Here is a 69059-nt window from a genome sequence, read left to right on the forward strand (position 1 = left end):
GGCATGCGTGGGGCGCTGGGTTCAATCCTCAGCACCACATACAAACAAAGATGTTGTGTCCACGAAAAACTTAAAAATAAATATTTAAAAAAATTCTCTCTCTCTCTCCCTCTCTCTCTTTAAAAAAAAAGTGCCCAATACCTGTATCTAATAAGATTATCATGAGGATTAAAATACTTAACATAGTACAGAATGCATAGGCTTAATAGATGTCAGCTTTTAAAAACTTTAAAAATAATACATGCAAAAAAGGGAAGGAATCTAATGTGAATTTATATACATGTACACCACCACTCAGATCAAGGTCAAGAATATCTCTAGCACAACCAGAGGTCTCCCTCCAGCCCTTCCACATCAGTAGCCCTTAATTATTCTTTCTCCTACCATATAGACTAGGTTTGCCGATTTTATTTGCTTTAAGTGAAACCATATAAATTCTGACCTTTTGTATGTCTGCCTTCTTTCACTCACCATTAAATCCAAGAAACTCACCCATGTTGTATGTAACAGTTCAATTTATGAATACACCACAGTTATGTACCCATTCTTCTATTGGTGGACATTGTAGTTGTAGCTAGGATTGCTGGGTCACAGAATGTTGGAGAAGATAATGTTCATGTTTAATAGTGAAGCAATTATTATTTTTACCACCATATAAAATGCCCCTCTAAGGTACCCTCCAGTCACTGCCAAGCCTCACTTAACCACTGTAGGGTTTCTTGAGACATGGAACTCTTAGAACTAACACCAGGAAAGTTCCAGGCAAACTAAGGTAGGTATTCACCTTCCCAGTCTACAACATTCTCTCTTCCTCTGTATACTTTGATTAATCATTTGACATTTAATGTGCAATAGTTTGGATTTTTATTGTAGGATTCTGTCTACTTACAGAGGTTCCTTGAAACAGAAGCTGACTCTTTCACATCTTTTGCTCACCCTCGACACCCAGCAGAATGCCATTTAAAGAACTCTCCAGATATGTCACGGGGAAATAGTTATTATCACAGGAATATTTAATTAAGAGACTTGGACATTAAGACTCTTCTGAAGTTATTTCTAAGCATGTGAGCAAAGCTTACATTATTCCCATTTTTCAAAACATTCACAGATGGCTTATTCAGGTTTTCAAAATCATATGGCTAATAGGTAGTAGAGATCAAGAAAAAAGAATTTTCATGAAACTCCAGAGTTCCTGGCTTTCTGCAAACCTGGACACCAGACAATAAATGTGACAACTGCAAAAAAGTTACAAAAAGGCTTAGCAACTGTTTCTAGGCTTGACTATTATTAATCAGACACCATCATTTCTGGAGAACACAAAAAGCAGGATTAACAAATAATGAAGGAGCTGAGTGCAGTGCCACACACCTGTAATCCCAGCAGCTCAGGAGGCTGAGGCAGAAGGATCGAGAATTCAAAGCCAGCCTCACCAAAAACAAGACACTAAGCAACTCAGTGAGATCCTGTCTCTAAATAAAATACAAAATAGGGCTGGGGCAATATGGAAAGCAGTATGGAGATTGTTTGGAAAACTGGGAATGGAACCACCATTTGACCTAGCTATCCCTCTCCTCGGGCTATACCCAAAGGACTGAAAAACAGCATACTACAGGGACACAGCCACATCAATGTTTTTAGCAGCAAAATTCACAATAGCTAAACTGTGGAACTAATCTAGATGCCCTTCAGTAGAGGAATTGATTTAAAAAATGTGGCATATATACACAATGGAATATTACTCAGCAATAAAGAGAATAAAATCATGGCATTTGCAGGCAAATGGATGGTGTTGGAGAAGATAATGCTAAGTTAGCCAATCCTAAAAAAACAAATGGCGAATGTTTTCTCTGATATAAGGTGACTGACTCAGTGAGGTAGGGAGAGGGAGCATGGGAGGAATAGAGAAACTCTACATAGGGCAGAGGGGTGGGAGGGGAAGGAAGTGGGCAGGGGGTTAGCAATGATGGTGGAATGCGATGGATGTCATTATCCAAAGTACATGTATGAAGACATGAATTATTATGAACCTACTTTATATACAGAGATATGATAAATTGTGTTCTATATGTGTAATAAGAATTACGATGCATTCCATTGTCATGTATTTAAAAAAATAAAAGCAATTTAAAAAAATAGGGCTGGGAATGTGGCTCAGTGTTCAAGTGCCCCTGAGTTCAAACCCAGCACCACCCACACCCCCCAAAAAAAAGAAATAATGAAAAGCACAGCCCACAACCTTTATTCTCTGAACAGTCTGTGGGTTTCTTTGATTTTTTGTGGTGCTGGGGATGGAACCCAGGGCCTCATGAATGCTAGGCAAGTGTTCTACCACTGAGTTACATCCCCATTCCCTTTTGTTTTCTATTTGGAGACAGGGTCTAAATTGCCCAGGTGAGACTAGAACTTTCAATCCTCCTCCCTCAACCTCCCAAGTTGCTAGGAATACAGGCATACACCATAGTGCCTGGCTCTGAATAGAGTTAAGATACCAGTCCAGCTGCACACCTTCCCTTACAGCAGTGGTTAAGCTTAGCAGCACATCAGTGTATTTTTAAAAATTGCCTGTCCCTGGACTGACTCCAGATCAGTCAATTCAGAACCCTGGGAAAAGGGAAGAGGAAGATAAGCATACATATTTTTTTAATTCACCAGGTAATTCTAATATGCAGACAAGTGCTGAAAAACATTGTCTAATACTCCATCCCCATGTTTTTTATAAAGCTGCACAGAAAGGGGTCAAAAAGCAACTAAAATAATGTCCCACAAGTCTGTTTGGTCTTTGGACCAAACAGTAAGAGACTCCTACTCACATATATCCACAGCCAACCACTATTTAAGTTAATGAACCTTACATAATTCTACATTTATGTTATTTGGAAATCATCCTTAGAGTATCTAGAAACAAAACTGTGGGATAAACAAGATATTCACACATTGCCATGACATCTAAAATAGTGTCTTTTTATAGCCTCCAATATTTCTGCCATTTTCCACATTCTCTACATCTTCAAATATTGGATGTGGAAAAAGACCTGAGCTCTTTTTTCAAGACATGTAACAAATGCTCCAGAAAGTACCTGTAGACCTACATTAATATTTTGGGGAGAAATTATTTAGCATTCCCATTGTTAATATTTGCTTTAATACCCTTGGATATTTCCAATGATGTTATGTGGTGACTTTCACAGTATAAGCACTTGCCTAACATCACCAGCCCACATCAGCCTCCTCTCCAGAAAGGCTTTCAGGTAATAGTTGTTCTTCCCCCTTCGAAGCATAATGCCATCAACAAATTAGTCATTACGTTCCACTGAGCCTAGTGTCCCACCCTCCCCTGTCAACTGCTGAATAGTCAATTACATTCTGGACATACAAATTTTACACTGATTAAAAAAAAAAAAACTACAGCCATTGATTCTGTTTTTCAAATTAAGGGACAACATCTACGTAATACAGAACTACAGTGACTTGGTTTAACAAAATGATTATTTAAAAGAAGAGAAAATTGGATTTAGAGGAAAACTCTGTGACCAATGTGACTTTCCCAAAACAAGAAGTAAGAAATCTTGTTAGCCTTTCTAAACCCTTAAGATGGAAAGACCTCAGGGAACTGTAAGCTCTAACCTAATATGTATACTATGTTGAAAAACCGAAATGTTAATTTCCTCCAGCACTGGAGAAGATTTGTCTCACTAGCAAATTTTAGACATAAACACCAAGTCAAAAATAATTCTCCAATGACTCTGAGCATTTTACCAATGACAACAGATTTGAAATGCATGTTAGAAGCAATGACAGGAAATTAAGTAGATTTCTAGAGCTGTAAAGCTTAATATTACTTCAGAAAGTGTTCAACTGTCTGTTCATCTTCCCTGCAGCTCATTTGGTACTTTGTAAGCACTGAATAAAAACTAAGTGCAGGAGCCCTTATTAACATACTGGAACCACATCAACAGCAGTACGCCTAATACGTTCAGAAAGTTTTTAATAGATCTAAAATAAAACAGTATGTGAGTTCCTAAAAAACTTGATGAAACACATCACCAGCTATCACCTGAAAAGCTGCTTGTAGCTCAAAGGCCAACTATAGATACTTGATTTTGTAACAACATCCACGAATAAATCCAGTGTATTATGCTTCCCATGAATATAATACAAAGATTCAAATTAGTTTTTAATTGCTTGCCAAAATGTTCCAATTTTATTCAAAATAGCCTTTAAAGTGCTACTATACACCAAGATTACTTCCAATATTTCAGTGAGAAAATTATCAGACCACCTGGCCTAAAAGTAGTAAAAGCTGACCTCCAGAAATGTAGAGGCATGTTTCATAGTATGGCTTTATTTATCCTCACCCTTGACTTTACCCACAAATAGGCCTGAGTACAGGAAACTCTTAATCTGAGATGCAAGCAAACTGAATTAGGGTTGCCTAAGATTCCAGAATATTGAATGTGTTTCACAGAAGTTCCTATCCCATGATGCCACTTCCCTCAAACTCAGATTCCCCTTTATTAAAATGTCCTCTAATGTTTTTATGGTCAAATGCCAACCATTTTAATAAAGATTCTGAGACAGAAAAGAAAGGCCTGATGCTTCCCAAGAGGGATAATATACTGTTCTTTCTTCCATCTTTGACAGTTGTGATTGCCCCCCAAATACTTTATGTTTGGCCGTGGCTACATTAAATGCCTCACAGCAGCTTGGAGACTTGCTTTGGCTGTGGCAGTTTCAGTCTTGGGTCCAACACAGATGACCATACCCTCTGCAGCCTCTTTCCTATCACAGCTGAGCAGAAAGTCTGCAGTTAGCTGGCAGGACACTGCACATGAGTGAATGCACTTTTTTTCTTTTTCTTTTCTTTTTTGCGTGCCTATATAAGCACCTTTCCCCACTCTCTTATCAAAGAGAGCAGCAGGGAGTTACTGAGAACAATAGCCAGCTGCAAGTTTCAGCTGCTGAAAAAGTTTCAGAGAGCTGAGAGCTGCTGTCATTCAAGGCTCAGAGCTGGTAACACTATTGATGAGAGCTGCTGGAATTCAAAACTCAGAGCTTCTAACAGAAAGTTGCATTTTTCCATTTGTGATTTCTGTCCAAATTGAGTAAAAGAACCTGCCACCAATTAGTAACAACCTCAACAGAAATTAGCTTGAGAAACTTGGAAATTTGGCCAGTTTATTAACTGACTACTAATGTAAAGTCCCCTCACTTCCTTTGGAAGTGGTTCCAACATAAAGGATTCAAGAAGACTCCAGTTTTTAGCCCAGATGGAGTACACTTTCAAACAAAAACTGGAAGAATTATCAGTAAACCTGTGCCAAAAGAAATGATGAAGTTATTTAAGTGGGATATGATACCAATTAGAAATGTAGACTTACAAAAGAATGAAGAGCACAGAAATGCTAAATATGTTAATAAAAGAAGATAGCCAGGTGCAGTGACACATGCCTGTAATCTCAGTGATTTGGGAGGCTGAGGCAGGAGGATTGCAAATTCAAAGCCTGCCTCAGCAACTTAGCAAGGCCCTAAGCAACTCAGGGCCTGTCTCAAAATGAAATATAAAAAGAGCTGAGGATGTGATTCAGTGTCTAAAAACCCCTGGGTTCAAATCCTGATACCAAAAAAAGAAGAGAAAGAAAGAAAAAGATATATTTAAAAAGATTAAAAATAAGTATAACAGTTTAAAATAAAAGTAACAAATATATTGAGAAGTTTATAAAATATATGTGTAAAGTAAGTGACAATAGAGCAAGGTTGGTAATCACTGGTCACAGGTTGCTATTTTTATACAGTTAAGAATGGTTTTACATTTTGGAAGGGGAAAAGGAGATACAAGATTATATAACCTTAAATATTACTATCTGGTTCTTTACAGAAAAGTTGCCGATGCCTGTCCCAGAACAGGATTTTTCATGGTTGTCACTACTGACAATTTGTGCCCAAAAAGTCCTTGTTGTAAGGGGTTATCCTGTCCATCAAACAGTGCATCATAGCACCCCTGGCCTCTATTTAACAGAGGGTATTAGCACCCCACACCAACCCAGTCTCCAGGGAGATGGGGGGAGCCAGTTAAGCAATATTGCATTTGAGCACAAATAAAATTAAGAAAAAAACTAATAGTGGAGATAAAATGGATTCATTAAAATAATTTTTAAGCTCAATCCAAAAAAAAAAGTCAGCAAACAAGAACAGGAGAAAAAAAATTAATAGAAAGAAAATATTTGCAAAGCATACATTTTTCTAGAATTAAAAGCCAAAATCAAAATAAAACTTACAACTTAAGTAAACAAACAATTTGATTTGGGAGTGGGGGGATAAATAAAAATGTAGATAAAAGATTTTAATATAGGCAATTTAGGACAGAAATGGTAAAAAAAAAAAAGCACATGAAAACATAATTTTTAAAAATTATAGAGGAAATGTAAACTAAAACCACAGTGAATTATCATTACATATCCATAAATTAGTTAAAATTTAAATGACTGATACTAACAAATGTTGACAAGAACATAGAACTATAACTCTCATACACTGCTAATGGAAATGCAAATGCGCCAGGCATGGTAGTGCATGCCTATAATCCCAGCTACTCAGGAGGCTGAGGCAGGAGTATTGAAAGTTCAAAGTCAGTCTAAGAATTCAGCAAGACCCTGTCTCAAAATTAAAGAAGACATTGATTCCATTTACAAGTATTTGCCCCAAAAGAACTAAAAAGCATTTGTTCAGATAGACTTCTACCCAGATATTCTTAGCAACTTTACCCATAAAAACCAAGAACTACGAACAGCCCAAGTGACCCATCAACTGGTGAACAAATAAACAAATTACTATACAATGGTAATGAAAAGAAATAAACTACTGACACAAAACAACATAGATGATTTTTAAGACCATTAGGTACAATTTGAGAAAATTAACAGAGAAGACTATGGATATGAATTGTTCCTTTTATCTGTAATTTTAGAAAAAACTAGAGAGACAGGAAACAGGTCAATGGTTGCCACATCCAAGGGTGGCAGGACAAGACTGACTGCAAAGGCAAACAAAGAAATTTTTGTAGGTGATGGAAACATCCAACACTGTATCGTGATATAATATACAACTAGGTATATTTGTTAAGACTCAGAATTTTATGCTTAAAGTTGGTGATTTTTAAAAAACTTGTACAAAACACTGGTTAAAACTGTTTTTTTTAAAAAAAAGAGACAGCAAGTAAATTTAGTAGGATTCCTGTGGGAATTTAGTAGGATTCCTAGTTAATGGGAAAAGAATGGAATACTCAATAGAAGGTATAGAGAGAACTCCCTAGACATTTAGAGAAAAGTAGTTCCACATCAGACAGCACACAAAAGCAAATTACAGATGAATTACAGATGTAAGTTTAAACAGATTACAAAAGAACTAGAAGACAATATAAAATATTTTAAATCTTGTGATAGATAATCCCTAAACAAGTCACAAGATTCAAAAGAACAAATCTGACTACAAATTAAACAAAATGCCATAAACAAAATTCAAAAGCACAGACATCCCAAAAGAATATTTTATTGTGTGAATTTTTGAATATATTATATAAAAAAATTTTAAAGACTATTTCATCCTTAAAATATACATTTATATAATGTATATGAGTATATATTGCTTATGTTATACATACAGTCAGCCCTCCACATTCAGGGGTTCCACATCCTTGGAATTCAACCCACCAGATTAAAATATATATATATATATTTTTTTTTTCAGGATAAAAAAATCTGTCTCTGTGACTAAACATGCATGTACAGACTTTTTTCTTGTCATTAATTCCTAAACAATGCAGTAATGACTATTTACTTAGCATTTACATGGCATTAGGTATTATAAGTTATCTAGAAATTATTTAAAGTAAATAAGATGGATAATGTACATAGGTTATACACAAATGCCACACCATTTAATATAAAGGATGTGATTTTGGTATCTGCAGATCTGAGTATCTGAGAGGACACCTGGAAACAATTCCTTAAGATACAAAGGGAAAACTATGTGTATGTGTGTGCATGTGTGAGTACTTTTAATATTATAGGATTAAAAGTCACACTATAGGGCTGGAGATGTGGCTCAAGCAGTAGCAAGCTCGCCTGGCGTGCGTGCAGCCCGGGTTCGATCCTCAGCACCACATACAAACAAACATGTTGTGTCCGCCAAAAACTAAAAAATAAATATTAAAAATTCTCTCTCTCTCTTTAAAAAAAAGTCAGACTATATAAAACTCCAATAACTCAAAAAACTCAAACAACCCATTGCAACAATTGGCAAAAGATATAAACTGGAAATTTTTTTTTAAATGTGACAATGTAATAAAGAATAAATCATTCAAATAATAGTACTTAAATAAATACAAATTAAATGTTTATTTTATTCAGAAGTAGCTTTTAAATTGACAATATTTGGTATTACATGAGTATGACAAGCTTTCACACCCATACACTGTTGGTGGTAGTATAAAACAGAGCTCCTTGTTTTATAGGACAGTCTAGTAACAGCAGAGCTATCAAAATTTTAAATCCACAACCCTCAATCCAGAAAGTATTCACCCAATAACCTAACCACTGGAAATCTTAAGCGCTGTCACAAAGTGATTGATTGAGCATCGCTTTTATTTTTTTCTTTTTGGTGGTGATACTGGGGACTAAACCCAGGGGTGTTCAATCACTGAGCTACATCTCCACAACTTTTTTGAGACAGGATCTCACTGTCTCAAAAAATGCCTCATAAGTTGCTAAGACTGGCCTCAAACTGCAGAACTCCTGCATCAGCATCCCAAGTGACAAAGATTAAAGGTGTGTGCCACCACAACCGGTACATTGAGCATCCTTTTTAGATAACTCTTTATAACCATGATGGGCCAGGGATCTGGCTCAGTGGTATAGCATCTGCCTCACCTATGTGAGGACCTGGGTTTCAAGAAAGAAAAGAAACAAAACAAGAAGAGGAGAAAGAGAAAGGAAAGGGAGGGAAAAACTGGAATCCTGAATACCCTTCAGTATGAGAGAATGTTTTCCACCCATTCATATGTCCCAGACTTCTATGTTTTCGCCAGCAAAGCAGCCCTTTCACTTCTAGTAACACAACCCCCTTTTCCTCTAGAAACTGCCCTCCTACACTTTAGAGAATAAGACATCCTCAAAACTCCACCCACTCTCCACAAGGGTAGAAATGTTATTCAATGAGAACAGATAATTCTGTTCCTCTGGTTTATAGTGATTGGTTAAAAAATAAGCACAATATACAGGCAGAGTCACGCAGATGCTAGAAGAAAAATATCTCTCCCTCCTTCTCAGTCTATAAAAGTTGGAGCTGCTGGAGGCCATCTTTGTCACTGTGCAGAAAAAGCCAACTGAGAATGAAGTCAACACCAAGGAAGGCAGAACTAAAAGAATGGATCCACATAGCCACATATAAAATTTGCTCTTATTCTAGAATTTCCAGAGAGCCACATAAGCCTGTCTGAGTTGAATTTCTATCACTTAGAAATGAAAGAATACTTGCAATGGAGAATACACAACTATCAAAAAAAAAAAAAAAAAAAAACAATGAGATGGCTCTGTATGCATAAACATAGATTCCACAATATAGTAAGAGAAAAAAAGCAGTGGCAATTTTCAGAGCACTATAATACTACACCTTTTTTGTTGTTTTGAAAAGAAACATTTTTCTATTAATAGTGAGAACTTGGGAAAAGAGAACATTCATTGACATATGAATGTGTCAAACTTAGGGAGGGAAATACTTATAAATAAAGAAATACTCAAATCAAGGTACAAATTTTGCTACTTGCCATAAATTTGAGGTCACACTAAGGAAAGACCTCGAGAATAGGACACTTGGTAACTCAATCAACATAAAGAATTGTCCTTTCTCTACATTATCAGTGCTTTCATATCAAATGTCAAATCCACACGCTTACAGGGCTTCTCTCTACTTTCTATACTAAACCATCTGTGATGTTTAACTTTTCATTAACTGAGACAACATATATTCTACTTAAATAAAAGCATATCAGGCTATTTACTAACTGATCAAATGAAGTTTTAGACTTAAAGTAAAAGAGAAATGAAGTGAAATCTGAAAAACTATCATGCTAAAAAAACAACAAGAAAGATATTAGCTTTAATTTACCTAGCTACATAGTCTCTTGATACTGCAGCAAGTTATGAAAGAATATACAAAACAATCTAAATTCTATTAGTGGAAATTCAACTAGAAAACTAATTTAATTTTAAAAAGTTGAATAAATACTCTTCCAGTCAGTATTTGGCTAAAGCTAATGCAGAATTATTCAACATTACTTTTTAACCCTATTTTTTAAAAGATATAAAAGAAAAATGTCTTTCAAGGATCAAATAATAAATCTAATATAAATCCTCCCATATTTAGTAGCATTTGAAAAATAAGAGTTATTATCTACTCAAATGTAAGAAACAAACATAACAACACTTGGGAAGATGTAATATTCTTTCTTTTTTTATTTTGGCAGGGGGTGGGATGGGGTGGGGGGGAGTAGGGGGGTTTACTGGGGATTGAACTCAGGGGCGCTTGACCACTGAGCCACATCCCTAGCCCTACTTACTTTGTATTTTATTTAGAGAAAGGATCTCACTGAGTTGCTTAGCTCCTCGATTTTGCTGAGGCTGGCTTTGAACTCAATCCTCCTGCCTTAGCCTCCCAAGCCACTGGGATTACAGGTCTGCACCACCATCCCCAGTATTATAATATTCTTTCTGAAACACTAAAAAGATATCAAAATATTGGGTGCTACAAATGCTACATTGGTAGTACAGTCAATAATGTGTTTGGAAAAATAGAACAAGATTCCACTTTATTGTTTCATCAGTATAATTTTAATCAGTAGGCATATTAATGTCACATATAGCTTTTTAAATTTTAAATATGTTTAAAAGCTATGTTTACAATATAAGATACCAAGAATACATAGTTGACATAGGTTGTATAGGAATCATTTTGACTATGTAAGAAATACGATCAGAATACTGTTATGGTGAAAGAAAAAGACTTTCTTTTTAATCATTCACATTCAGTACTGGAAATGCTCTACGAACACATGACTCCAAACAACACATTTTGTTTCTGCTTTAAACCTGCTAAGTTATCTATTGCTGGCTTTATGATTGCATAGTTCAACATAAAAATTCATTCTACTCAAATTCTCAATAATAAGTCTGATTAGTTAGATAACTTCCCAATCATAAAAGCTTTTATTTTAAGACAAGTATTATGCAAATATAGTGTGGAAATCAGACTCACTGTAATTGGGATAAAAAGACAACTCTAGAAGAACCCTGCACATGTGATACCTACTGCATTTTGGTGCATACTGTCTTGCATTCCCTACCTTTCTTCCTCCTCTTTGAAGTGCTGGATTAAAGTGTATTCACACTAGAAAGCTACACAGCAGGCTTAATATGAGAACTATGTGTTTAAGAAAACAAGACATTCTAAATAAGAAATCTCCAATTATTTTATGTTTTTACGACCTTTCTTATGAAGAGTGTTTTATGTGCAATAGCTGCAGATAGAAATAAATCTACATTTCACTCAAGCCCAATCAAATATATAAAATATAAAATACAACATAAAGCAAACTACAGAGCAGCAGTGATTCTTAGAGCAGCATGTGCAAAATTCAATATTTTGTTATCTACATCACTGTGGTCAGAAAAGAAAAGTACCAAAACTCCCTTTTCCATTCCACTTAAACTGGTTCCCCACAATTGCAACAAACATCTCCTGTGACATTAAGTTGTCATCAGCTTGTGTGATCCCCAGTTCACTCAACCTTTTCTTCTTCATGTGGCCTTTTTGTGTAGAGACAGCAACTAGTTCATTTACAATTTCACAATTACCCTCAGCTTGCTCAGAAAGGTCAGTTCTTTCATAAAGCTCCATTCTGCCTGTTGCACACTGAATCAGCTCTTCTAGATCCACTCTTTCAGCTGCATCTGCCTCTTCACTTGTCTGAATTTTAAGTGCTTTATTTTCTGGAGAAACAAATTATAACAAAGTTCAATAAACAGTCTAACCAAACTAAAACATATATCTACACAGTCTGTTAGAGCTTTCAAGTTTTTTTCTGCCAAGGACTCCTGATACATTTGTATTTTACAAATTCTTCGCCATAAGATTCTCAACTGGCAGTTGTCTTACTCTTCACCAATTTTAAATTCTTTATTTACCTTCTTCATCCTAGAATCTCATTCACTTGACAGACATATCCTGGGTATTTACTGTCTGCTAGGCACTGCATTAGGAGCTAGGATGCAAAGATTAATAGATACTGCTACTTTTCTTAAACTTCTAATCTAGCAGCTAATTCTAGATAGGTCCCACGATCCCCAACCCCTGGTGTTACGATCATTATTCTTTTTTTTTTCTCCTTTACTTTTTTTGGTTGTAGATGGACACCTTTATTTTATTTATTTATTTTTTAATTTTTTTTGTAGTTGTAGATGGACACAATGCCTTTATTTTATGTTTATGTTTTTGTATGTGGTACTGAGGATTGAACTCAGTGCCTCACACATGCTAGGCAAGTGCTGTGCCACTGAGCTACAGTCCCAGACCCTTATTTATTTTTATGCAGTGCTGAGGATCAAACCCAGGGCCTCGTACATGCTAGGCAAGTGCTCTACCACTGAGCTTCACCCCCAACCCCACACTCATTATTCTTAAACGGCAACAGAACTTTGCATTGTAATTTTTCAATGTACTAATTAATTTTCTCCAGCTAGTTGAGGAAGAAGAAGTCAGAGAGATTTGCCTTCAGGGAGGTTCTCTGTAGCTAAGAAGGATTGAGACAATGAGACAAGGAGCTGAATATGATCCCCAACCAACAGCCAGCAAAAAAAAAAAAAAAAAAAAAACAGAGACCTCAGTCCTTCAACATAAAGGAATGGATTCAGCCAGTGAAATGACATGAATAAGCTTATAAGTAGATTCTTTCACCAGAGCTTTCAGATAAAATTCTGCTCACCTGACACCTTAATTTCACACTGTGAGACCTGTGTGGAGATAAAAACTTCTAGAGATATAAATAGAGCATATTCTGAAGAATAACAAGGACTACTATTTAAACTGCTTTAAACTTCCCTCATCCACATAAATGTCTAATCCCTATCTATAACTGAGATTTAATAGTGACCTGCATCATAGCTTAAAATTCATGAATCGCCACTGAGCTAGCTCATTTTGCTGCCAAGAAAGGCAGGTGACAATGAGACACTTAACTTCTACCAATGAAAAATAGAAGCAAGCTCCAGTATATCCCTAAGTAAATGCAGCCTTCAACCTGGCACACTTACTTCTCTGCCTCCTCCCTTAACAAATGCTAGTAGGAGCCACCACTGCTAGCATATACCTATCCTTATTCTATACACTTACAGAAAACCAAGCATGAAAACAAGGGGAGTGTGGGGGTCACAGAAACCACTACATCAAGTTTTGAATGAACAGATGAACTTGTTGACATTCAAAGTCTCTCTCACCCTGAGATTCTATAATGCTAACACTTTACCAAGCTTCTCTATGTCCATGCCTAAGCATGTTCTAGGAATATTTTTAAAGAGGGGAGGAAGACTCAGTCCTAATCAGTTTAATGCTGAAATAAAGCAAACCATATATGGTCTTTATATAAAAAATTACTAAATATAGCCTACCTTCAATTCCATCGTGGGCATTGTCTTGCAGTTCAGAGAAAATTGTAGGCTTCACCAAAACAACACCATAACCTTCATTATTATGTATGACATTATTTACCATGGATATTTTGGGAATGTCATAATGCTCATCTAAGAAGTCCTGTAACATTGAAAACAAATGTCTTAAGAAACTGTCATATTCAACATTGCCTGTTTTAAAAATCTTTTTTCATACCATTCTAAAAATAAAGTAGAAAATCTATGCTTATTAATACACTTCACCAGAGTGACATAGCGTTCCTGTCACTTCTGCATATCTAAAGACAGCAAAGCTCTTTCACAAGAAATCACCAACTACTTGTATTATTTAAATTTCTATGCAGTAAATGCTTTCAAAACTAGAAAGCAATAGAATCCAACATAGAAATTTAATAAAACATAATTTCTTAGGTGAAACCACTCTAATCTTTAGAAAGAATGTATTTCAGCTAATGCTCACCTTAATGAGGATCCCCTCCTTGCAATGATGGATCCCATTGTCACTCAGGATACACTTACTCCCAGGATATATTTCAATACCAGCACCCTGTAAGTTACAATTTGGGGTAATGACAATCAGTTTTAAAAAGATTTATTACAATGACTTTTTAGCCTTTAACACAGAAAAAAAATGTAACATACAAAGATAAAGTGTTTTACAGATGACTTTAAGTATTTCTTTTCTTTTCTTTTTCTTTTTTTTTTTTTTTAACCAGGGATTGAACTCAAGAGCACTTGATCACTGAGCCACATCCCTAGCCCTATTTTGTATTTTATTTAGAGACAGGGTCTCACTGAGTTACTTAGCACCTCACTTTTGCTGAGGCTGGATTTGAACTCGTGATCCTCCTGTCTCAGCCTCTGGAGGGAGGCACTTGTGCACCACTGTGCCTGGCTTTAGGTATTTTTAATCAACATTTCTATTTGCTCCATTTCCAACAAATTGTTGATTATTTAACACACACACACACACACACACACACACACACACAGTGGTTAAGAGTGTCAAAACTTGATTTTTATTCCACTCTCATTCTAGACAAATGTTTTCTGATTCTGCAAAAAAAAAAAAATAGTCATTTAACAATTTTGTTGAAAGATGCACTTAAAATGACCATTCTCAAACATACTCAATTAGTTGGAGAACAGCATGAGTCTAGTAAAATACTGAAATTTGAAGACAGAAATAAGATTCTGTTTTTAAAAACAAGACAATTTAAAATAACCCTACCATAATGATTTTAAAATCACTTCTATGAGTCAAGCAATGGCCTCTACTACTACACTCATTTTAAATTTGCAGTTAATACAAATGTTACTTATTCATAGTAACCAGAAAGACCCACCATGATCCAATTCTCTCACATTGTCCCATGATACCACATGGTATCAACAAAAAAGTAATAGTAACTATTTATTGCTAATATTATATTACATACTTTAGAAAACAAAAATCTCTATAATTAAGAAAGCATTTCATGGGTGGGGGGCCGGGGTTGTGGCTCAGTGATAGAGTGCTTGACTAATATGCATGAGGCACTGGGTTTGATCCTCAGCAACACATTATAAATAAATGAATGAATAAATGAATGACTGAATGAATGAATAAAAAATGTGTCCATCTATAACTAAAAACATATTTTAAAAAAGAAAAAGAAACCATTTCAGAATATGTTAATTCATGATATCATTGATTAAAAAGTTATAATCATTTATGACACATCTACTGCATGGGTGTTGAGTTGTTTTTTCTGGAGTAGTAGTATTCCATGAGAGTACATTTGTTATTACTTCCTCCTTTACATATGGCTGAACCCTATGTACACACTAACCCTAACTCTTCTATAAAATGTTTTTTTTAATTGCTAATTAAGCTAAAAGATTTTCAGTTTGGGGTTATGTGCAAAAAGATTTAGGAGTATACTAAAAAAATATATATACATCCATAGGTCACTCAATAATAGGGATATGTTCTGAGAAATTTGTTGTTGGGTGATTTTGTTATTGTGTAATCTTAGCGTGTACCTACACAACCCTAGATGGTATAGCCTACTACACACCAAGGCTATATGGTATTCATATTGTATATGTCATACTGATATGCCATTATAAGGCATGTGAATATTCAACAAAATAGTTAAAATTAAATATCAACCTATAATGTAAAGGAATAATGTAAAATTTTAAAAGGACAATTTAAACCAGCAATCGCCTAGAAAATGAAGTGAACAGCTATTTGGCAGTTAAAAATAGTTGCCCCATTCCCACTAAATGTGATGAAGTACATGTTCCTATTCCTTCTGTTAGGTATAATCAAAAACGTAGGCAATATATACAAAACAAGTAGAAAAAGACTGAAAAGTGGGCTGGGGTTGTGGCTCAGTGGTTGAGCCCTTGGCTCACATGTATGAGGCACTGGATTCAATACTCAGCACCACATAAATAAATAAATATGTTGTGTCCATCTACAACTAAAATACAATATTTTTTTAAAAAGTGGAGAGAAGAAGGCAGAACTGCTTGGGACTTCAAAACACAAAGAATGACACCAACACAATGGTCAGTTCCCTGGATTTTCCTTCTGCCTCATAATCCCCACACTGAAGAAGCTGGTGATCCAGAAACATGAACAGACACAGGAAAAAAAAAAAAAAGGAATGCTCTGTCTAGTCAAAAGACCAGACAACCTAAAGATAGAAAACTTACAATAACAGCTCTATTCCAGCCAAATACCACAGAGGATAAAACAACAACAGCAGCCCCCATTCCCACTAAACGCTGGCAAAGTTCGAGAGCCTAGACTTCTTCTGCTTAAACCAGGCTGTAACCAGGTAACTTTTTCATCCCCAATAGTTGGAACCAAGACCCTTGGCCTAGCAGTGTCAGTAGAGACTACATGGGAAGTCCAGACTTTTACCTCCACCTGACATTGACAAAAGCCTTGCAACCATCCCCACTGGGGTGGTATCAGAGCAGGCCTAATGGAGAATCTGGACTTTCATCATTGTTCAGTGGTAATAAGACAAGCCCCAAGTGCAACAGTGTCATTGGAAACCAGGAGGGAAGCTGGATCTCTCACTTCCACCCAGCAGTACAAGTACCCCACCCAACCTGAAAATCAATCCTGCTCCATCCTCTTTATAGCACTCAGAGAAGCCCAGTTAAAACAGAAGATCCAGACTCTCATAACAATACAAAAATGTCCAGGTTTCAACTGAAAATCATTTAAAACACCAAGAACCAGGAAGATGCCAAACTAAGTAAGACAATCAACTGATGTCAAAACTATAAAAATGTCTAAGATGTTAGAATTAGTTGACAATAATATCAAAAGAACCATGATTAAAAAAAATACTGCAATTAGCAATTGTGAACATACTTAAAGAAAATGAAAGTCTCAGCAAAGAAATAGAGGATAACTTCAGAACCAGTAGTATTTTTGGAGATTTTTGGTACAGATAATCACATCACTTGTAAACGGGGATTTTTGCCTTTTTCTTGCCTTATTGAACTGGCTAGAACTTCTAACACTATGTTGAATAATTGTGGTGAGAGCAGATATCCTTACCTTGTTCTTGATTTAGGAGGAATATATTCAGTATTTCATCATTAAATATAAACAGCTTTTTATAGATATGCTCTATCAAGTTGAAGAAGCTCACAACAGATAAAAATGAGAGAAAATCTAGATCATCTACTTCTTCAATAGGTGAATAAACAAACTGAAATGACCACATGTTGGGCTATTTATCAACAATAAAACGGAAGAAACTATTGGTACATACAAATTCTGGATAAAACACCAAAGAACTGCACTAAGTGAAAAATTCCAAAAGGTTATATACTCTGTAATTGCATTTATATAACATTCTTGAAATGATGAAATAATAGAAATGGAGAACAGATGAGTTTGCCAATAGTTAAGAAGGTTGGTGGGAGAGGCGAATGAGTTTGGCTATAAAGTGGCAACATAGGGATATTTGTGGTGGTGAAAACATTCTTTGCTTCAACTGAACCAGTGTCAATATCCTAGTTGTGACATTGTACTATAGTTTTGCAAGGGAAACTGGTAAAGCGTATACATATGGGATCTCTCTGTATTATTTCTTATAATAGGATATAAATCTATAATTATCTCAAATTCAAAAGTTTTTTTAAAAAGCAACTGAGCTTCAGCTGTTTCAAAATTGCTTAAAAGTTATAATTTTAAGGATCTTAATTTATTTTTAAATTACCAAAGAGAAATTATGAGATTTATTCTTTTCCTTCCTAATCTCCATTTTAAAAATACTACAGTATTATGCTTATGCTTAGTGGCTAAATAAGAAGACTTGGGCTGATTTAGTGGATAAGTATCTAAACTTCTCTGAAGAGAATTGAAGTACACATCTATATCTTGGTCCCATAGTTTAATTATATAAAACTTAAACCAAATAATTACTTCCGCCATACCTTGGCACCATATAAATCTGAGTTCTTCATTAAAAATTCAGCTGATGTTCGTACTGTGACTCCTGTAGTTTCACATTGCAACACACAGTTTTCCAGTGTAGTCTTGCCACGGTGAATGACTATGATGAAAATAAACAGTTAACTGCTTTAAGAAGTAATGTGACTATTCCAATATTAGAAATATCCTAGAGTTGACATTAAATATAGTCTAAGTATTCCTCAAGAGGTACCATTTAAACTGTTAGCTGAATTATAAATTTATAAAAATTAAATAATCACTAGAGTGAGTTATTTTCTAAAACCTAAAGGCAACTTTCTTAGAAAATGACTTCACCTCAGAAATGCAAAAGCATCTATTCATTACAAAAAAAAAAAAAAAAAACACCCTACACAAACATATACATATACGAGCAACTCTGCTAAGTGACCTGGAAGGAAGAAGAAAAAGTCCAAAAACTGTGTGATACAGATTCTAGGAAACAATGTTTTGTGTTGCTATAACCAAATACCTGACATTGGTAATGTTAAAAAAAAAAAAGTTTATTTGGCTCATTATTCTGGTGGGTAAAAAGTCCAAACAGCATGGTGTCTGGCAAGATCTTCCCAGCTGTATGACAACATGGAAGAGAAGAAATGACATCAGCTGCATACAGAAGGGAAACATGTACTACCAAGGAAACAAGAGAGTGGGCATGGGCCAATCCACTCTCAAGGGAACTGATCAACTCCCGTGAGACCTGCATTAATCCATTCATGAGTGTGGAACCCCTGTGACCTAATTACCTCCACTACATTCCATCTCTTAAAGATTCTACCACATCAACACCACCACCAAGCTTTAAGCACAAGAACATTTGAGAGACAAACTATATCCAAACCTTAGCACAATGTCAAAGTAGCAAGTTTCAGTCTAATGCTAAAATGAATACAAAGAACACAAAATACAATTTTGGAATGCTTTAAAATAATTAATCACACAGAAAAGAAAATGACAATAAACCAATAAGTTTTCAAGAATAAGCTGAACTAGGAGAAAAAAAAAAAAAGAATAAGCTGAACTATTTTTCACCTTAAGGTAAACTGCTTAACTCATCATGCTATGTACACAGTAACTAATCAGCCTTCCATATACTCCAGTGGTAATGAGTTACATTCTATCTTCCATAGAAAATAGTCTTTCAAAGCCTAGGGAAAAAATGCACCAAATATTCAGATACTTACTTAAGATTCCTTCTACAGCATCATGCTGAACAAATTTTATGTTTGAGATTTTAATATCCGCACCTGTGCAATCCACAAAAGTATCTCCTTTGCCTCTCTTTTCTATCACAATATCATCTGGTAGACCATAACCTAAGGAAGAAAGCAAGAACACTCAAGAAGGGTGAGGGAAAACATCTGAACACAAAAATGTTAGAACAAATTTCACTAGTCTAAACATTTCCAAATGATAATTCGAGACAATCAATGTTAGTTATATTTAAATAAAAGCTCTTTCTCTACATACCTTGTGTAGTTTAAGTCAAGGTATCCAATTTTTAATAACAACCCTCCAATCTATCCCCATATTAGGAAGATTGCTCTGCCAACCACCTTAGGTCAGTTCACCACTAAATTCACTTACAAAACTGCTATTAAAAAAATAAATAATTCTAAGGCATTCAGCCCTTCTAAGTTTTCCCCTAAGATTTTGTGGCTCTAATATAAATTATATGGAATATATCTAGCATTTCTCAAAATTAGAACCTGACAAATTAACTTCAAACAGTTTAAGCTAATACAAAAAAAAAAAGGTCTACTTTATTAACCAATTTTTAAAAATCAGGTTTCATAAATCTTTTTCTTTTCTTTCTTTTCTTTTTGAGATAGGGTGTTACTAATGCTGCCTAAGCTAGCCTCAAACTCCTCAGCTCAAGCAATCCTCCTGCCTGCACCTGCCCAGTAGCTGGGAATACAGTGCACACCATTGTACTCAACAAAATCTTAATCCAACTAATAATGCAGGCCAAGCCTCTGGATGCTCTTACAGAAAACTAGAGAATTTTCTTTCATCATAAAACAGAAGCACAAAAAAAATTAAAAAATTAAAAATTAAAAAAAAAAAAAAAACAGAAGCCACACAAACAAAGCTGTAAGAAAAAACTCTAAGATATAGTTAAGTATCTGGATGTTTGGTGCATTGTTTTTTCTAGGCTTTTCATAAAGAAGAGTCTTTGCTTGAGTAGATGAAAGTAGTAACAGCATTGAACAGCAAAGCTACTTGAAGAGTTTAGACAAGCCTTGAGGGGCACTAAGACTCCAAACACAAGAATGCTACCAGGGTGGACATTGGATAATTGGATTGAGTTGTTTCTGATTCTTTGTGTCTGTCTTTACTTTGCATATTTCCTATAACAATCATTGTTTATCTTCAGAAAAATAAAAAAAATATATAAAAAGAATTCCATGTTGAGGAAAAAAACCTGAGATTATTATACAAATTATGTATTCTTAGCAGTTAAAAACAAAACCATCACCTAATTGAATAGATTTTTTAAACAAAGAAGGCCTACTGTAAGAGCTATTCACCCTGCACATATTTATGAAACCTGCACACAGTAGGTACTCAATACACTTGTAACACTTGTTACAAGTGTTATTGATGAATCACTAGTACTCCACACATTCACACTGCAGATCACATCTGATTCCCCAATTCTTAGAAATGCCCTCGGTTAGTAAATTTATAGTCATTTTTATACTCACCCATCAGAATTCTATGGTTATTTATAACACTCTGGCAATTACATTATTATTTCTTCACCAATCTAGAAAGAATTTTTATCCACCAAACAATATAATATCAATGTTATTTTCACTATGCCAAAAAATAAAGTGTTTTTATTGCAGTGATTTACCCTGCAGATGTGTTTTTTATACACATACATCTATGATAAATCAAATATTGGAGAGGAGAAAAAACAAAAATTATAAACATAAAACAAAAAAGGGGACGATGATATAGTAGTGAACAGCAGGAAATTAAACTCCCAGTCTTGCTTGCATTAAGAAGTTTTGACAAGATAAAGAACATAGCTTTAGCCATTTGTGAACAGCTGCTTAAGTCACAAAATGATATATCCTTTTTTTTTTTTTTTTTTTTTTTTTTTTGCATTACAAGCTTTATTACTAACTTGAAGCTGTTCTGGTAAATAGTTGAACAGGTGCATCTAAATTTACTTTATAGAAATATGCAGAACCAAAATGAACAATTGTGAACTAAACTAAATTTAGGAATCATTCTGAATGAACTTTAAGATTATTACTATTAAAAAGTTGCTTTTAAGGGGTTGGTTGTGGCTCAGTGGTAGCACGCTTGCCTAGCACACATGAGGCACTGGGTTCAATTCTTAGCACCATATACAAATAAATAAAGATCTATCAACTAAAAAAAAAGTTGCTTTTATACAACCTTCAAATATTGATATTCTCAAAAGTATACTTTGGCCAGAATACAAAATGTAGTATTTGTGACATTCAGTAAGCTTTTAAAGAATTAAGATAATTTTTGTACCAATTCAAGTTAAATGCACTTTTCAAAAATATCTCTTATAAAAATAAGCTAACTTTAAAACAAAACAAACAAAAAAATCAGGTACCAAGATATCCACAAAATGTATGGCCTAAGAGCAAGCAACAGATAAGAAAATATTAAACATAGACATAGACATAGATATATGATTATATTTTGCTGGGAATATTTTTCCATTCCAAAAATTAGACTTCTTTTCCACAAACTACATATAATCTAGAAAGTACACTTCTTCCAAATGGTCTTAAAAAAAAAATATGCCTGTAAACATCTTCCCAACATATATACTGTCTCAAAGACCTATGATTCAAGTTGCTTAAACACTGGGTCAACCCTGAAAGCTTTAAATACCCTTAATGTTAAGGCATCTCACTTGAAACCAAATGGGTTGAAATTACATTCTTGGAACTTCAACACGATCATTGATTTACTGCTTATTTATATGTATGCATGAGAAATTGGTTGTATTATCATCCATACTCACCTTCCAATTCAATGGAATCAGCAATGGAGAATGTGCCATGTACCACGTAATGACCAGGACAAACAATAACAGTATCACCTTCAAAGCAAGCATTTATAGCAGACAATGGATCTCTGTGGAACTAGAAAACAACATATTGCAATACGGTTGAGTATTGCAACTTGAGTATTATTGCAAGTGTCTTCATGTCTGACCTTTAAAATGGAGCACAAACTGCATTAAGTGTCTCCTGTGATAGTGCACTGAGCCCCAAACATGCTTTTATTAAAGTGACTATTGTTAACAAAAGGCAGTGCTCTTACTACTTCTCATTTCATAGAAAACCAGCCCTAGAAAGCTTCTATAAACACTTTGTAGAATTCATAAAAATCTGGTATGAATCAAAAGGCGAAGTCACCTGGAGCAAACAACTCCCCTTTTACCTGAACTTCTATTTCCCCCTCGCAATGCTCTTCACAAAGCTTGTCCCTGAGCAGAGCCCGAAGTAGACCAGTCATCATGGTGGATGAAACCACATGGGTGACCTTCTGGCCATTTGGACGGATGCCCTTTGCTTGAATATTAGAGTTCTTCTGATAACCAAACACATATCTTAAAGAAACCAAATACATCCATTAATTCTCAGTAAGATAGCTAATACGAACTAGTTAAGAAAAACAAAGACACACATACCTCAACAAAGGATTCTCAATGAGTTTTAGCTTTTGTTTCAACTGTTCAATCTCCGAATACAATTTTAATCCTTCCACCATGGAGATATTTTCCTGCTCAGAATCAGAATTACAATTTGACAAACTGCTTCTCAGATTTAGAAATTTCCTGTAACTCTCCTCACATTGAGACAACAGATTACGGTAGTCAACAACAAGTCTTGAAGGAACTCGGTCTTCAAGAATATCATAATACCTGAAAGTAAATTGAAATCCATTGCCTTCTAAGTAAATTTTCTTATCATTAAGACAGCTCATTTAGTTCTCAAAGATCCAGCAAGTTATAGTACAGACTCAGGTATACGTTAAGTTGCTCTGAATAGCACTCCATTATAAGTGAAAGCAATTGGAAGTATGAAGAACAGCTTCATTAGGGTCACTAACTTTTCTTCTTTTGAGGAGTTTTTTTTCCTGAGATCCCAGCATTGTATTTTTAAAACACTGTCAGTTCATGCTGCATAATGTGTAATCATTATCCAATAAGAAAGTATTTTCTCCTCATATATTAAGATTCAAGCTGGGCATGGTGGTAAATACCTGTAATCCCAGCAACTTCCAAGGCTGAGGCAGGAGGATTGCAAATTCCAGGAGAGCCTCAGCAACTTAACAAGACGCTGTCTCAAAATAAAAAAATAAAAAGGGCTGGGGGTGTAGTTCAGTGGTAGAGTACCGCAGGGTTAAACCCCTAGTAACACACATACACACAAAAAGAATCCTAACAATAAGATTTCAAGTTTTATTTGAGACTCAATTTGAGTCTTATTTAAGGAATTTGAGACTGGGGGTAGGAAGGGAAGTATCTAAAATTGTTTTACAACTTTTAAGATTACCAGATTTATAGGATCAAAAATGAGAAATTATTTAAATTATCTAGCTCTGCCTGCATTTAATGCACAAAAATTATCTCAGGAAGTTATTAGAGATAGCCTTTGAAATTCTGTAAAGACATATCAAGAAGTATTTTTGGGTGCAGTAAAATAATTTGGGAATGTACAAGTTAATGGATATAAAATTAATGAAACAGAAAAAAGGAAATCAATAGTTTTGAAAATAAAATATAAGATTACTGCCATTACATACAGTTTTTAAATAACTGCTTTATTTCTTAGTTAAAAACACAGTAACTAGCAATGACTTAGGCCAGCGCTTCTCAACCCTAGCTTAATATTCAACTCACCTGGGGAGCTTTCAAAAATACAGATGCCTAGACCCCCATCCAGACCAATTAAATGGGTCTCTAAAAGTTGTTTTGTTTTGGTTTTGGTTTTGGTTTTGGTGTTGTTTCAATGAACCAACATTTGTATCTCAGACCCATAATTCTTTTTTTGGAGTGCAAGTTCTAATTTTATTCTCATTGCAGCACTGCCTATTAAATTACAATTCATGAATACAAGAAAATAACTAACTGGTCTTAGACTACCATCTAGTGGAATGATAAATGAATACCACATTTAAGAAGGTCAGTGTAAAACAACAGTTTAGGATACAGAGTTAATTTTAAGTTAACTTAAAAACTGAGCCACATCCCCAACCCTTTTTTATCTTTTTATTTTGAAACAGGGTCTTGCTAAGTTGCTTAGGGCCTTGCTAATTGCTGAGGCTGGCTTTGAATTTACAATCCTCCTGCCTCAGCATCCCAAACCACTGGGATTACAAATGTGTGCCACAGCACCAGCTAGAAGTAATTTTTAAAGTTCCCTAGATGTTAATATAGCCAAGGTTGAGAACTATTGCTTTAGATGATGATTTCATTTGTTTTGTTTTTGTTTTTGTTTTACTTAGTTATGCTCTGAATAAAACCAAGAAACAGAACCATAATCCTAAATAAATTTACACCAAATTATGGTGAACACTCAAATAGTATTTAAAACACATAAAAAGTAATTCTTTCCCCATTTTTCAAGTAAATAAATTAGGCAACTCTTGAAAAAAAAAGCGAGGATTTCCTCTGCTTTGGTTAATCCATAATTATTTAAAGATTTAAATTCACTTTGCAAAGAAGAAATTAGGGAGCAAACAACTGACTGATCAGGTCCATTAAACTGTGAAGATTAAGGCTCAAATTTTAAAATGAGTCTCTTAGTATTTCTAACACCCATGGTAATCAGTTTATTTCTTCTCGTCATATTGATACTTCATGGTCTGGATGCAATGAACCAACATTTGTATCTCAGACTCCTAAATTCTGGAATTCTATGTTTTGAATTAGAAAGGAAAAATATTTACCACACAGTATAAAATCAAGACAGTATGATTTGGTTCCTTTTAAATCTTGTCTACTGACGCTCTACTCCTATCTTAGCTAAAGAACCATTTCAGATCTGCCTACATTTGATAAAATTCCAGTTTCTCCATCAAGCACTGTAGTTTCTTCTTCATAACCCAAACCATTTCTGCCTTATGCTTTTCCATCTGCTGGTGATACACAGAGTATGTATGTAAATCACTTCTTGTTAGCAATGCAAAGCTGTCAAATCAGAATACAATTTTTCTCCAAGTAAAGATCAAATTTGCCAGATATGCATGATAGTCACCTACCATTACATTTCACTTCAATCAAAACTGATCATTACTGTTTAAGAGCAAATATCACAAACCAAGAAAATATTCAAGTGTATTGAAAATCTGTCATTAGAGTACATTGTGGGAAAACAGAATAGACACAATGAAAAAACTGGAAAGACTGAATAGAAAACAGTCAATTTTTGAAGAGCTGAAATCAGACATACATAATTCTAAATAAGAAAGAATCATTAGCCAGAGTTTCACATTTTTTTTTAATTTTTTTTATTATTTACTATTGAAACCAAGAGAAACTTACTAAATCATATTGGATTCCACAAAAATGTGAAGGCTTACTGCCTTATCTTATAGAGTCAAATCATCTTTCACACAAGAAAAAAATCATCTCCCGTAATTCTTTTTTTGGAGTGCAAGTTCTAATTTTATTCTCATTGCAGCACTGCCTATTAAATTACAATTCATGAATACAAGAAAATCACTGGTCTTAGACTACCATCTAGTGGAATGATAAATGAATACCACATTTAAGGTCAGTATAGAACAACAGTTTAGGATACAGAGTTAATTTTTATATTTTTGTATGGAAAGGTTTTTCCCCACCAAAATATGATAAATTACAAAAATGTACTTTGGTACTTTGGAAATTTTCATTCTACCAATATTAATGATTTAATATTTTTAACTATTTGTCAAATAAAGCAAGAGCTTGCTTGACAAAACATTAGAGTAAAACCATATACTTTAAAAGTAGTCTTTAAAAATTTAAAGCAAAGGAGTCTTCGGTAATTCAAATAATTTCACTATTTTTCTAACAATTGTCTTTGACTTTAATAAAAGGCTTTTAAAACAATAGCTCAATTGAATTTTATTCATATTCATAAATAGTTATAATTTAAATGTTCTTGAATTCTCTGCTTTTAAACTTAGTTCATAAATTTAAAATGCAGGTGTCTACACTTCACACAAGCTTCATTTAATAACTTGTACTATTTGTACACTGATCTGTTTTTGTCTATGGCATCTGGGGCATGTGATATGTGTATCACACGGGTAGAATTTTTTTAAAAAAAATCCATTTTGCAACACATATGAGGTCAGTAATAAATACTCACAATCTCAATCGAGGTTCAACACATCTGACAAAATAATCATACTCATCCTCCTCTTCTTCATCCCAACTCCTCCAAATGTTTTGGTAGAAAAATCTGAAAAAGAGCTTAGTATCATTTAAATTCAATCACTGGCTCAGTATATTGGCGTTCTGGAAGTAATGAGAACTAAAGAGAAAATCAAAATCCTACCATTTACAGCTACTTACAACTATTTTCACAACATTCTCTAATATATGTGAACACTGTTATTTTCTATAATTGACAGTCATGAGTCATATAAAATATAGACCTTCAGATCAGCTGGAAAAGTTTTTCCACAACATTGTTTCTGTTAGAACTTTCTTTTTATCAGGGCTATTTATTGATTATCAGTAACTAGGCAGACGATAATGCCTGTGTTGAGATGGAAAAGAAGGGGAGAAAAACAGGTTTGGGGTTAAAAATAAAGAGTTCTGTTTTTAAAGTGTTCCAGTTAAGATGCCTATTGATCTGCAAATGGATGATGTCCAGTATGCAGATGAATACAGAACCCCAGAGCTCTAGGGAAAGGTCAAGTGTAGATATAAATCTGGTAGGGGCAACATACTGATGGTATTAAAGCAATATTTGAGATCATCTAGGGACATAATATAAAGCAATAGTTCTCAACCCTGGCTACACATTAGAGTCCCCAGGGATGTTTTAAAAATGTATTCCCTGTTCTAGACTAATAAATCATATCCTCTCAGTATGGTGAGAAAAATCAGCATTTATATTTTTTTTAAAGCTGCCAAAATGATTTTAACTTTTTTTTAAAAAAAAGTTCAAACACGTACATCAGAGAACACAGTATCATGAATACCTTGTATTCATCACCCTGCTTCAACATTTATCAACTCATTATCATCTCTACTCACCCACTTATCTCTGCTCCTCCCCCATCACCCTAATACTGAATATTTTGAAGCAAAAATCTCACCAATATCATTCATAAATTTTTAGTATTGTCTATAAAATAAATCTTTATACCAAAAAGAAAGTTTTCATTCCTTATATTATTAATTATACAGTTAATGTTTAAATTTTCCCAATTGTCTCTTGCTCTTGTTTTACAGGTTTTATCGGGATCAAACAAGGGTCAGCTGTTGCATTTAATCAATATAGCTCTTAAATTATTTTATAGATTACTCCTTCCTCTTTTTTACCATGGAATTTACTTAATAGTTTCCCACACTCTGAATTTTGTTAATTACATCCCAATAGGGTCACTTAACACAGTCTTTTGTTTCCTTTATTTCTAGTAAAATGATAGTAACATCCAGTAGCTTGATCAGCTTTAGGTAAGATTTCTGGCAAGAATACCCCAAGGGAGGTATAATATATCTCTATCAGGAAGCACATAATGCCTGGCCATTCTTTTTCATGATGTTAAAACTGATAGATGAATTCAGGCATTGTCAGCCTGATTTCACTCACTACAAAGTTCCTTATCTGTTTTTCATCTAGCAGCCATTGATGATCACTCCCTATAACCTTTATGTTATTAGTAGTTATAAAATACTGATATTCTATCATTCCTTCTTCATATATTACTTGGAATATTTCTATAAAGAAAATAACCCAGATGATTCTAATGTGCTTCCAAAGTTAATCAAGGATAAAAGAGTAAATGACTATTATGCTTTGAATATCCCTCTCCAAAACTCATGTTGAAATTGAAATGTGAATGTAACAGTATTAAGAAGTCATGAGAGAGCTGGGGACACAGTTCAGTTGGTAGAGTGCCTGCCTTGTGTGCACAAGGCCCTGGGTTCAATCCCCAGCACCACAAAAAAAAAAAAGAAGAAGTCATGAGAGCCTTATCATGCTCTTTACCCATCTCCAGAACCATGTGCCAAAAGAAACCATGGTTTATAGATTTACCCAGTCAGTGATATTAGTGTAACAGAAACAGACTAAGACAATGACATAGGACTGATCCCTAGGAAACTCCAACATTCTACGGTTTGAGCACAAGAGGAAAGCTGGCCAGGATGACTGAGAGGCAAGTCTGTGAAATAGCATCTGAACAGCAGTGTCCCAGAAGCTGAAGGAGAGTGTGTTAAGAAAATGGAAATGGTGCTCGCTTCGGCAGCACATATACTAAAATTGGAACGATACAGAGAAGATTAGCATGGCCCCTGCGCAAGGATGACACGCAAATTCGTGAAGCGTTCCATATTTTTAAGAGGGGAGGGGAGGGGAGGGGGGATAGTAGAGGATAGGAAAGGCAGCAGAATACAACAGACACGAACGAGTATGTCAATATGTAAATCAATGGAAGTGAAACTGATGTGATTCTGCAATCTGTATACAGGGTAAAAATGGGAGTTCATAACCCACTTGAATCAAAGTGTGAAATATGATATATCAAGAACTATGTAATGTTTTGAACAACCAACAATAAAAAAAAAAAAAAGAAAATGGAAATGACCAGATGCCCAGAATGCAGCCAACCAAGATGAGATCAGAGAAGTATCAACTGGATATGAGAACACAGAAGTCTTTAGCAACCTTGAGCAAAATTTCAGTGGGGAAGTGGGAGTGGGAGCATTACTAGAATGCCAGGAAGTACATGTGACTATATATACTCTTTCAAGTTCTGCTGTGAAAAGGAAGGAATGCAGAAAATGAAGCCAGGTCTGAATTCTTGTAGATTAGGTGGTCGGTCTCTTCACCCTCTGGAGAATTTTTTGTTGTTGTTGTTTGGTTGGTTTGGGTTTTTTGTTTTTTTTTTAACTGAACTTCAAGATGCCTTTTGCCCTCAGAATGAAGTCCTAAGTTTGGTGATATTACAAGGATTAATATTCTAACTCTAAAGCACATCTCCTGCCTCAGAGTCCTTGCATGTAAACTCCTAACTTCACAAGTTCTTTCAAACTTCCATGTAAGATGCTGGTCAGAAGCCTTCCAACTTCTCCACCTGGTAAACTTAGATTTACATTTCATAACTCAGCTCAAATATCCCCCTACCAGGCACTTACTTATCATTCACATCAGCACCTCTTCCAGAGTTTATTCTTTCAATCCAGAAACTTGGGAGTTAGTCTTGACTGTTTCCATATCCAGTCCTACCTTTCTCAATCCTCACATCTTCCCCACCATGTCCCAACCACTCCACTTTTTCATCAGGCTCTATCTGTCCTCTCAGTATCCCCACTTTCTTTATCTTGCTTCTTAATTGACCTCCCTATTCCATCTCCCTCCATTCATCATCCACACAGAAGCTAGAATGAAACTTTTTTTTTTTTTTTTTGAGCAGGGGGGAGGCCAGGGATTGAACTCAGACGCACTCAACCACTGAGCCACATCCCCAGCCCTTTTTTGTATTTTATTTAGAGACAGGGTCTCACTGAGTTGCTTAGGGCCTCACTATTGTTGAGTCTGACTTTGAACTCTCGATCCTCCTGCCTCAGTCTCCCGAGCCGCTGGGATTAGAGGCATGCATCACCATGCCCAGCTATATAAACCTTTCAAAGCATAAGACTGATCATATTCTCTCAAGAATGAAAACTCTTCAATGGCTTCCCACTCCTCTTAAAGACAAAAAAATGATTAATTGGCTAACAAATCCCTATACCTTTGACCCATGCCAGCCTCTCCAGCCTGGTTTCCTGGTTCTCTCCCAGCACTGTGTTCTGACCTTACTGACCTTTCAGTTCCCTAAACTTACCCAGTTCCTGCACCTGTTTCCTGCACCTGCGCCTCCTTCAGCTACCCCTTCAGACCCAACCTCAAATGTCATTTCCTCAGGAAATAACAATAGAACCTAACCTAGTCTTTGGAAACTCTGTAATTCTTCATAGCACTCAATGCCATTTCCAATCATGGATATATATTAGGGTGGTTATGTCATCAAGGCTCATCGCACATGTTTAACTAATAACTTCCTGATGATGGTGCTTGGGTCAGCTTTGTGTACCAGACACACTGAGGACCCAGCACTCAAATATTTATTGAATCATTAACAAATGAAAATCCTCTTAATTTGACCTTCTCTGATCAGAATCTGAGCTCTCCAAATGAAGAGTAAATTTAGCCAGGCTCCTCTTCAAACAATATAACCAACCTAGGTACTTTTCTTTCTACTAACTTCTAACATCATAAAAGAGATTAGTTCCTAGACTCCTAATTTCCTAAATCCATCAGTTATAGCTTTACCTTCAATTGCATCAATTGACAGGTTTTCTTTTTAACAAGAGAAAAGCACAAAGAAGTTATTTTGGCTTTGGACAGAAACCAGTTCTTCAGATTTATATTGCTTGGCCTAATACTGAACACCTAGAGTTTAATGTTCTTCCACACAATTAGAAATTTTCCAAGAGATGCCAGAAGCAAAGTCTGAGACATTCTGCTTCTTTGTATTCAACTTAAGTTAATCAGGTTAACTCACTAATGGTATAGAAACTGGAAAGTGTTGGGTCTCTAAACATTAGTAACTCCATTTTGGTTCTGGGACTCTACCTTGACCCAAAATTGAAACTGCCAAGAAAAAGAAACTTAAGATACCCTGTTCCCGTAACACCACCCCTGTCAAGGGGTGTCAAGATCCCTAAACACAAAAAAACTGTTGTTACCAAACCACCTGCACCCAAGTTCAGTTCTAGCTTGCTCTTGTTCCTTGTCCAAAAGATATTTAAGTTTCCATTCAAGTAATACTGGCTGCTGCGCCATGCAGAAGGGCAGCCTGGCAGATATTTTCTATCAATAAACCTTTGCTTGAACTCAGAACTATGTCTCTCTTAAGTTGAATACTCTACAAAGAAGCAGAATGTCTCAGACCTTGCTTCTGACATCTCATGGATATTTGTGCCAGCTACCCTAACAGAAAGTACTTATTCAACTACAAAAACATCACACAACATTATTACTATTATGATCATTACATTATCTAGTCTTCCACTTCCTAGAGGAATATACATCCATTTTGAATTAAAAGTAAGCTTTCTTTATATAAGAAGATAAAAAAAAAAAGCAGGCTGTATCAAGAGCTATTTGATAAAAGACTTATCTGAAGTATTTTAAAAGCATACCAGTCAATCCAGGTATCATGGGCTTGCTTTCTCACTTAAGGGACAAAGAAGAGAACACTTGTGCAAGTGGAAATAAACCATGCCAAAAAGAACACATGAACACATCCTCTAAAGATTTAGGAAGCAGCCTGAGAAAATACCTTCTGACCAGCACATCCTTAAAAAAAAAAAGTGTAGTCTTATCAACATAGATCATACTATACCACTTTCTTTACTTCCTTTCCTTTCTTTCTATCCTCTTATATTCAAATATACCAGCCAAAAGCCTTAGCATCCACAACTTTCAAGGCAGTTTCTAAATCTATACAAACCAAATTGAGAATCTCCTATCTTATGTTAACATTTGGGGAAATTCAGTGAAAGCTAAACAGGTATTCCTTATACCAGTCTTTTCCAGTTTTCTATAAGTTTGAAATGATAATAAAATGAACATTTAAAGCATTTTTTTTTAATTTAATAAAGATTCTCCTAGGTACAGGGTAAAAATGGGAGTTCATAACCCACTTGAATCAAACTGTGAAATATGATATATTAAGAACTATGTAATGTTTTGAACGACCAACAATAAAAAAAAAAAAAAAAAGATTCTCCTAGGGGCTAGAAGTGTGTCTCAGTGGTAGAGCACCCACCTACCAGGCACAAGGCCCTAGGTTTAACCTCCAGCACTGAAAAAAAAAAAAAAAAAAAAATTCAAGATTCTCCTAATCTTTGAATATTTTAAAATATTACAGTGACAGCCAGGCATGGCGGTGCACACATGTAATTCCAGCAACTTAGAAGGTTGAGGCAGGAGGATCACAAGTTCAAGGCAAGCCTCAGCAACCTTGTGATACCCTGTCTCAAAATAAAAAATAAAAAGGCCTGAGATGTAGCTTAGTGGTAACGCATCCTTGGATTCAATCCCCAGGACCAAAAAATACACACACACATTGCGGTGACAAAGTTTACATTTTGAGTTTTTAAATCTGAATCTAACAGAGACAAGAACATCACTTCATCCAAAGTTTTGGGCCACAAGGTTATTTTTACCAACTTCTCTTCCTACCTGACATGCTCAATTGCAAGGGCTGTCTGGTCAAATACTCCAGAACCATCAAACACCACCCACAACTCCTGCAGGGGCAACCGACATTCCTTCAGCTCCAGGAGCTCTTTCATACAATCCAAGGTAAAAGTGTTCACTTCAGAGTCACAGACATAGGGTTCAGCAAGCTTCACGACTGCCTTCAAGGCTGCAAAGTCCACATCTGTAACCTAAAATTTAAAATGTCACTTAACACATATAAATCAAAATTAAGATACACATACAAAACACTACTGATAGCCTAATTTTTTAAAAAGCTTGAAATGGGGAAGGGGAGTCTTCTTTTGTAATATAAAGGGAAAACAAGACAGGTCTGGCTTTTACCTTCATGGTGTTTATATTGTAATCAGGAAGAAAAATAAACAAGATGATGATAAGTATGTGACAGAGAATAATAAGCAGGTATGATGACCTGGTTTTGCTGGGATGACCAGGCTAAGTCACCTCTAAGCTAAGAAGAATAAAAAGGAAGCAGCAATCTAAGAGCACGGAAAGTGCAAAAGTCCTGGGGTAGAGACAAGCTTCACATCTGGAGGAGAAGAAAGGCAGTGCTTCTTGCTGGAACCAAAGGGAGTAGACTGGGAGTGAGCAGAGGCAGCAAGAGATGAGAAAGGCAAAGTGACCAGGTCACAAAGGACATCAGAAGGAACTTGGATTTTACCTGTTCTCCAGCACAGTGAGAAGACATTAAGTAAACACTAAGCCCTTGGTAAGTGCAATGCATTAGGGGTTTTAAATAGAGAAATGGCACACTAGTCTTTTAAGACAATGCCTTTGACTGCTTTTAGAAAATTGATTGGAGGGGAAGAGGAGCATTACCATAACTAAATTAACAGATCTGAACTTCAAGTAAGGATATCAGCATAATCCAAAATTTAAAAATTCGCACAGAACAGCTACAACCCACTGCTTCATACATAATCACAGCAGTATGGGATGTCATTTTCTAAAGGAGCTACAGCCACACTGAATTCATACTCCCTGGTTTAACATTTTGGTTTAACAAGGCTTTTTGTGGTCCAGTTAACAAACACTGAGAAAAACTCACAGCTAATATTAGAATGCAAGTTTAATGTGAAGGGCCCAGTCAGTTGAAAAATAAGATTGTTTTATTTTCTGCAGTGGGACACACTAGCAAGAGATTAACCATTAACCACATTCCTACAAATTTGTTAGAAAAAAAAAATGGATAAGTTTTAAAATGCCTGTTTGGTTTAAGCTACTTAATGGGCTAAACTAAGAAGGCAAAAAAAATTAATTAAAACTCTGTTGACTTCATAATTAGGCCTCCTTATTTTTAAAATGATCTCAAATACCTCCTCCACTTCCTAGGTTTATAATCCATTTCCCCTTGTCAAAGGACACTGAAATTTAAACCACCTTAATTTCCTGGTAGCTCCTCCTCAGTAGCTTTTAAAATTTGCAGAACACTTCATACACTGGAATGCTTAGAACACCGTGGCAATTAGATGAGAAAAACATGCTATTTTCAATCAGCTCATAAACTTTAATTAAAAATAAGCACTTTGGCTATAACAGTCTGAAGTAAGTGCTTATAGCTAAAGACAAATATCTTAACAACAGAATTAAATTTACCTCAACCAGCACCTCAAACACATTAGTGTGCCAGACTGCCCGCCATCCAGATGGTTCAAGGACCTTCTCCAAGAACTCAGCTGTGAATTCCCTTACTTCAGAGGCCTTGCAGTCAGCTACAAACAAATTAAACACAGTAAGAACTGAGTATGCATAAAGCAGAGAGAAGTTAATAGATTCATTTACATCTACTTTCTCAAAACCAGCAATTGGCAATCTCAGAAATTGAGACAGACATTCTACTTGTAACTAAAAAGATAAAAGAAGAAAAAAAAAAACCTACTCACCTAAAATGTAATCTTGATAGGCTCTGAATCGTTCATAGAACAAAAGTTGACTTGTTTGGAAAATTTCTGGGAAAAGAGTTTTTCCTTCTGGCACAAAACTTTGTAAACTAGTGACTGGCTTATCATGGTAGCTACAATCACTGCATGACTCTTCATCTTGGAACAAACCTAAAGGAACAACAAAAACAAGTAGGCTCAACTATCCCGGGTACTTACAGAGTGCTTCTATTTTCACATCCTCTATTTAGCAATTTCCAAACAAAATACACAAAAGGATTTGAGTATGAATGTTCTACTCACTTCTACCACTGTCAGAAGAAACTAGCTTATAAAACAAAAGTATCTCAAAATCTAAATTCTACTTCAAAACAATAAAAAGCTTAAGATTTTTCAAAGGTTAGGATTTTGTTGTTCTGTGAGGTTTGGGGGGAAAACAAAGGAAGACTGTTTTCTAATTCAGTGGAAATCATCCAAGTTCTCCTTTAAAGGACACAAGTGGATTTTTATTTTTACTGCTATAATTAGCAAGTTATAATAAATATCTTACAGTTGTTTTTTTCCCCAAAAAATAATTCCATTAAGCTACATTAAAAGAGGGAGCTGATAGTCCCTCTCAAATGAGTTGAAGCCTCCCTTATTTTCCACAGTGAGGTCTGTCAATGGCCCCTCAATAAAGATGGATGAAAGAATCTTAATAAAGCATAAGATTTACTTCACTAAGGCTACTAGGTTCCTCCTCGCCAATTTCAATGACTGTCTAAGAGCAGAAAATGCAAATCACCTTAGGTTTGGCCTATATATAATCATGTTTCACAAGGTGTGATGTAGCCGGTGGCATATCTAATTATGTGTAGAAAGATGTTTTTAATAGACAAAACTGTTGCTAAATAAAAAATGCCAAGGTGGCATTTAGACTGGCAGAGTAGTTTCCAGAGGTAGTTTTAGGAAGTTAAGTCTGTCATGAGCAGCAGTCTATTTTTCCACACCTTCCTTCCTTTATTTTCAGCTTCCTTTTCTCCTTCCTTACATTTATTTTTTGCCCCTGTTCAGGCTACCAGAATTACTCAACCCCACAGATGACCAAAGTGTATTCAAAGTTCTGCTGCTTACAAACACTGATGCACATAAGCCAGAGAGGGCTTACTATCTGGGCAACAATTTCTCTATTCCTCAATTTCCTTGCCTATAAAGGGAAGGTAAAAATAGTATGCCCACTTCAATTAGGAGTAAAAAAAATCATTTCTTCATCTTTTACAACAATGCCCAGTACACATGCATGTTTTTGTTTATAAACAACACCATTTTTGATCTGTTTTTCTACCTTTATAGAAGTAGAAAAGACAAATAAAAATTGTATATATTTAAAGTGTACATTGTGATGTTTTGATAAGTATATATTATGAATTACCACAATAAAGCTAACATTTCCATCACCTCAGTTTCCTTTCCTTCCTTCGTTTCTCCCCTGCCCCTTTGGATCTGTTGTTGTCGTTGTTTTGTAAGAACACATATAATTTACTCTTATTAAATTTCAAATATACAGGGGCTGGGGCTGGGGCTCAGTGGTAGAGCACTTGCCTAGCATGCATGAGACACTGGGTTTGATCCTCAGCACCACATAAAAATAAAAAATAAAGATACGTGTCCAACTAAAACTAAAAAATAAATATAAAAAAAATTTTCAAATATACAATATTATTAACTATAGTCATCATTAGTTCATTAAGTTTCCAGAACTTATTCATCTTGTAAATACAACTCTCTGTCCTTTGACAGCTCTTTATTTTCCCCATCTGCTGGTAACCACCATCTATGCTGTTTCTGAAAGTTCAGCTTTTTTAAGATTCCACGTGATGTCATGTAGCATATGTCTTTCTTTACAACCACTTCAAAAACATGACTCTTTACACATTATCTTACTTCATCTTTACTGTCGACAGAACTTTTGGCTCTATTTTCCAAGGGGGGAAAAAAAGCTAATCAACTTTTGCCAGTTCAAAAGATACATTAATAATTAAGTCACACCTATGTTTTCTCACTTGACCAGAATTCTTTCCATTTCATAACACAATTCAAAGTATTAAATAATTTAATTCAAAGTATTAAAGAATGTAAACCGGCTTAAAATGTCAGGAAAAAAAAAGTAAATGGGGGTCTGGGGATGTAGCTCAGTGGAAGAATGCTTGCAAGACCCTTGGTTCAATTCCCAGCACTTCTCCCGGCAACTGCCCCCCATTAATGGAATCTCCAAGAAGAGATAGAATTAGGGGACGCGCATTCTATTTCTGAATTCTGTCCCAAATTGGCTTCCCTACCTTTAGACAGGTCATCGCCTTCAGTGTTCAGAAAAGGTATCTAGGCCAAGTATTCAAGGTTATCTTTTTCAAAAAGGGGAAGTGTGATTTTGACCTCCTTTGAGATGCAGATGAAAAAAAAAAAAAATCTTTGCTCAACTGATAAGCTCAAAGCTTCCGGTAACCCTTCCAGGCTGAGAATCCCTGGCCTAAGTCCAACTTCCTCCAGTCTCAGGAAAGCTGAGACCAAAGAGGGTGGAGAGGGGTAACTGTCCCCGTGTACCTCACGACTTTGACATCCTGAGAGTGGGTCCAGGCCTGGCACAGCCTTCGCCGCCACGGTGGCCAGCAGAGTCCGACAGGTCTGCGACCCAGGCGCCTGCCAGTGTCCCGACGCCCCAGGCCGCCACGGAGACTGTCCGCCCGGATTGGGGGTGCTCACCTTTCTCCAGGGGCTCCGGCTCCTCCTCGGCTGCCCAGTTAGTGCGCTCTGGTACCATCGCCCCAAGCCCCAGACCTCCACCCGCCGGCAACCCGTCAGCCATTTCAAATTTCCGCGGGCGACCGCCCCGACTGGAACGCAATGACAAAGACGCTTCTGATTGGATAAATCGGCCGAGGCTTTTCCCCGGGAGCCCCGCCCCCTGCGGCCTCCGCCAACCCCGCTGCAAAGCCTAGGCGCCCTCTACCGGCCAGGGGGACCGCTGTTCTCTTCCAAATTCCGTCTTTGGCTTACTGGGACATACTTGGACATAGTTTGGCATGATTTCTGAAAAACTATCAAGGCATACCCGGAAATGGGTAGGATCCAGAGGAAAATAGTATATATCTAGAATCAAAAACATAATATTTAGACTTGTTTGACTCATTACTTACTAGTGGTATTACCTTGGTCAAATCACTTCACCTCTCAGAAAATGATTGTAGGATGAACTGTTAATAGGATGTTGACCTAGGTGGCCCCAAAATTTTCACTACCAAAAATCAGCAAAACACACACACACACACACACACACACACACACACACACAGGGTATTTTCAAAGAATATTAAATCACATTTAGTAAGTAAATTTAACTTTTACTAATTAAGGGAAACTGTAACTTCCAATAATAATAACTAACATTTCCTGAGGACTGTATGCAAGACACACTGCTCCATGCTTTATGGGCATTTTTATTTAATCTTCAAAAACCATCCTACGAGACAGGAAATATTATTATACCCATCTTACAAATAAGGAAATGGATTCGCCAAAAGTTAAGTAACTTCTCCGATCTAACTCAGCAGAACCAAAATTTGAAAACAGCCAGACTGCAGAAACCACCCTTTAAGGCGTCTGCCAGGCCATCATTGCCAGGCTGAGGTCAGCCTGAGACAGCACAGGTTCCCAGACACCAGGTAGAATGAATCCACAAAGAGCAAGAACCTGGTCAGGATGGTTAGCCTAGCAACCTTGTCACAGGGAAACATTTCTACTTTCTCCTTTGAAGGAAACCCTTACAGCTGAAACAAAACAGAACCAGGGGAGGCAACCATGGAAACCTGCACTTAATTGCAACTAGCTGTTCCAAATAAACAAGATTTCTTTGACTCCTCTGTGTGCAGTCTAACCTTGTGTTTATTCATTCACTGAAAAAAAAATATTTACTGAGCACCACAAGGTAAAAACACAGAAAATAATAAAGTCAAGACTAGCAACAGGACTTGAATACTAAGCCAGCTTTCTCATAATTCTCCTCTTTAGTAACAGCATTTCTCCTCACCCACTTCTATCAGCACTGGAGACAAGATAGTTCTTATCATTTAATTACAAATATTTCATCAACCATGAAGTCAGTACCCAAAATATGCTTCTGAAAAACTCTTGGAAGAAACAAGAAGCCAAAGGATTGGAGGCAAATACCTAAAGCTATTGCAAACTCAATAGCAACAGCATTAGGTCTTCATTATTTATTAAGTTAGATACATTTGCTATACATAGCCTTTCTCATTTCCATGCTTATGTCAATATTTATTCATTACTTGCTCAGATTGTATCAAAGGTTTCTAGAGTATTTCCCTCATTTGAGACTTTCTAGGAGGAATTTCTTTTTTTTTTTTTTTTTTTTTTTTTTGTACAGAGGATTGAATCTAGGGGCTCTTAACCACTGAGCCATATCCCCATCCTTTTTTTATTATTTTGTGTATAGACAAGCTCTCACTGAGTTGCTCAATATCTTGCTAAGTTGCTGGAGTTGGCTTTGAATTCGCCATCCTCCTGCCTCAGCCTCCACTGGGACAGCAGGAGTATACATTTCTTGAGAGTCTGGGATCCTTGTTCTTCCCTTATCCTAAGAAATGGGTTTTCTCCTTTCACATTCCCAACCCCTCTACATCTTCTACCTGCTCTAAGGTGGGGCATCACCCTCTACCCCATGTCTTTTGCATGTCTTCACTCTTTCTCACCACTGGATCCTTAGCCTATGTCCACACGCTGTGCTCAAAAAAAAAAAAAAAAAAAAAAAAAAAAAAAAAAAAAAAGACTTCCAAAAGCCAAACTGCAACTTTCATTCATTCTTTCTCTGTAGCCCCAAATGGCTCAGTAGTGCACTCCATTGCTTTCTAGAAAGCCAGTGGTTCCCTCTGAGGACTCCCCTCCCCACTCCACATCACTCTCCCCTCACCCCCACAGCAGCGTGGACTACACTGATGATCACCCACCACTGGATTCTGTTCTCCCTTGGCCTCTGGGCCCTCACTCTCCAGGTCTTCTTCTTGTTCTCTGACTCCTCCTTCCTCCCCTCAGATGCCCTAAGCCTGGGTAATTCCCAAGGGCTTATAATTGAAGATATATACAGGCTGGGTCAATGACTGTGACCATGCAGGAAAGCAAATTTGATTATTCATTGGACAAATAATAAGTATGTGCTGAATAATCTATGAGCCTGACATTACTTTAGATTCAAGTAAGACAGATGAGGTCTTTGCCTTGTGGAGACACACAATAAAGCAAAAAAAAAAAATCAACAAGCAAATTTCAATTATGAAAAATACTAAAAATTTTATAAAATTCAGCAATATTATGGAGAATGATGAATGCAGACAGATTCAGATTTTAATGTAAAAACACTGGATATTAAACTGTTAGCAACTAATTTTTTTTAATTTAAATATGTGAAGTCAGGAGGCCAGAAAAACCTTATTTCCCAGATCTCATTGGCAAAATTGCCCACCAGATTGCAAGTATGTTATGAGCCCTCACTACTCAGTCTATTCCAGGGGCCAGAATTGTCTCCCTCTGTCCCTAACCCCAGACCTACTGGATGAGAATCTGTGTTATGGCAAGATCCCCCCAAGTAACTTCATTCATATTTGACACAGAGGCCTTCAGAGCTGACTTCTCTCCTGATTCTGTTTCAGTTTGTACGTTTCTGCTGAAAATCTGACCTGGGATTCTTGCCTGGGATTCCCATTCACTAGGGTGCAAAGCCAAACTTAAGTGCCACGCATCCCCAGCCCACAGGCCTCTCATTCCATCTCACCCTCCCTGCCACAGCATGTATGGGCCACCACTACCTTCCACTCTGCTACTGAGAAAACATTTGGGCCTCAGCCCTTCTGAGAAGGCTGCACAACCCTACCCCTATCGACAGAATTATTTGTTCCCCTCTTGCTGCTCCTAGAGCAGAGGTCTGAAATTTTCATGCCCAGAGAAACCAGGCAGGCCACAGACAGGAGCAGGGCTGGAGACACTGGTGTTAGTTCATCAAGAAGTGAAAGGTGGATCCAATGTTGCCACACTGGCCTTTCAAGAGAGGCCAGGAATCCCAATTTTTATGAGAAATCCCCCATATTAAAACGTTGATAACTAGATTTTAAAGAGGTAAATATCATGCCAGCCAAATAAAACCAATGATGGTAGACCACCAGTTTACATCTTCTGAGACCTAATCTGCTTCTTACATTGTATCAGAGACTATGAGTTCTTTAAAGGCAAGGACCATGTCATGTTCCTCTTGGTATTGCTAGCACCACTACTAAGATCAACTTACTAAAGGGCCAAACTAAATCAATACTGTTTTTTTTATATACAATGTAATATTATAATGTCATTAGCCAAATGGCTCCAGGTGCCATTCAAGCATCTAGAGCCCTGGACCATGTCAGCTGCTGCTGCCCAATGGCCTCCCACAATCACAGATTAATCCTTGGCATCATTACCTGAATCAAAGCTAGTAAAAGTTGCCTGTGTTTGAGGCTCTCTGTTCCCAAACCAGCCCACCAGCTTCCCCCCAAAATAGAATACCCTGTAGGATAGTGAAGGAGTCCCACTAGCAGCTGTCACTGAATGTCCATGTGAATGAGTATCTGAGAACAGGTGGGCCAGGACAATGCCTATTCTAGACAGCAGAGAGGGGGAGGAAGCACCCCACACACACTACCCTAGGAGGAGCCAACCCTGGGGAATCTTGTCTCTCTATCTACAGTTGTGCAGAGTTCCACATAAGGCCAGGATGGGCCCAAGCATCTTCCATAGAAAAGGAAGGTAGCCCACAAGCGTCCACAGGCTTCAAGGAGAAAAGGGAGAGAGACCTCTGTCACTCTGATCTGAGAGTCTGGGACTTGTTTTGACAAAAACAGAAACAAAGAATGAGAGCCAGGCCTGAATGCTGGCTTGTACCCTCCACTAGAGGGCAGTTTAAACTTGCAAAAGGAAATAAATCTTTAGCACTTTACCAAGTACTGAAGAGATCTTGCAGCCAGTTTCCTCTTGAGCCTCTAGGTCCTTTGTGAGGCCCTGGGATAAGAAGGGGACAAACTTAGCCCTTGCTTCTTGGAGCTCACACTCCCCAACAATGCAAAGGAAAATGATTAATTAATTAAAATAAAAAGAAACAACAGCTCAGAGTCTACCAGACCTATAAATATTAAAGTTCAGGGATTTTAGCTGGGCCCATTCCTCCTCTGTTTCTGTTCTTTCACTGGGCGAATTTATCCAATCTTGTTACGACTCCACAATGTATGGACTCCCTTAATTTCCAGCAGTAGCCTTACATATTCAATTGCCTACTACCTATTTCAAGATCAGAGGGTCTAAATCCAAACATTTTATCAGTCACCCCCATACTTAACCCTTATCCAGGATTCTCCACTTGTTTAAGTGGTACCACCATCTATCCAGTTTCTCAAGAGAGAAACAAAGGACTCACCTCTCTCCATGCAATTTATGTGTTTTGTTAATCCACCCTCCAAATACATACAAAACTCTTATACTTCTCATATCTCCCCAACCATCACCCTATTCCAAATCACAAGCATCTCTTGTCTGAGCAACAGCAATTTCTTCCTGTCCTTCTATTTCTCCCTCTCCAACCCACTCCATGAATTCACAAGGCATTTAAAATGCAATCTTACAGGGCTGGGGATGTGGCTCAAGTGGTAACGTGCTTGCCTGGCATGTGCAGGGTGCTGGGTTCAATCCTCAGCACCACATAAAAATAAAGATGTTGTGTCCACCAAAAAAACTGAAAAATAGATATTTTAAAAGTTCTCTCTCTCTTTAAAAAAATGCAATCTTACAAACCATCATTAGGCCCCAGCTGACTTCCATCATCCTAGATCCCTCCTTTTCTCCTGATTACTTCATTCAAGCCACACCAGCTTTTCTCTGTTCCTCTCAGTGCTAAGCTCCCATCCCTCAGGATCTTTACACACAGGCTGTTCCCCCTGCTTGGCATGCCCTTTCCATCAAATCTTCTTGAGCAGTCTTTATCTCTTCAGAACAGATAGCCATAGCCATCTCTGCCTCCCCAGCCTGAAACAGGGAGTTGCTATTCTTACTCCATAACCTCATGTATTTTTCCTTTGTAGCACTTAGCACCATTCAGACTTCTCCGGTATTCCTGCCTCCCCTTTTAACAGTGAGCTCCTGCGTTCTTACCACTATGTCCCAGTTCTTATCCCTGTGTCCCAGCACTTCATACAGCAGCTAGCACACAGAGCTCCATAAATGTTTGTCTCATCAGTAAATAAATCAGGACATGAATTCATACAGTCAAAGACAAGTTCCTCACCAGGCACAGTAGTGCACACCTATAATCCCAACGGCTCAGGAGGCTTAAGAAGAAGGATCCTAAGTTCAAAGCCAGCCTCAGCAATTTAGCAAGGCCCTGAGCAACGTACAAAGACCCTATCTCAAAAAAAAAAAAAAAAAAAAGAACAGTTACTGAGCCATGCCTCCACAGCAGTTTCCTTTCAATCAACAGAAGGGCTCTCTCCCTTGAATTTTCCACATGCTCCAAGTTAGAAGTGTTTCATTTATCAGCAGCTTTTTCTCAGGATCAAATAAATACCTCCAGGTATAGCTGAATGCCATTTCCTCTCATATAGGCCTTTCTTGATCACCCAATGTGATCAAGACCTCACCCCATCACCGTGTCGTTCTCTATCCTAATATTCAGTTAGTTTCCCTCAGAACACGTTCAGAATTTGTAATTATGAATTTCTTTGTTCTCTATCCCCCCCAGGGGTGAGGACTATTTTGTTTGTTTGTTTGTTGTCTGTTTGGGCACTGGGAATTTAACCCAAGGTCACTATATTACTGAGCCACATCCTCGGCTCTTTTTATTTTTTATTCTGATACAGGGCCTTGCTAAGTTGCTGAGGCTGGCCTGGAACTTGCCATCCTCCCATCTCAACCTCCTGAGTGCTAGGATTACTCATGTGCCACCATGCCACCATGCCTGGCTAGAACTAGGTTCTATTCACCAATATCTCTTCAGTGCGAGGTGCACCTGGTTAGAGCCTCATAAATATTTCTTGAGTGGATGAAAGGAACCACTGGTCAGTGACCTTGCCAGGGAAGATGGCAGCATCTTGACTCCCTTGCCTAACCGCTGCCATTTGATGCCTATTTTCATTTGCTGTCACTCTGCTGAGAGCCTGGTGCTGAGTGTTGGTGACCACAGCAGGAACCAGACTTTCTCCAAGCTGGAAGTGGGATAAGCAGTTTCCTTTCATAAATGTCTTCAGTTAGAGACTCTGAGTTCATGGATACATTAGCACAATCCGTCTCCCTGTAGTTCAGTCTCTTCTGTTAACCATTAGGTTATAAACCTTCACTGGATAGATAACATGCTCACATTTAATCCAAACAGGCTGTTACCAAGGTAGTCAGAATCCCCATCTCCTGGGAAGGATCTCCTGGGTAGCAGTAGTGCAGGATAAAGGAAGGAAGTCCTGGACATTTCTGACTTCCCATGGGTTTTGTCTGATTAAAAGAAAATAATAGAGTCTGGGGCTCACTTCACTGGTAGAGCACTTGCCTATCATATGTGAAGCCCTGGCACATTGATCCTTAGCACCACATTAAAAAAAAATTAATGGGGTAAAGATGTTGTGAGAAAAAATTATTTCAAAACAAAAAAAAAAAAAAAAGAAAGTAATAGGAACTAGGCATGGTGACGCGTCCCTGTAATCCCAGCTAATCAGGAGACTGAGACAGGAAGATCACAACAAGTTTGAGGCCAGCCTAGTCAACTTAGCAAGACCCTGTCCAGAAACAAAAGAAGAAGGAGGAGGAGGAGGAGGAGGAGGAGGAGGAGGAGGAGGAGGAGAGGAAGGAAGGAAGGAAGGAAGGAAGGAAGGAAGGAAGGAAGGAAGGAAGGAAGGAGGAAGGAAGGAAGGAAGGAAGGAAGGAAGAAAAAAAACACTCTGAGTCTCAGACAAGATTTTCTAGGCCTCAATTTCTCTTATTGAAAAATTAAGATTTTGAACTAAATGAGTGTTTTTCAAACTTAGCTCAAGATGTCCAGAGAAGTTCCAGAAGTAGGGGAGGGAAATGGGGTATACAAAGTCCCTCCTGTTTCTCTTTCAAAAGAGCAGTTCTGCTTTTGCCCATCTTCAAGTTTTGTTTTTAATTACATCAGAAACATATAAATGTACCCTTGTTATAAAATAACTAACAAAGTTCCCTTGACCACTTCTCCTAAACTCATTTCTTCTCCCCACCCCCAGAAGTAATTTATTAGGATTTTTTAACACTTATTCACATGTACTATGTATATAGCATATAGGAAATGGGCAATACTTGTTTATATGTATCTGTTCTTTTAATATTTTTAAGTACACAACTTTGACAAACTGCTCGATAGCTTGTTATTTTAGCAATGGATGTTGGAAATTGTTCATCTAAGTACCTAAAATTCTACCTCACTCTTTTTTAACTACTATCAAGTCACTTCATTGTCAATGTTCTGAAAGAAATTAACAAAACATTTCCCACTTTCCTGTAGTCGTTTTGTTTTCTTTCATAGTTTTCAAAATCAGAAAACCACATAAATCACATTAAAGGTTTAAAAGACAGCAATAGAGCAGTCCTATAATAACAGAGGCTTGGGAGGCTGAGGCAGTAGGATCACAAGTTCGAAGCCAGCCTCAGCAACTTGGAAAGGTCCTAAGCAACTTGGACCCTATCTCAAAATATAAAAATAAAAGGCTGGGAATGTGGCTCATTGGTATAGCACCTCTGGATTCATTCCCAGTACCCCCCCCCCAAAAAAAAAGACAATAAATTCAAAGTGAATGCCGCTATTACATGTATTAGGAATCAAAAGTTTATCTGACTTTGACATTTGTGTCTCAAACATACCAAAAAAAAAAAAAAAAATGGCGGGTACTGTACTCACTCATCCCCAGTGATGAGGGACTCATTTGTTTCTCACAAGCTATAGCTCACTGGCACCATATTGCCCAGGTGATAATGTAGCATCCCTCCACATGAGCGGCTGCCTTGCCAGTTTATCTTTAATCTAGTCTTGGCTCAGATTGTTCCGGTAAAAAGACAAGAGGAGGCATCACAGAACAGGATCATTCACTGATTGGACAGCATGAGGGCCAAATCTGCAACATCTTCCGAAATCTGGAAACAAGGCCCATAAATCCAGGCTACAGGATCTGGCATAACCCAGTGAAAGGAGGAGGGAATAAGAGGACCTAGCCTTCTTTGTATGTATAAATCAAGTCACTGATGCCCTCTACAAACAACCACTGAGTCAACCTCTGTAGCAACAAAACCCAACAACAAAATAACCCTCATGCGCTTATGGGATAGCTTACAGAATGGAAAAAAGCAAAAGATCAAGCCTTTAGGAAAGACAGGTCCCAGGGAAGATATGGGTTAAAAGGGAGCAGTCTTTTTGAGAAGCCTCCTTCAGAATGATCCACTTCTCCAACTTTCCATCCAAGATTATGTGCTCAAGATTCAGAGTCCTAGTAGATTTCAGCCAGCCAAGTTCAAATCACATGAGGCTGGTGAAAAGCTGGCATCTTGATAAAGAGTTTGTAAAATATGGGGCTGGGGCTGTAGCTCAGTGGCAGAGCGCTTGCCTAGAATGCTCAAGGTACTGGGTTTGATCCTCAGCACACATAAAAATACACAAATAAAATAAAGGCATTTTTAAAAAAGAATTTGTAAAATAGTCACTAGACTAGTAATTTAGGAACTAGAAACCTCCATTTGCATAGTTTAGAAATTAGGTAGAATCATGTTATTTACACCAAAGCTAAAGCAGAGTTGGAGAGAGACAAATTAAGGTTGCACTGTATGAGAAGGAAGGAAAGTAAATGCTGCAAAATTAAAGAAGAAGAAGAGGAGGAGGAGGAAGAGGAGGAGGAGGAGGAGACCAATGCTTACTCAATCAACTCACAGATATTGGTGGACCTTAGTCCCCAATAGAGATTAAGTAGAGGAAAATAAATTGAGGGTTGGGAGATGTAGGAAAAGGAGGAAGAGCAGGAGCAGGGAGGACAGAAAGGAGAAAAAAGAAAAATGGGGAAAGTAATTTAGGAGGCCCTGTTGTCCCCTGGCCCAGCGATCCCCATTTCAGCTGAAACAGTCCTGGTGAGCATCCTGGCCTCCTCCTCACCAAGGTCAGAAGGTGTCTCTGCTCCTGGACATCTCCTTGGCTTTCAGTGGGTTTTGTCTGATCTTAGGAAAATCCCACTGTAGTAAAATACCCTGATATCACCCCACCTGCAGCCTCAGCTCTGCAGAGTTGACAAACGTGTTTTTTAAAACACAAAACTATAGAAAAGCAGACAGAAGACTTTAAAATATACAATTTTCTTCTTGTTTTTTTTTTTCAAATATATAAAGATAGCACAGCATGGTTGAAACTATAAAATATGCAAGTTTTCTGACCTGGTTTTCTCATTGATTATAAACATTTTCTCCATGATACTGAAATTTTTAAGACACAATTTTAATGTCTATAAAATATCTGTCTTACAACCACATTTTGATTTATTTAATGTCAATGGGTTACACAGAGGGACCTGGATTCAAATCCTGGGTCTACCACTTCATTATTAAACCCACACATATTGCTTATTTTCCTTGGGATCTTGGTTTCCCATCAGCAATATGGAGACAGTATCTGTACTTCCCTCCTAACTTGTCAGGAGGATTAAATCAGAGCATGATTGTAAAGTGCTTAGCACAGGGATTCCCTGCGTTTCTGTCCCTAAATTTCACTGGTATTATTAATTATTTCCTTCAGAATTTTTCAAACATAAATGGCTCTTAATGAAAATCCCAGCAGAGATTCCTGGAATTAGAATTCCAGTACACTTGTTTTTAAAGGTTCACAGTACAATTTTCCAGGGCGCCCTCCTGAAAGGAAGCCTCCCTCACCAGCAGACTTTCAGTTATTGGCAGCAAGATCTATCTCTGTCTGTCTGTGTGCCTGTTTCTCACACTCTCTCTGTTTTCCCACCTCTCTGCTTGCTCTCTTTCCTTCCCCATCTCTTTCTCTCTGTTCCTGCCTGTTTCTGCCTCTGTCCCTGTATCTAGCTCTGTCTCTTTGCCTCTCTCTCTCTCTTTCTCTCTCCCCCACCATGTTATCCAGAGCCTGCTCTATTGTGCCCTGTCCTTCAGTCCACAAGATGCCCACAGTTCCACAGAAAACCAGCATTTAGGATCTGGTCATAAAGGAAGAGCCCCAAAGATGCAAATATCATTTTTTTTTCTTTAGCAATCTGGAGTTTGTTTCAATCAGCCCAAATGAGGTGTCTGCATTCCACTCCACCTGTTATCTGTGTGCTTCCCTCATTTATCCATCCAGATATTGCAATTTCAAGAGCTTTCATTGCCATTCTGTGCTATCATTTTAATTTAGTCTTTTTTTTTAAGATGTATGCCTGCCTGGCACCATGAGAGTCTTTTTCAAAAGTGTGGTTTTGTTTCTATGGCAACTGAGGGATATGATGTAATCAAATATTGAGCCCCATTAAATTGTAATCTTCTCATCCCCACTATAGCTTGTTCTGACTTTTATGCTATAAACTATTTTTCTTTTCTTATGCTTCTTCTGCATCCTTAAACAGGTAGTCGCTAGTCATTTTATGGCTTTAGAAGGGGTAATAATAATGTATATCCACCTCAAGTGCCAAAGTCAAAATGCATGTGCCAAATTGTATTTTTTTTAATTTTAAACATAATATTTAATTCATCACTGAGTACACAAATGAAAAATGTTAATTCAACAGCTTGTAATGTCAATTTCAGAAAAGCACAAATTTATAATGAATCACATAATGTCACGCAAAGTTAACCTTACACTCCACCATACAGATCAGCACAAATTATATCAGTTTACCAAAAGGAATAGTTTGGACCAGAATCACAATGGGGTTGATTGCTTACTAAAAAAAATTACTGCCTACAAGATTGTGGGATTAAACAGTTATTTCAATGACTTTTAACTAAAAGGGTTAATCTATTTTTAGTAACTTTGAACCTGTCTAAATTTAATGTTTTTTTTCTGTTTTTTTTTTCTTTTTTTATTGGTTGTTCACAATATTACAAAGCTCTTGACATATCATATTTCATAGATTAGATTGAAGTGGGTTATGAACCCCCAATTTTACCCCAAATGCAGATTGCAGAATCACGTCGGTTACACATCCACAATTTTACATAATGCCCTATTAGTAATTGTTGTATTCTGCTACCTTTCCTATCCCCTACTATCCCCCCTCCCCTCCCCTCCCATCTTCTCTCTCTACCCCATCTACTGTAATTCATTTCTCTCCTTGTTTATTTTCCCATTCCCCTCACAACCTCTTATATGTAATTTTGTATAGCAATGAGGGTCTCCCTTCATTTCCATGCAATTTCCCTTTTCTCTCCCTTTCCCTCCCATCTCATGTCTCTGTTTAATGTTAATCTTTTCTTCCTGCTCTTCCTCCCTACTCTGTTCATAGTTGCTCTCATTGTATCAAAGAAGACATTTGGTATTTGTTTTTTAGGGATTGGCTAGCTTCACTAAGCATAATCTGCTCTAGTGCCATCCATTTCCCTGCAAATTCTATGATTTTGTCATTTTTTATTGCTGCATAGTACTCCATTGTGTATAGATGCCACTTTTTTTATCCATTCATCTATTGAAGGACATCTGGGTTGGTTCCACAGTCTAGCTATTGTGAATTGTGCTGCTATGAACATCGATGTGGCAGTATCCCTGTAGTATGCTCTTTTAAGGTCTTCAGGGAATAGTCCAAGAAGGGCAATAGCAGGGTCAAATGGTGGTTCCATTCCCAGCTTTCCCAGGAATCTCCAAACTGCTTTCCAAATTGGCTGTACCAATTTGCAGTCCCACCAGCAATGTACAAGTGTACCCTTTTCTCCACATCCTCGCCAGCACTTGTTGTTGTTTGACTTCATAGTGGCTGCCAATCTTACTGGAGTGAGATGGTATCTTAGGGTGGTTTTGATTTGCATTTCTCTGACTGCTAGAGATGGTGAGCATTTTTTCATGTACTTGTTGATTGATTGTATATCCTCCTCTGAGAAGTGTCTGTTCAGGTCCTGGGGCTAAAAGCATGCAATGGAGGAAGGATAGCATCTTCAACAAATGGTGTTGGGAAAACTGGAAATCCATATGCAACAAAATGAAACTGAATCCCTTTCTCTCACCATGCACAAAAGTTAACTCAAAATGGATCAAGGAGCTTGATATCAAATCAGAGACTCTGCGTCTGATAGAAGAAAAAGTTGGCTCCGATCTACATATTGTGGGGTCAGGTTCCAAATTCCTTAATAGGACACCCATAGCACAAGAGTTAATAACAAGAATCAACAAATGGGACTTACTTAAAAGCATTTTTTTTTTGGTAGTTAGGATTAAACCCAGGGGCACTTAACCACTGAACTACACCACCTTTATTTTTTAAAAAATTTTTTAGTTGTTGATGGACAAAATATCTTTATTTTATTTATTTATTTTTATATGGTGCTGAGGATCGAATCCAAAGCCTCACACAAGCAAGTGTTCTACCACTGAGCTACAGCCCCAGTCCCTTTTTTATTTTTTATTTTGATAGAGGATCTCTCTAAGTTACTTAGGGCCTCGATAAGTTGCTGAGGCTGGTCTCAAACTTGTGATCCTCCTGCCTCAGTCTCCCAATTAGTTCATTCTTTCTGTGGCCAGATGATGTTATCATGAAGAAGTGCCATAATTTATTTAGACATTTCTGTACTACTAAACATTTTAGGTTGTTTCTACTCCTTGGAATAATCTTGTGCAATTTTCATGTCACATGTGTGTATTCATATATATATATATGAAAAGTCTTAGAAGTAGAATGGCTGGGCCGACAGGTAAGTACATTTCAAATTTAAATAAATATTACACATGGTGGTGAACATCTGTAATCCTAGCATCTTGGGAGGCTGAGGCAGGAGGATTGCAAGTTTGAGGCCAACCTCATCAACTTAGGGAGGTCCTAAGCAACTTAGCAGACCCTGTCTCAAAATAAAAATTAAAATGGACTGGAAATATAACTCAGTGATAAAGCGCCCCTGGGATCAAACCCCAGTATCTAAAAAATAAAAAATAAAAATACGTGAATATTACAAAATGGTTCCCAAGGATATTTTACAAGCTTCCCACTCCAGCCAAGAATATATGAGAGTGCCTATTTCCCCAGAGCTTTCTGTATGGGCCTAAGGGAGAAATTTATTTTTGCTGAGGTGAGGATTATACAAAAGAAAGAAGGGAGAGGAACCCTCCGTGAGACCTAAGAAGCTGATGGGCTCTGTGATACCACTGTCAAATCTTAAGTGGAATCTATTTAACTCAAACTGCCTGGTCGTGATGGATAAAAATTGGCAAGAAGATTCATTTTGCATTCAGACAAATGTCATGCGGAGCATAAACAGTCAGTGATGACACAGGCATAGACACAGAAAGAACGTAAGAACTCAGAAATTGGGAAAATGGTTTGGGCTGCCAAAGGCAGCTATTTATGGGGTTCTAGCTATTCTCCAGGGGCAGGGGGTTGCAGGGGACACCAAGGACACCTGCAAACAGAGCTGGAGATTCATAGGGAACTAGAGCGACTGCTCTCTGTAAGACATATTTGAGAGTAAAGACAAAGAGATCTGTCCCTCTCTGCTAACCCTCCTGTTGCTCTCCCAAAAGGATAGTTCCACCTTCTTCCTGTAAACACAATCACTCTCTTCAGGAAGTCTTGGTGTCGAACATGATATGTTACCTCTTTATTTCTAGTACTACCTTTGCCTCAGCTGATATGCCATGCTGACTGCTCTGCAGAAGTGTTTGCACATAATGCTCACAGTCGACCTCCATTACAGTGGTTCCCAATCTTTGCTGCACATTAAAATCACTTCTAGAACTTTAAGTTAGACTGTGTATGTGCGCTCACTTGCTCATTCTTCTGGGATTCAAACCCAGGACCTTGCTTATGCCAGGCAAGTGCTCTACCATCCTAGGCTCTACCTGGAGAACTTAAAAACTCCCAACATCTGGCTATACTTCATACCAGATAAATAAGAACGTCTGACAATGAGACCTAGGCTTCAATATTTTTTAAAGACCTTTAGGTAACTCATTGTGAAACCATGTTATTATGCATGTCCCCCTTTGCAGATTAAGAAGCTGAGACTCAGTATGACTAAGCTGGAGCCAGGGTTGGGACTCAAATTCATTTCTGGCTGACTTCTAAACCACATGTCAGCTGCCAGGTGGCTGCCTTAAAACCATGCATAACCCTCATTTTACATAGCAGAGATCACTCAGAGAAAGAACGGGACTTGTCCAAGACCACATAGCCAGTTGGTGACAAAGCAAGGACTGGAGGGCATTCAGAGGGTCACCAATAGGCTAACAGCCGTAGCCTGTGGCATTACAGGGACAGGGTCCACTAAAGCATGCAATCCAAAACCAAGCTACCTGCATCTCTCCCTCCTTCCTCCTCTTATAAGATTGGTACATGCCTCCTATCCCACTCTGTCCTCTCAAGATAGGGCCAAAACAAGGTGGCAGGGGCAGGGAGTCATTTAGACATAGTTAAGCTAGGCCAGAGAGGAAGAAGGGGGCTGAGAAAAAGTCCGCAGCAGCCAGGGGGTATGGGAGGAACTTGTGCTTTTGCTCAGGCCTCATTCCCTCCCCCAAATGCTTCTTCACCCACAAATTGCTTCTTTACCCACAAATTCATTTTCCATGTCCCTGAAAGAATAGAACACAAAAGCCTTTTGTCTTGACCTGTTTGCCCAACTGGGAGCCAAGCAACACCACTTTATGTCACTAAACAGTCTCCCCTGGGATTTCAAGCCTATGCTTTAAAATAATAGACTCAGAAATACATAAAAAAAGGAAGGGAAACAGAAAGAGCTGTGACTGTGCCAGAGCAGGTCAACAGCATCCCCTCTGACGAAAGCCAAATTATAGGGAAAAGGCACCTCAGAGGCTAAACTGCAGAATCAGGAGAGGTCACAGAGGTCATCTTCCAGTTTAGCCTGTGAAGCTCTATAAGTCAAGACTCCCCAGAAAAACAGAACCAATTGGAGATAGATAGATAGATAGATAGATAGATAGATAGATAGATAGATAATAGATAGATAGATAGATAGATAGATAGATAGATAGATAGATGTAGTTTAGTGTAAGAAATTGGCTTATTGATTATGGAGGCTAAGATATCCCAAGATCTGCAGTCATCAAGTTGGAGACCCAGGAGAGTTTATGGATACAGTCCTGGCCCAAGTCAAAAGGCCTGAGAAGCAGCAGAACCAATAGTGTAAATCCCAGGGTGAGTCTAAATCTCAAAGCCAGAAAAGACTGATGTCGCAGCTCAAAGGCAGTCAGGAAAAGAGAGCAAATTTTCCCTTACTCAGTCTTTTTGTTCTGAATTATTCAGGTTTTTTATGGATTGGATAATGTTCACCTACACTGGGAATGGTCATCTGCTTTACTCTGTCTACTGATTCAAATGTTCATCTCACCCAGAAACACCCCTACAAATACACCCAGAAATAATGTTGAACCAAATATCTGGACATTCCATGGTCCAGCCAAGAAGACACAAAAAATAAACCCCAGGAGAACCCACTCCTGTTCTTACTGCAATACCCACTGTGAAAAGTCATCCAGGCTCAGCTTGCAACACCTCCAGGGGTGGGGAGTTCAGTGTTTCCAAGGAAGCCCATTACATAGTTGGAAAGTTCTGACTATCAAAATTCCATCCTTATAATGAGTGGGAATTTTTTCCCCTCTAATCTCTGCTCATTGCTATATTTTTAGCTTTCTTCAAGTTCCACAAATATTTATTCTTCTCAAAATCTCCAGCACCAGAAAAATTTCTTCCAGAGACTGGTGCCTCACTTTAATCCTAGAGTCAGCATTCTTTAAAGGTCGTGGACAAACTGGGCCAGTGGCACATGCTTATAATCCCAGCTGAGGAAGGAAAAACGCAACTTCAAGGTCTGGGCAACTTGGCAAGACCCTGTCTCAAAATAAGGTTTTTTAAAAAATAGCCAGGGATGTAACTCAGTGGTAGGGCACCTGCCTGCATAGCATATACAAAGCACTGGGTTTTAATCACCTCTCTCTCTCTCTCTCTCTCTCTCTCTCTCTCTCTCTCTCACACACACACACACACACACACACACACACATACACACACACACACACACACACACACACACTCACACACAGATGTGTCAAACTGGAATTCTTTTTTTTTTATTGGTTGTTCAAAACATTACATAGTTCTTGATATATCATATTTCACACTTTGATTCAAGTGGGTTATGAACTCCCATTTTTACCCCGTATACAGATTGCAGAGTCACATCAGTTACACTTCCATTGATTTACATATTGACATACTCATGTCTGTTGTATTCTGCTGCCTTTCCTATCCTCTACTATCCCCCCTCCCCTCCCCTCCCCTCCCCTCTTCTCTCTCTACCCCCTCTACTGTAATTCATTTCTCCCCCTTGTATTATTTTTCCCTTCCCCCTCACTTCCTCTTGTATGTAATTTTGTATAACCCTAAGGGTCTCCTTCCATTTCCAAGCAATTTCCCTTCTCTCTCCCTGTCCCTCCCACCTCTCATCCCTGTTTAATGTTATTCATCTTCTCATGCTCTTCTTCCCTACTCTGTTCTTAGTTACTCTCCTTATATCAAAGAAGACATTTGGCATTTGTTTTTTAGGGATTGGCTAGCTTCACTTAGCATAATCTGCTCTAATGCCATCCATTTCCCTCCAAATTCTATAATTTTGTCATTTCTTAATGCAGAGTAATACTCCATTGTGTATAAATGCCACATTTTTTTTATCCATTCGTCTATTGAAGGACATCTAGGTTACTTCCACAGTCTTGCTATTGTGAATTGTACTGCTATGAACATCGATGTAGCAGTGTACCTGTAGCATGCTGTTTTTAGGTCTTTAGGGAATAGACACAGAAGGGGAATAGCTGGATCAAATGGTGGTTCCATTCCCAGCTTTCCAAGAAATCTCCATACTGCTTTCCAAATTGGCCGCACCAATTTGCAGTCCCACCAACAATGTACAAGTGTACCCTTTTCCCCACATCCTTGCCAGCACTTGTTGTTGTTTGACTTCATAATGGCTGCCAATCTTACTGGAGTGAGATGATATCTTAGGGTGGTTTTGATTTGCATTTCTCTGACTGCTAGAGATGGTGAGCATTTTTTCATGTACTTGTTGATTGATTGTATGTCCTCCTCTGAGAAGTGTCTGTTTAGGTCCTTGGCCCATTTGTAGATCGGGTTATTTGTTATCTTATTGTCTAATTTTTTGAGTTCTTTATATACTCTGGATATTAGGGCTCTATCTGAAGTGTGAGGAGTAAAGATTTGTTCCCATGATGTAGGCTCCCTATTTACCTCTCTTATTGTTTCTTTTGCTGAGAAAAAACTTTTTAGTTTGAGCAAGTCCCATTTGTTGATTCTAGATATTAATTCTTGTGCTATGAGTGTCCTATTGAGGAATTTGGAGCCCGACCCCACAGTGTGTAGGTCGTAGCCAACTTTTTCTTCTATCAGATGCCTTGTCTCTGGTTTGATATCAAGCTCCTTGATCCATTTTGAGTTAACTTTTGTGCATGGCGAGAGAAAGGGATTCAGTTTCATTTTGTTGCATATGGATTTCCAGTTTTCCCAGCACATTTGTTGAAGATGCTATCCTTCCTCCATTGCATGCTTTTAGCCCCTTTATCAAATATAAGAAAGTTGTAGTTTTGTGGGTTGGTTTCTGTGTCCTCTATTCTGTACCATTGGTCCACCTGCCTGTTTTGGTACCAATACCATGCTGTTTTTGTTACTATTGCTCTGTAGTATAGTTTGAAGTCTGGTATCGCTATACCACCTGATTCACACTTCCTGCTTAGCATTGTTTTTGCTATTCTGGGTCTTTTATTTTTCCATATGAATTTCATGATTGCTTTCTCTATTTCTACAAGAAATGCCATTGGGATTTTGATTGGCATTGCATTAAACCTATAGAGAGCTTTTGGTAATATCGCCATTTTGATGATGTTAGTTCTGCCTATCCATGAACAGGGTATATTTTTCCATCTTCTAAGATCTTCTTCAATTTCTCTCTTTAGGGTTCTGTAGTTTTCATTGTATAAGTCTTTTACCTCTTTTGTTAGGTTGATTCCCAAGTATTTTATTGTTTTTGAGGATATTGTGAATGGAGTGGTTGTCCTCATTTCCATTTCAGAGGGTTTGTCGCTGATATACAGGAATGCCTTTGATTTATGCGTGTTGATTTTATATCCTGCCACTTTGCTGAATTCATTTATTAGTTCTAATAGTTTCTTTGTAGACCCTTTTGGGTCTGCTAGGTATAGAATCATGTCATCTGCAAATAGTGATAATTTAAGTTCTTCTTTTCCTATTTTTATGCCTTTAATTTCTTTCGTCTAATTGCTCTGGCCAGTGTTTCGAGAACTATGTTGAACAGAAGTGGTGAGAGAGGGCATCCCTGTCTTGTTCCAGATTTTAGAGGGAATGCCTTCAATTTTTCTCCATTCAGAATGATGCTAGCCTGGGGCTTAGCGTAGATTGCTTTTACAATATTGAGGTATGTTCCTGTTATCCCTATTTTTCCGAGAGTTTTGAACAAAAAGGGATGCTGTACTTTGTCGAATGCTTTTTCTGCATCTATCGAGATGATCATATGGTTCTTATTTTTAAGTCTATTGATGTGGTGGATAACATTTATTGATTTCTGTATATTGAACCAGCCTTGCATCCCAGGGATGAATCCTACTTGATCATGGTGTACAATTTTTTTGATATGATTTTGTATCCGATTCGCCAGAATTTTATTGAGGATTTTTGCATCTAGGTTCATTAGAGATATAGGTCTGTAGTTTTCTTTCTTTGAAGTATCTTTGTCTGGTTTAGGAATCAGTGTGATGTTGGCCTCGTAGAATGAATTTGGAAGTTCTCCCTCTTTTTCTATTTCCTGAAATAGCTTGAAAAGTATTGGTATTAGTTCCTCTTTAAAGGTTTTGTAAAACTCTGCTGTATACCCATCTGGTCCTGGGCTTTTCTTAGTTGGTAATCTTTTGATGGTTTCTTCTATTTCCTCAATTGATATTGGTCTGTTTAGGTTGTCTATATCCTCCTGTCTCAATCTGGGCAGATCATATGACTTAAGAAATTTATCGATGCCTTCACTATCTTCTATTTTATTGGAGTATAAGGATTCAAAATAATTTCTGATTATCTTCTGTATTTCTGAAGTGTCTGTTGTGATATTGCCTTTTTCATCCTGTATGCTAGTAATTTGAGTTCTCTCTCTTCTTCTCTTTGTTAGCATGGCTAAGGGTCTGTCGATCTTATTTATTTTTTCAAAGAACCAACTTTTAGTTTTATCAATTTTTTCAATTGTTTCTTTTGTTTCGATTTCATTAATTTCAGCTCTGATTTTAATTATTTTTTGCCTTCTACTTCTTTTGCTGTTGTTTTGCTCTTCTTTTTCTAGGATTTTGAGATGAAGTATGAGATCATTTATTTGTTGGTTTTTTCTTTTTTTAAGGAATGAACTCCATGCAATGAATTTTCCTCTTAGAACTGCTTTCAATGTGTCCCATAGATTCCGATATGTTGTGTCTGTGTTTTCATTTATCTCTAAGAATTTTTTAATTTCCTCCTTAATGTCTTCTATAACCCATTGATCATTCAGTAACCTGTTGTTCATTCTCCAAATGATGCATGATTTTTCCTTCCTTCTTTTATCGTTGATTTTCAGTTTCATTCCATTATGGTCAGATAAGATGCATGGTATTATCTCTACTCCTTTATATTGTCTAAGAGTTGCCCTGTGACATAATATATGATCTATTTTTGAGAAGGATCCATGTGCTGCTGAGAAAAAAGTGTAACTGCTTGATGTTGGGTGGTATATTCTATATATGTCAATTAAGTCTAGGTTGTTAATTGTGTTATTGAGTTCTATAGTTTCCTTATTCAACTTTTGTTTGGAAGATGTGTCCAGTGGTGAGAGAGGTGTGTTGAAGTCTCCCATGATTATTGTATGGTGGTCTATTAGACTCTTGAACTTGAGAAGAGTTTGTTTGATGAGCATAGCTGCACCATTGTTTGGGGCATATATATTTATGATTGTTATGTCTTGTTGGTGTATGGTTCCCTTGAGTAGTATGTAGTGTCCCTCTTTATCCCGTTTGATTAACTTTGGCTTGAAATCTATTTTATTTTATATGAGTATGGACACTCCTGCTTGTTTCCGAAGTCCATATGAGTGATATGATTTTTCCCAACCTTTCACCTTCAGTCTATGTATATCTTTTCCTATCAAATGTGTCTCCTGTAGGCAGCATATTGTTGGGTCATGTTTTGTGATCCATTCTACTAGCCTGTGTCTCTTAATTGGTGAGTTTAAGCCATTAACATTTAGGGTTATTATTGAGATATGGGTTATCCTTCCAGCCATATTTGTTTATTTATGTTACTGAATATGGTTTGTTTTCCTCTTTGATTATTTTCCCCCCTTTACTGTCCTACCTCCCACTGTTGGTTTTCATTGTTATTTTCCATTTCCTCTTCCTGTAATGTTTTGCTGAGGATTTTTTGGAGAGATGGTTTTCTAGCTGCAAATTCTTTTAACTTTTGTTTATCGTGGAAGGTTTTAATTTCATCTTCCATCTTGAAGCTCAATTTTGCTGGATACACAATTCTTGGTTGGAACCCATTTTCTTTCAGTGTTTGAAATATGTTATTCCAGGATATTCTAGCTTTCAAAGTCTGTGTTGAGAGATCAGCTGTTATCCTGATTGGTTTACCCCTAAATGTAATCTGTTTCCTTTCTCTTGTAGCTTTTAAAATTCTCTCCTTATTCTGTATGTTGGGCATCTTCATTATAATGTGTCTAGGTGTGGATCTCTTATGATTATGCACATTCGGCGTCCTGTAGGCTTCTAGGATTTGGGATTCTGTCTCATTCTTCAAGTCTGGGAAGTTTTCTCGTATTATTTCATTGAATAGATTGTTTATTCCTTTGGTATGGACCTCCATGCCTTCCTGTATCCCAATGACTCTTAAGTTTGGTCTCTTTATGTTATCCCATATCTCTTGGATGTTCTGCTCATGGTTTCTTAACTGTCTTGCTGAGCTGTCTATGTTCTTTTCAAGTTGAAATACTTTGTCTTCATTGTCTGACGTTCTATCTTCTAAGTGTTCTACTCTGCTGGTAGTATTCTCAATTGAGTTTTTAAGTTGGTTTATTGCTTCCTGCCTTTCTAGGATTTCTGTTTATTTGTTTTTGATAACTTCTATCTCCCTGTATAGTTGGTCTTTTGCTTCCTGGATTTGTTTATGTATTTCATTGTTGAAGAGATCTTTCATTGTCTGATTTTGCTGTCTAATGTCTTCCTTGAGACTCCAGATCATCTGAAGCATGTATCTCCTGAATTCCTTATCTGACATTCCATCTGCTGCAGATATTACCTCTTCTAACGTTGAGTTGACCTGCATTGCTTGTGGTCCTTTCTTTCCTTGTCTCTTTATACTGTTCGCGTTTCTTTCTGCTTGGTGAAACTGTTGTGTTGTTGAATTTTCCCCCTATATATTTGTATTACTCTTGTATAGTTGCAAAGTCTCCCGCGCAGGCGCAGGCAGGGGCTCTGCTCCTCCTCCAATTGGGGCACTGTGCCTACCACATCGGCAGGCCGCTGGGCCTGTTCTGCTGGTTGGTAGCAGGTGCGCCTACCTTGCAGGCGCGTGGGGGTGGCTCTGCCACTCCCAGGTTGCTGGGCCTGACCTGCTGGTGGGTTGCAGGTCTGGCTACCTTGCAGGCGCGGGGGGAGGGCGCACACCTATTTGTATTTAGACAGTTACGCGAAATGGAGGACGTAATGCTTGGGGATGAAAGTTGGGGGAAAGGGGAAGGTAGGTGCTCTTGAAAAGAAAGAAGGAGAGGGAGATAGATAGCATAGAGGAGAATGGAAAGAGCAGTAAAACTTGGAAGGGGAGAGAGAGAGGGAAAAGGGAGAGAAAAATTAAAATGAAATAGGAAATAAAATGAGGTCTTAGAGATCCATTTTCTTCTCTTCCCGTAGGCAAAGCTGTGCCCTCCGGGCTGAGTTTTGCCCTCAATGTGTCAACAGCAATCCCTGTAAGGCGGTTCCTGGGAGTCTCTCAATCCTGTTGTTCCAGGGCCATTTCACTTCTACGACCCCTCCTCCCCTTCCTCCTGCCAGCCAGCCAGGTCCTGCTCACCGGAGGCAGTTCACCAAGGATTTGGTTACACTTTCAGCCCCACCAAGTGCTCTATTTCCCTAACTACTGAGCACTCTCGCTGTCATTCATCTAAGCCCCAGTGCTGTGGAGCTGTGGTCTGGGAGTCAATTGTTTAATTTTTTCAGACCCCTTTGGTGGGCACACCTTCGGAGTCTGGCAGCTAAGACCATTGGTGTCGCTGCTGGTGGTAATAGGAGTTGGGGGTCGAGGATCCCCTCTACTTCCCTCAGCCCCTACAGTCACAACCACACTGCTGGCGGTAGGAGGAGTTGGGGGTCTGGAGTGTCCTCTGTTTCCCTCCGCCCCTACCGTCACACCCTCTCAGTTCGCGGTTGGGGGATTTGGGGGTGGGGAGTCTTCTCTGCTTCCCTCTGCCCCTACAGTCACGCCCTCGTCACTGGCAGTAGGGGGAGTTGGGGGTCGAGAGTCCTTTGGCCCTTATGGTCACGCCCACGGAGAGATTTTGAAGTTTCCCGGTTGTTTGTATCTGGTGTGGGTGGGAGTCACACACCTGCTAAAGTAGATTCCACTGGGAAGGAATCTCTTTGGCCGAACTTTGGTGACTTCCCCTCTCTGCTATGGCGGGCCCCTGGCTCCTTGCCGGAGTGTCCGAAGGGAGGGGTGGAACTGGCTTGTCTCTGGTCTGACACAATCTCTGGTTTTAGTTCCCAGTTCGCTATTTCGTAAAGGGTTGGTTAGATTCCCTTCACGCTGTCTCGGGGGGGGAAGCCGTTCGCCGGGTGGGCGGGGCTGTTAGTAGAGCCGGGAGGGCACGGGCTGTCTGCTGGGCCCGACGGGGACACTTCTCGCTGTGCCGGGCCGCTGCGGCATGGCTAAGATCCGGGCGGGTGGAGTGGCCGTTCGCTGAGCGAGAACGGGGCCTTCCGGGACAGCAAGATGGCGGGTGCCGTCTGCGGGTTCGGGCGGACCGCGCCGCTTGGGGCCTCCGGCCGCTTTCTGAAGTGGCTGGTGGCTGCGGGACTGGATCTCCGCGCCCACGTGACCAGCCAAGATCCACTTGTCTGAGACAAACTGACACTTCTAATAAACCTACCAATTCCCGGCAGGTCCCCTCTTAACGGAATTTTGCTAGAAGTTCCTCAGTAGGTAGACTGCCGCTGTTCCAATGGGTCTTTCTGATCCCGTTAATGTGGAGACATTGGAATCGCTGCTTCCTCGCCGGCAGCCATGTTGGATCCCAAACTGGAATTCTTTTTAGAAAGTTCCAATCTTCCTTGGGGACTTTGTAGACAATGTTTTATCTGGCCAACACCTATTTGCACCATTTAACAGCATCCAAATTTCCTTTTGGGGAATGATCTCTCTTCCACCATGTGGAATCTTGGTAAAAGAGTGAATCTTGGCAAAAGAGTAGAAGGATTCTACTCCCCACCCCACACACACACACTGAGAAAATCAAAGTGACTAGGTCTTTCCCTTTCCCATATTTTCCCAGCCAGGAGGATGAATATATGACTTAGACTTGGCTTGAACTCCAGATTTCCAAAAAAAATTTTTCTTCTCAATTTAGCAGAGTAAGTTTCTGTGGCTTAAAGCAAAGAAACTAAGGTAAGAAGGTAGTTCTGGGAGAGAAGAGCACAGCTTGGAAGTATAACATAATCCCATGAACTTTACCCATTATGCCAAGTCCCACCTTGGGCATGAAGAAATAGATAAAAACCATTAGCTTCTAGATAGAATACTTACAAATATATATCTGATCAAAGACTACATAAAGAACACAACTCAATGAGAAGACAACTCAATTTTGTAAATGGGTGAAAGATTTGAATATATCTTTTGCCTAAGAAAACACATGATGGCTAATAAACACATGACAAGATGTCCAAATTCATTGATCATTAGGGAAATGCACATTAAAACCACAATATGAGGGCTGGAGCTGGGGCTGGGGCTCAGTGGCAGAGCACTTGCCTAGCATACGTGGGGCACTGGTTAGATCCTCAACACCACATAGAAATAAATAAGTAAAGTAAAGGTATTCTCTGTCCATCCCCAACTACCAAAAAAAATTTTAAAAAAAATACAACACAATATATACCACTTTACTCCCACTAGAATATCTTACAACTAAAGAAAAAAATGCAGATAATAACAAGTGCTAGTGAGGACATGGGAAAGAGAATCCTCATGTATTGTTGGTACAGTCAGTGTAGAAAACACTTCGGCAGTTTCTTAAAAGACTGAACATATAACTTACCATACATCTCAACATTTCTACTTCTAGGTATCTACCCAAGATAAATGAAAACTTTTGGTCACACAAAGACCCATATCCAAATGTTTAGAGAAACTTTATTCATAGTAACCAAAAATGGAAGCAAACCACATGTTCACCAATGAATGGAAAAATAAAATAAGGTCTACCCCTAAAATGGAATACTCAGCAATAAAAAGGAATGAATTGCTTATCCAAGCTGCAACATGCAGGAGCCTCAGAAACCTTGATAAGTGAAGAAAACTAAACACAAAAAGTCACATGTAGTATGATTATGTTTATATGAAATGCCCAGAAAAGGTAAATCTATAAAAAAAAATAGCAGATTAGTTGCTTCTTCAGGCTGGAGGTAGGAAAAGGGATTGATTGCAAATGGACACAGGAAATATTTGGGGGATGATGGAAATATTCTAAATGCGAATTCTACAACTCTACAAATTTATGAAAAATCATTGACTTCCACATTTAAAATGGCTTAAATTATGATATGTAAATGATATATCAATAACTGCTTTTCAAAAGCCCATCTCCCATTTCTCAGAAAAAGGCATTAAGAGGTAACTACTCTCAACCACCGCAACTGACTTTAAATGTTGTATCTAAAACCAGGTGCAGTGGCACATATATGAAGTCCCTGATGCTCTGGAAGCTGAGGCAAGAAGATCACTTGAGCCCAGGGGTTTGAGGCCAGCCTGGGCAACATAGCAAGATTCTGTTTCAAAAAGTGAAAATAAAATATATAAGTTTTATATTTTTTAGTGTGAAGGATATGTAAATTCCTAAAACAATGGAACTAGAAGGGCTCTATTGACAGAATTCTCATTGGTTAGAATTTTCTTTTTTTTAAGTAGCAAAAATCCAACTCAAAATGGTTTAATCAAACAAGCAGTGTCAATCATCTCACATAACCAAAACATTCAGGCACAGCTGCATCCTGGGACTCAAATGATGTCACCAGTGCCTTCTCTATCTCCTTCTCTCTTTTTCTACATCTCTTGGCTCACTTTTCCCCCAGTGTCTGTTTTTGTATCCTTTCCATGGATGGTCCCAGAAAGCACTCCCATGAAACCATTCCAAAGAAACAAAAGCTCCTCTTTCTCAATAGTTTCCATAAACATCCCAAACTGACTCTTACTGACCCAACAAATCACGGATTCACTTGCCATCTTGTAATACATGCTTGCTGAGAGTGGGAGAAAACTGATTCCCCAAAGGAAAAGCAAAGTCCTATTATCAGAAAAGAACTGGATGCTTGGCTGGCAAAAACAAGATGTTCAATACAGAAATCATCAAGTTAGACCCTGAGGTCAATAGGAAGTTGGAGACCTACCAAAGGCAAAGAAGAATCAAGTGGAGTATGGATCAATGCTTCCCATATCCAAGAGACACAGGGTGCTCAGCCTGGTCAATCAGCACCAGAATGTTTGCTTTCATATTTTTTTCTTTGTAGTGCCTTTTGCCCTAGGCCACACAGAGCTAGGGAAAGAGTTAAAGCTAAATCCCATTCTGGACCCCTTTCTACCCTCTACAGTCTCTTATTCACATAATATTTATTAAATGAAATAAAGATTCATTTCTCAACCATCCTGTGTTGAAAATTAATGTCATCTAAAGGTTCTTAAAAACTAAGCATGAGGGAGACATATTGTCAGTTTTCAGGCAAACTTCTAGAATCTGAAGTTGGCAGTAGTAGGGGGGCTGACAGAAATCAGTCCAAAGAGAGTCTAAATGGAATTCAGAGAGCAAGCAGGGAGGTTGGGTATTTGCCTCCACTGGGAATAAACTCAGCTGAGGTCACCACTGTTGCTCCCAACACAGGGACGAGAGAAGAGACATGCATCTATACCCTCTGCTACTGGGTCCTCCCCATCCTGCTCACTCAATCCACTCAAGTATTGAATGCAAGAAGGATCACAAGTTCCAGACCAGCCTCAGCAACTTAAAAACCCTACTTCAAAATTTAAAAAAAAAATAACAGGATGTAGCTCAGTGATAAAGCATTCCTGGATTCAATCCCTCCTATAGTTTAATATATATATATATATATATATATATATATATATATATATATCATATATCATGAAATTTATTCATTTAGAGTGTATAATTCAATTATTTGTGATATATTACATTAATTTTTAAATTATAGCAAATTAAATAAAGCAAAAATTTCCATTTTAGCCATTTTTACATTTCTGATTATATTGATTGCATTCATTTTTATATATAATCATTACCACTTCTATTTCTATCACCACAAGCAGAAATTCTATAACAATTTAACAATAATTACCTATTTTCCCCTTCCCCCACAACCACTGGGAACCTCTAGTCTACTTACTCTCCATGAAATTGCTACCCTAGGCACCTCACATAAGTCCTCATTGAGAATCAAACAATATTTGTCCTTTTATACCTGCCTTGTTTTACAACATAATGTTACAATTCATGTTGACACATTTATCAGAATTTCATCCATTTTTATGACTGAATAGTATTCCATTCTATGAATATGCCACATTTTGTTTATTCATTCATCTAGGATGGATACTGGGGTTATTTCCACCTTTTACCTATTGAAAATAATGCTGAATGTACATTTATGCACAAATATCTGCTTGTACAGCAACATACGGGTCTCTTTTTAAATTCCCTTGAGTACTTACCTAACAGTGGAATTGCTGGGCCATATGCTAAAATTTCTATGTTTAGCTTTTGGAGGAACTGCCCAAACTGTTTTCCACAGCAACTGCATCATTTTGCATATCCAGCAGCGGTGCACAAGATTTCTAATTTTTCCAAATCCTTGTCAACACTTATCTTCTATGTTTTTAGTTAGTTAGTTAGTTAATTAGTTAGTTAGTTTCTGCAGTGCTGGAGATTGAATCTATAAGCACTCTGCCACTGAGCTCTTTTTATTTTTTTATTTTGCTAAGGTCTCTCAGGCTGGACTGGAATTTGTGATTCTTCTGCTTCAGCCTTGAGTCACTGGGATTACAGGTATGTGTAACATGCCCGGCTCCATGGTTTTATTATAGCTATTTTGCTAAATGTGAAGTGGTATGTCTTATGGTTTTGATTTGAATATTCCCAATGACTAATAATGGTGAGCATCACGTGGTTCATGATCATTTGTATACCTTCTTTGGAGAAATGTCTGTTCAAGTCCTTCGCCTGAGGCAGGTGGGATGCTAAAGATTGAACCAAGGAGTGCTTTTACCATTAAGCTGCATCCCAGTCCTTCCCCCCCTCCGCCGCCTGAGATGGTTCTCCCTGTGTTTCTGAGGATCTTGCTTAGTTGTCCAGGCTGAACTTCAACTTGGGATCCTCCTGCCTCAGCCTCCAGAGTCTCTGGGATTACAGATGTACACCACCCACCAAGCTTCTTTACCCATTTATAAATTGAGTTGTTTATCTTTCTTTGTTGAGTTTGCAAGAGTTCTTCATAGATTCTGAATATTTAACCCTTACCAGATATATAATTTGCTAACATTTTCTCCCATTCTGGAGACTGTCTTTTTACTTCGTTGCTACTGTTCTTGTATGCACAAAAGTTTAAAATTTTGATCTATTTTTCTTTTTGTTGATCACGTTCTCTTTCATGTCTAAGAATCCATTGTCAAATCCAAGGTGGTGATGATGTGAAAACCTTATGTCTTCTCATTTTCTTCTCTCTCCCCAAGAGATGTCTTTCACACCTTTGTGGGGATTAATGCACCAAAATGTCTGTCTTCACCCTTGGCCTTTCTTCTATTTGATTGTAACAAAAGTCTCAAAAGTCCCTCAAATGCAGCATGTTCCAAAATCAAATGTATGACCTGCCCACATCCTCCAGCCCCCAAAGGTTCCAATAAATGGCACTTTTGTCCTTTCATCCAAGTATACAAACCAAAGTCTACTGTTTTTAATCTCCTTCTTCCTGAACACCAGTTTCCAATCTGCCATCACAAACTTGGATGCCTGAGTCTGAGGAAGCCTAAGTATATAAAGCAAGGTCCTCCTTGTCAATGGGAAGACAAGATCCAGAGAAGGGAATATTCAGAATGCTCCTGTCCCATGGAAGAGTGAGGAGTCTGGAGTCCCTTCTTGCTTCTTGTCTTCTCAGTGGTCCCATTGGCACTGATGAGATTGACATGTACTCAAAGCTGCCTTTGCCTCCCACACCAACTCTCTGGCTCTCTTCCAGTGTATTCTCACAGGTCCACTCATGTACCCCTTTTTAAAACCTTTCAAAGACCTCTCAGAGCTCTTAGAGTCAAATTCAATAGATTCATCATGACCAGAAAATCTTACATGGGTGGATTGACCATTTATTTATATTCAAGTTGAAATTGAGCATCTCTGCAGAACTTTCTCCTCCAGAAATCCCTGTCTTGTCAATGCTGCAACCTTTCATACAGCTGCAAAGGCTAGAACCAAGGAGTCACCCTGATATTTCCCAAAGGCTGGTGATGGGGTTCCTGTATATATTTCAAACTCATCCACTTCTTTGTATCTCTGTCCCACCAATCAGTCCCTCTTGACTAAGCATGTCACCTCTTGCCAGGGTGACTGTGTTAGAACCACACATCCACTCTGACTCTCCTCCACCCTTCCTCTCACTGCAACCACCCTACAGGCCCAATCATGTCCCCCTTCTTCTGAAAATCTTTCAGTGCCTTCTCCCTGGTTTCACAATTAGTTCCTTTCACAAGCTGGGTCCTGGCTTCTCCAGCCCATCTCCCTGACTCACTTCTTCCAGCTGCTCAAACATCACAATCTTCACCTGCTAGAGACTAATGTTTTTGTTCCCAGAAAATTCATCGATTGAAGCCCTGTTGCTCAGTGTGATGATATACAGAAGTAGGACCTTTGAGAGGCAATTAGGGTTAGGTGGGGTCATGAAGGAAGAGCCTCCAGGCCGGGATTGATGGTTTTATAATGAGATGAAGGGACCAAAGCTCTCTTTTATCATGATAAGAAAGCAGGACAGCTGGGCACCGTGGTGCACACCTATAATCAGAGTCTGAGGCAGGAGGATCATGAGTTCAAAGCCAGCCTCAGCAAAAGTGAGGTGCTAAGCAACTCAGCGAGCCCCTATCTCCAAATAAAATACAAAATAGGGCTGAGGATGTGGCTCAGTGGTTAAGCACCTCTGGGTTCAATCCCTGGTGCTCACCTCTCCTCCCCCTAAAAAAGAAATTGGGATAAAAGCCCTCACCAGAACCTGACCATGCTGGCACTCTGACCTTACACTTCCCAGCTCCAGAAATGTGAAAAATAAATGTCACCTATTTGAGCTACCCAGTCTTTAGCATTCTTGTGATGGCAGCTCAAGTTGACAAAGACACCCCCACCTCAGGGCCATCATCCATAGTTCTTCCACCTGGTATGCTCCCATCCCTATACCCTCCCCCAGGCCCAGTAAATGCCTACTCAGCCTCCAAGTCTCAGCTGAAGGAAAGCTTTGGGTAAAATCCCTAGTGTCTGCATTTCTAGCACAGACAGATGGCCTTGTCCTTGATTTTGATGCAGAGGAGGAGTTAACTGCCCACGCACTTCTCTCCCCATCACCTCTCAGGCCTCCAAGATCCAGAAAACTTCCTTAACCAACCATCCAACTCCAGTGGACTCCTCTTGAGGCCTGGTTCTGCCCACTCCCCTTGCAGATGAAGCCCAGGAGTCATCTCTGGAAGAGGATACACAGAATGTTGTCGCAAATGATATGCACTGCAGACCCAAGCTCTGAGACTAGGAGCTTGGAATCCCAGCACTTTATAGCTGAGAAACACCTCCAAGACGATATTGTTCGCTGATCTCATAGTGGTCTGATGGTGCCTGGAGCCCAACAAGAGGAAGGGAGTCTTCCAAGGACATGCCATGGGTCACTGGCACAGTCAGATAAGAAGCAAATCCCTTCACTCTCTCACCTCAATGCTCTTCCCACTTCAACAAGGAGGGGTGACAATACAAGAAGATACCATCTGGAGTCTTCACAAGAAGCAGACACAACAAAGGAGGTGAAGTAGAAAGTCCTCAGACTGGTCTTGGAGCTCACTTGAGATAGACCTGAAGACTACAAAAAATAGGGCTGGGGATGTGGCTCAAGCAGTAACCCGCTCGCCTGGCATGCGTGGGGCGCTGGGTTCGATCCTCAGCACCACATAAAAAAATGAAATAAAATAAACATGTTGTGTCCACCGAAAACTGAAAAATAAATATTAAAAAATTATCTCTCTCTCTCTCTCTCTCTCTCTCTCTCTCTCTCTCTCTCTCTCTCTCTCTCTCTTTCTCTCTCTCTCTTTTTTAAAAGAAAAAAGACTACAAAAAATAATGGACACTTTGTGGAGGATGAAAGAAGGGTATGACTAGAGAAGGTTCTGCCCCATACTGGTGGGGACCAGAACTGTGAAAAACTAAGTTTCAATAGAAACGCACCTTGTGCACAGTCAGGTAGGATCTGTAAAAATTCAGTTCCCACTTTAATAACACAGAAGTCTCTACACAGGACTTTCTGAGTCTAAAGTGAAAAAATATTTTAGGATACATTTGGCTATGTCAAGCTGGGCAGAGATCATCCAACTAAAAATACCTTAACCAATAAGGACATTTATCCTCCCATTTTCCAAGAAGTCCACAGGAAATTTCAAGGGTTGGCTCAGTGTCCTAATGAGACCATCAAGGTCCAGGCTTTCTCCATATTTTCACTCTGTTCTCACCATGATGATGTTCCCCTGATGGTTGAAAAATGAAAAAAATAGCTCCAAGGAATCCTATCATCACACAGAAATGTTCACAATCAGAAGGAAGTCAGAGAGTTTCTCCCTTCACATGCACTCTTGGATTAAACTTCCCC

At 38.1% G+C, this 69059-nt stretch overlaps 1 protein-coding gene across 1 annotated transcript; it reads right to left on the reverse strand.

Moving 5' to 3' along the window:
* Window positions 1-10971: 10971 nt before the first annotated feature.
* SHCBP1 (SHC binding and spindle associated 1) lies at window positions 10972-37450 on the reverse strand. Its single transcript, XM_081275078.1, has 13 exons — window positions 37343-37450; window positions 34607-34774; window positions 34320-34435; window positions 32685-32893; window positions 26589-26681; window positions 22916-23149; window positions 22666-22834; window positions 22244-22364; window positions 19410-19541; window positions 18189-18307; window positions 14197-14283; window positions 13716-13857; window positions 10972-12041 (listed from the first exon to the last, which is right to left on the reverse strand). Exons 1-13 carry the CDS (start codon window positions 37443-37445, stop codon window positions 11716-11718), a joined length of 2019 nt encoding a protein of 672 aa, XP_081131204.1. The 5' UTR covers window positions 37446-37450; the 3' UTR covers window positions 10972-11715.
* Window positions 37451-69059: the final 31609 nt, after the last annotated feature.

Source organism: Spermophilus citellus, assembly GCF_964194105.1.
Source record: "Spermophilus citellus genome assembly, chromosome: 18".
Taxonomy (NCBI): Eukaryota; Metazoa; Chordata; class Mammalia; order Rodentia; family Sciuridae; genus Spermophilus; species Spermophilus citellus.

Coding starts and splice junctions, on each gene's coding strand:
- SHCBP1 (XM_081275078.1), bottom strand. CDS start 37,445: ATGGCTGACGGGTTGCCGGCGGGTGGAGGTCTGGGGCTTGGGGCGATG. Junction 19,542..22,243: donor TGATTCCATTGAATTGGAAG/GTGAGTATGGAT, acceptor TTTCTTCCTTAG/GTTATGGTCTACCAGATGAT. Junction 13,858..14,196: donor AGGAGGGGATCCTCATTAAG/GTGAGCATTAGC, acceptor TCAATGTTACAG/GACTTCTTAGATGAGCATTA.